Source organism: Aulostomus chinensis, chromosome 19 (genome assembly GCF_037954235.1).
Source record: "Aulostomus chinensis isolate RoL2024-O1b breed Wild chromosome 19, RoL_Achi_v1.0, whole genome shotgun sequence".
Taxonomy (NCBI): Eukaryota; Metazoa; Chordata; class Actinopteri; order Syngnathiformes; family Aulostomidae; genus Aulostomus; species Aulostomus chinensis.
In genome coordinates, this window is record NC_141338.1 from 2,073,323 (window position 1) to 2,134,270 (window position 60,948).

The window sequence follows — 60,948 nt, forward strand, 5'->3', positions numbered from 1 at the left end:
TTCTACCTCAGCCCAGGCCCCGCCCCCCCTCCACCACGTTTGGTGTAAATCGGCTTCAGTTTTTGCCAAACACATCACATGACCTCGTGTGTGTGTGTGTGTGTGTGTGTGTGTGTGTGTGTGGTTCTCACACACTAGCGAGAGGGAGAATTTCACCAGCCAGCATTTTAATCACCAAGCGACATCCTGACATCATCCGTGGACAGCACCCTGCTGCTAGCATGCTAGCATAGCTAAAGATCTGTATGGTCAACACAGGCAGGTTCTATCGTGCAAGAACCATCAGATCCAAAGTCCTGGTCTGGTTCCCTCACATCCTGGTTTCAGTGCTCCTGATTTGAATGTGTTGGGAAGTGATAGAAGATGGAGCCCGGCAGGATCTGATTATGGGGCTGAAATGATGAGGTTTGCCTTAATGAATGCTGTTAGGAAGTAGCCACAGCAGAAAGAGTGAGTCATAGTATTGATCCCCCCCCCCCACCACCACCACCACCACCACCCCCACCACCCCCACCTCTCTGCCTCATCTTAATGTTCCCTTTCACATTCGCCGCTGCTTCTCTTTCTCTCTCCCGGGACATCCCAAATTTCTCTCCAGATATCTGAGGCGAGGCAGGCGGCCGAGTGCTGCATACCAAGAACACCACAGTCAGTCTGGATGGGGGGGGATTTGTCACGAGAGGCCGCGTCATCACAGTGTGTGGAATCTATTTTTAGCAGCGTGAACGGAGGGATTCCGGCCCACTGATCATGGCTCGGCGGTCAGGGCGCTGTGGCGGAGGCGGCCTGCATGTGAATGAGCGGCGCTCCTATTCAACGCTGTCTGCTGCCCGCCAAGAAGCAGCGCAGCGCCACAAATAGAACAAGCAGCTCTCTGGCTGTCGCCTCCTCAGACGGTTCCACACGCGTGCACACACACACACACGGAAGTGCCGGAATACAGAACAGGGAACATCCACACGTTCTCGGTTGACGGAACGCCGTCTCGAACCAGACCAGCAGAGGAGGGCGGTGGGGTTCATCTTGGGGGGGTTTGGATGACGCGGTTGGATTGTAACTCACTACAGGAAGTTGAATTTGATTTATTAGAACCCCAAAAAGACCATCAACAAAGAACACCAGCTGAGGTTCCCAGTGTTCAACCATAGTACATTTAGGAAATCCAAACGTATTCAGGAGGGAGGGAGGAGCGCTGGCTCAGATGGTCGACGGCGGCCGCCTTCACGCTGCACCGGCTCTCCTCTCCCTCTGCATTTTTGTTTCCCTTGCAGTTGTGATGTCCTGGGAATTCTGCGTGTTAGCAGCTATTGATTGCTCTCCTTTGAGCCGTGAACAAACACTGCAAGCGGACATTATGTATGCGAGGATGCGTCACGGGCGTGGCGCTGTTGCCAGCCAGAATGAGACCTGGACGAGCCCTCATCCTGGGGAGAGGTACCAAACTGTGAAACGGGTTTAGCGCCGTATGGCGGCACAACATCCGTCGCAGGATTGACTTTGAGATTCATCAGATGAACCCCGCAGGAGGAGATGAACAAATTTGCATAAAATGTAAGCCGAAAGCATAAAATCCAAAATGGCCGACTTCAGATTGGGCCGAGCTCTCGAGGCCCAATGGAAAATTGTGTGAAATCATATTTATTTTCATCATTTTAATGATTTGCAAATTTGACGCAGGCATCAGAAACACATCTGAAGGTTAAAATTCGTCAGGTGGCGCAACATTTTCACAAATCCAAGATGGCCTGCTGGCTAACGTCCCTGCAAAAAGTAGCAGAATCCCTTTTTCATGATGAGTGACGAACAACTCGTCTTCACGTTTGATGAGAAAAAAACCCTCCATTTTGTCCCCTGAGCAACAAAATAACAGCAAACCCTGGCGTGAACACGACGCCATTTGAAAGGGGTTTGGCGTGTGTTGGGGGCGCTATGGAGCCCCCAGGCCACGCCCAAATACTGAAGTAGAGCCATTTCCAGCGGGTTGGACCTCTTAGCTCGTTAGTTTTTGAGGGTCTTAACTGTGACGGCGGCTCCGTAACACACAGGAATTGTCGTTTTAATAAAAATGTCACCAACAATGAAGGTTGAAGCACAGAAAATAATGACCATTTAATATTTGACCCAAGAAAAAGCATTGTTGTTGTTGTTTTGTTTGTTTGTTTTTTGCGGCGTTATCTGAGTGCAGCCCTGAGTCGTGACTGCAGGCGACCAGGAGGAGACGGCTGCCCCCCCGGTTGGCCCCGGGGTCACGGCTGGCTGGGAGCTGTGGTGCGAGCCTGAAGCCCTGGTGACTGTGGTGCAGCGGTCGGAGCACTCACTCTAATTAACAATCCCTCAGCTTTGTTCAGGTCCAGCCAGGCGTTACGTCCTCATCTAATATTCACACACACACACACACACAATCAAGAGTGTGTGTGTGTGTGTGTGTGTGTGTGTGTGTGTGTGTGTGTGTGTGTGTGTGTGTGTGAGAGAGAGGTAAATCTCCCCTGCACCTGCACTGTCACTGTTAGTTAACAGTCACAACTCCGCGGGTTCGATCCCTCCTGCTGAGAGGAGAGGGTTCACTGTAAAAAGCGAGGGTTTGTTAGGACATTCAAAAAAAGAGGTTTTGTTGTTTCAAACCAAAAAAAGAGTTGAACCCTCTCAGCTGTTGTGACGTGAACTCGTTAATCAAGAAAGAATGAGAACGCCAACGGAGAACGTTTGAGTCAGAGAAGAGGACAGCGGAGTGGACCAATAATGATAAACCACCCTCCACCCTGCATTCCTCCTCCTTCTGATCCTCCACCCTCCACCCTCCTCCTTCTGATCCTCCACCCTCCACCCTCCTCCTTCTGATCCTCCACCCTCCACCCTCCAGTCCTCCTCCTTCTGATCCTCCACCCTCCTCCTTCTGATCCTCCAGTCCTCCTCCTTCTGATCCCCCACCCTCCACCCTCCAGTCCTCCTCCTTCTGATCCTCCACCCTCCTCCTTCTGATCCTCCAGTCCTCCTCCTTCTGATCCTCCACCCTCCACCCTCCTCCTTCTGATCCTCCAGTCCTCCTCCTTCTGATCTTCCACCCTCCACCCTCCAATCCTCCTCCTTCTGATCCTCCACCCTCCACCCTCCTCCTTCTGATCCTCCAGTCCTCCTCCTTCTGATCCTCCACCCTCCTCCTTCTGATCCTCCAGTCCTCCTCCTTCTGATCCTCCACCCTCCACCCTCCACCCTCCAATCCTCCTCCTTCTGATCCTCCATCCTCCACCCTCCAACCCTCTACCCTCCACCCTCCAATTCTCTATCCTCCACCCTTCAACATTCAATCCTCCACCCTCCAACCTTCCAATCACGGCTTAATTCAACTCTTCAAACAGGAATTTCCACCTCAGTCAGTTTTGTTGGAATGATTTCACTCGGTTGTTTTCATTGTTTATGTTCTATATTAATGTGATGTATTTTTTATTGTGTCGATGGTACAGAAATATTTTATTATATTCTTATTAGTATTGTTATATATGATATTATAACAGCAATCATAACAATAATAACATTTATTATTGTTATGATTGCTGTTGAAGAAGGTGGAGCTGACGTCAGCACAGCAGAAGCAATAAAGAGAAACATCAGATTCCTTCGTCTGTCAGCTGCACATCAGGAGAACCTGAACGCTGTGATTGACGTCTGAAGCGCGGCTGTTCAGAGCTCCGTCTCGTTCATTTAATAATGCAAGAGCGGAAAATTCCTTCAGGTATTTCACCTTCGGTCTCCGTCAGACTCTCAAACCTGAGTGATTTGCAGCCAAGCAAACTTTCAGAGAAGGCGATTTGTGAGAATCAGCGTCTTAAATCAGTGAGGAGCTTCCTCGTTAAATCAAGGAGCTCAGAGTTGTTGAGCGTGCAGGTGAATTGTAGCATCAGTGAGTAGCAGCCGCGCTCGCACAGCAACGCATCGCCGCCGTTTCCCCGGGCGCAGGAAGGAACAGCAATTTGAAACGCATCACAACTAACCCCCGCTAACATCCCCGCCGCTGTCACACTGCTCACCCTCCGCCCCTCCGCCCCTCCACCCCTCCACCGCCCCGAGCTAAAAATAGATTGTCCTCTCTCATCACCCAGCTATCACGTCAGGGCTGCGTTCACTCTCATTTGCTGCCCACGCCTCTTCATATTGTGATGTTTTGACAGTGTCAGATGCACATTAGCCAGCTGTTTGGCGTCCGTCACTGAGGGACACTTGCTGCTGATGCCGCCGCAGAAACCTAGAGACGCTCCAGTTTCTCCTGATGTTACATCAGAGTTGATCCCCTCATGCACACGATCCTGCTTCTGAAAGTATTAATGAACGTCTCTGACACTCTCAGCCGGGTGGTAGTGTCATTCAAAACAAGCCGGCGGCGGCTGACTGAGCGTCATCTCTGCTGTGTCTGATTGACAGGAGGAAGGGAGGACACGTCGCCGGGGATGGCCCGCAGGTCAGTGACATCACTCCCGATCTGACACCAGCTGGAACAAGCGCTCACATGTGCAACAAAGACCTCGGTATCTGCAGAATGTAGTATTTGATGTGATGTGGCGCACCAGTGTGGAAGCAGCAGTGTTGCGTTGTAGCTGCAGGAGGTTTCGTGGGTCTCAGTCGAGGGGTCGGGTCCCCCCACAGGGTCGTGAGATGAATCTGAGAGATTGTGGGGTTGGTCAGCGTGCGAAAAAAAAGAAAAGTTAAAGGAAACCAGGTGAGGGGTTTACAGCTGCTTTCTTTGTATTAACATGTAGGCTGCTAACTGCGTCGCGTCGGCCGTGGTTACATTCACACCGGTTGGTTGGTTGTGCAGTGAAACAAAACAATGTTTGTCAACTGCTGCAAATATCAGGAAGGCGGGGGGGAGGCGGAGCCGCATCCACCAGCAGCTGGACAAGGGGGCCCAGAGCAAGCAGGAGCGTTAGCGCTCCTTCCTTGCATGGGGAGGCACCGGGATGGATCAGCTGACTGGTACTACAGAATGACGGGCGAGGGGGTGGAGTGAGAGGTGACCACGCCCTCTTAAGAGTCAGGAAGCGTAGCTAACCAGTGTCTTGTGACGCATCAGCTATCAATGATGAGTCCATTATGGCCTGTGCTCGTTTTATCAGATATTCTAGTGTTTTATTCCCTCTCATAGGGAACAATGTATTTTCATCTTTTTCTATATATTAATTTTTTCCATCGTGTTGTTTTATATTACGTTTCTTCATTTGTTGTGTAAATGACAGACAGCTGTCGTGTATCTGCTGGTAGTAGTAGTAGTAGTAGTAGTAGTAGTAGTACTGGTGCTAACAGGTCTGGACAAATAAACTCAACACAGTATTTCCCTCTGAAAGGTCTTGAAATCTGACGCCTGATGATCTGGGATCATGTGACTGCAGCTTGAGGTGATTTGGGAACCATGTGACCTCCAATCTTGGTCCCTTTGCCATGAATGAACTCAAATCTGAGCGGCCGCTGCAGCATCCAGGCGGCCGCCGGCGTAACCTGAGCTGCGTTTGACTTGTTCACGAGCGGGACGATCTGGCGAGGAGGGACGTGTTTGACACGATCACAAATGAAGGGCCATAACAGCAGCAAGCGCTGCGGCGCCGCATGTAGAGGAGCTCCACAGAGAGCCCGGCTGATTCTGTTAGCAGTGTCCTGCCGATGCTCAGATAAATTTTGTGAGTGTGAGTGTGAATATGTGTGTGCGTGTGTGTGAGTGTGCGTGTGTGTGAGTGTGCGTGCGTGTATGTGTGTGCGTGCTGGGCGGAGCAGCCATCAACAAGTCATTTCATTCAGAGGATGTACGTCCCTGCAGCTTGCAGATAAAACCAGAGGCTGAGTGATGCGCTGCCACCGCTGCTGCTGCTGCGGCCGCCGCAGCTGCTGGGGCTGCCGCTGCTGCACGAGTCTCGCAGCTCATTCTCATTCAGAGCCTCACTTCCTGTTTGGCGCTCTGTTTCAGTGATGGTTTTGCCTTCAAGTTTCATCTTCAGATTGTTGCTGTGGGGCTGAGCTGAGCAGCTGCAGGCCCCCAACCACCTCTGGCCACAGGTGGGATGTTTTTAACCTCAAACCCTCTGAGACCGGATGGCTGATGCATTCAAGGGTATGTTAGATGAGGTGTGGAGCTGCCCCCCCCCCCGACTCTCCTCCAGGATCAGAACACAGAGTTGGACTGAGACTCTCAGTGGCTACGACCCGTGTTTACGTCACGTGTGCAGCGGAAGATTCGGGTATTTTGAACTTGGTTCTACTTCCTGTCTCTGGAGCTGTAAATGAATGACAGATTCAGACGTGTCTGGAGCTGCAGTCATTCTGAGGGGTCCTTCACACCGACTGTGTGTAGCTAGAACTAAGTGACTAGCACCGTTCCGGTACCATATGATTTGTGTTCTCACACCGTTCTCAAACAGTCAAACCATGGACTGTTTGAAGAGGTTCTAGATGAACTCTGGTGCTCATATGTGGTGAGAGTGTGACCCCGCCAGCCGTGGCTCATAGACGCCGTAGAGGAAAGGGCAGGTGCGTCCTTGGTAGGTGATTGGATGAACCAGCTGTCCATCACAGGTAAACTTCAACCAATCAGATCAATGAAGAGACCAGGGACGCCGTTCGCTAGGTTATTGGGTTCGTACCAGTCAAGGTGGAGCTGCCCCGGTCCTGCTGGGACGGGAACAGGAGCGCGTCCAGCCTCTGACTTCCTCCTGCTGATGTGTGAATCTGCACAAACATCACGCTGTTGTGTGACACCACATCTGGTTTGGAGCCAATCGCTGTCCAGCGTGATGTGGAAACATGAAGCCTCAAGCACACAAACACTGGGGAAGGACTTTCCATATGAAAATATTTGCATATTAATAGATTCCAGGTTTTTTCCATGAGGCGGCAGGAGATTAAACTTTGTGTCTGGCACAAACTGTCCGGAAAACCGAAGTATTTTTAAACGTCTTGGTTCTGCTCCGTGTGTGGGCTCATATTTCACTTTTTGATGAAGTGAAGCAACATTCAAAGTAAATGAAGGCCAGAAATGCAGATTAAAGCCACTGCAGCGTCACAGTCAATAACCGCGTTTACACAACGTTGCACAGTTTTGCTCATTGGCTCATCCACCCATCCGTCCATCCATCTATCCGTCCATCATCCATCCATCCATCCATCATCCCTCCACCCATCCGTCCATCCATCTATCCGTCCATCCATCCATCATCCCTCCATCCATCCATCCATCATCCATCCCTCCATCTTCCCCCTCTTCTCCTGTTCAGGGTGGTGGGGGTGGAGCCTATCCCAGCAGCCTTCCCCCTGGACAGGTCTCCAGTCCATGGCAGGGCCAACACATAGAGACAGACAACCATTGGCTCTCCCAGCCACGCCTACGGTCAATTTAGAGTCTGGATTAACCTGGTCCCTCTTGATGTCTTTGGACTGTGGAGGAAGCTGGAGTACCAGAGAGAACCCAGCAGGAACAGGGAGAACATGGAGACTCACCCAGAAAGACCCCGTGCTGCAGCCGGGGCTCCACCCACAACCTTCTTGCTGTGAGGTCACAGCGCTGACCACTGCTCCACTGCGCCGCCCTTTATTGGCTGATTTGTTAGTCAAAAGGAAAGATGTGTGTGTTCACACTCACACACACACACACACACACACACACATACACACACACACACACACACACACTCAGCTGGCTCATTCAAATGCTGCCAACAATGCAGGTGAACAATTCACGCACAGCAGGAACGGCGGGACGGTCACGACGCCCTGCACACAGATGCATGATCTTAAGAGCAGGCGATCCGGCTGGGGAGCCCAGATGAGGGGGATTTACTCCCACCAGCAGTCAGAGTCGCAGCTCTGGACCAGGGCTTGGGATCTGGCGTCGCTGCCAGCGAGCGCCAAGCCTTGACTAGAAGAAAGTGAGCTTTAATCAGTGATTGATGAAGTTCTTTGTTCGAGTGGAGCTGCAGTGTTTTTCTTGTCTTTTATGTCATTAAACAGGACAAAAGGAGAGGTTGGGAAGCCTGAGCTCCTGACAGCGATGGCCCGCCTGAATGTGAGGCTCTCCTTTCCACTCTTTTGTTGTGCATTTAAATGAGTTAAACAAAGATATTGAATAATTAAATAACTGCTTCCTCAAGATGGACAAATGTTGGAGGAGCAGAGAGACAAAAAAGGCGATCGGTCCGGTGGGCTGCTCCTCTGACTTGCCGCATCACAACAAACTCCACAAATCAGGCGTCAGCCTCATGCGTTTCCGTGGTAACAGAGCTTCCTCTGTCACAAGGAGGTGGAGACAGTGGGGGGGGGGGGCAGAAGAGAGGTGGACGACAGGAAGAGAGGAAGAGGAGGGAGGGGGAGAGAATCGATAGCTTCTCTTATTTCACTGTGAGGTTTTAAAAAGTGAAGCCCCTCGCCGATCGGCAGAGGAGGGAGCGCCGGGATGGGGCTGAAGGATGGCCGGGACGCAGGAGCAGGGACCAGGACCTGGGATGGCCCCCTGAGCCCCACATCACTGCTGGGTGTTTAGGTTTCTCCTCCACAAGGTAGACATCTGGCTTCTCCCACTCCTCCCCTCCCACTCTGATGAAAACACAGGTAAATAGATGGCGGCAACATGGACGCCTGTTACTCCAGCCTTTGCTGGTGGACGTAGAGGAGGCAGGTGGGCTTCTGCTTTCATTTCTCTGAGTAGGTTTGTAACAGGTGCTGAGTCGATGTGTGTGTGTGTGTGTGTGTGTGTGTGTGTGTGTGTGTGTGTGTGTGTGTGGTGAGGGATTATTTGTGAGTGCTGTGCCGATGAAGCAGCAGCTGCAGCAGGATTGTGCGTCTGCTGTGCAACACATGTTTAACGGTCATGTTGGGTAGTTGGGATGTGCTGCACGTTCCGGGAGTTTGTCATGTCTGAGGAGTGGGTGCTGCTGCGGGTGCTGCTGTGGAACCCCGAGGTCACACTTAGAACGCGGGACGCAGTTCATTCCTGTGTGCTCGTAAGTGTTTTGATGAAAGAAGGCAGCAGGAGCTGGCAGCTCAGTCCTGGACCCCCGGGGGTATCAAGAGACCTGCAGGAATTATTCTGGCTGTGTGTGTGTCATTGCTGACCGGCTTGTGAGGCACACATGGCAGACGTCATGTGACTGGCGAGCATGTTCCCTGGGATGTGGAGGATTCTGTGGCGTGTTCTAAGCATGTGTTTGTGCAGAGACAAGTCGGGGGATCTCGTCAGCGCAGCACGACTCATCGTATGGCCAAAGAATCGAATCCGGTGCATCCTGTGCACCGGATTTCATGTTGTTAATTTGGGTCATACAGGGGTTCTCAAAGCAGGGTCCAGGGACCCCCAGGGGTCCTTCGGCGTCTTCTAGAGGGCCCTCAAGCAAAAGGAGGAATAGTTTCCTGATATTCAGTGGGGGGTCAAATAGTAACTCATGATACAATATTATCACAATACTTTAGTTCAGTAAGTGGTTTACCTTCAAGACGACTCATCCAGGATGTACCTGAGTACCTGAGGGTGAACGACCCTGAAAGGCAAACAGGAAGAATTACTTCAGCAGGGTCGATGTTGCGTGAATGAATTATGACTGGAAGTGCAGTGTGGTACTGTAGTCCCCCAAAAACACTTGATGACTCATCCTGCACTCAGGGGTGTGCTCTAATTCTGTACCCAATGAAAATCCTGTCCCTTATTTTGTTGCCCCTCCCCCGTCCAATAAAAGCTGTGCTGGGGTCCTAAAAATGACTCATTTCATCGTCAGACTTTCATCCATCTGGTCTGATAACATCTGTAAAGTCCAGAAGAGCCACACAAGTCAGTCACTTATCCACCTGCGTAAATCTCTGGTGACCAGGCTCCTTAATGACAGGGGTGCTATGCACATCTGGCACTATTGGCTCAATCAATATCCAAGACATGCCCTCCCTCAATTGGTTCTGTACTGTAAAAATGCAGATTCAAAAAGCCCTCTGCCTCACATGCGGGCCTGTGGGGTCCTGCATGCTGTTCCGAACAAATCCACAGTCCTGCAGCATGATGCTAGCCAACGTATCGATGTGAAGTGAGTCCACGTCTCCGACGGCATCCGCAGGGCAGCCAGAGATGGTGAGGGGAGTGATCCCTTGACCCCGACCAGGTCAGACTGGCTGTGCTGATGCAGAGACAAGCATCGTTCTCCACGTGAATGGAGGTCCGAACAGACAACAGAAGACATAACCAGCCTTCAGCTGGTAGAGAGACATTAGTTGAGTGGGTGGAGCCCGAAACTGAGCTAAAACGTGAGCATTGGACTTCATCAAGTGGGCTAAAACACAACTGCAAGGGAGTTCTGTTGTTGTTGTTGTGAACATTTTAAAGACCCGCGATGTCTGAGGTGTTTGAATGTTTTGTTCTACAGCACAGGATGTGTCAGTAACCCCCCAGCTCAAGAAGCCTGAAGCTTTTAATTTGTCTCGACATCACACCGAACACAGAAGAGCAAAGCGTGGCGCTAGCTGTTGTAGTTTAGTACAGCCTGACGTTAGCTTCTTTCTTCTGACAGCAACATCTGCGTTCCGGTGGTCATACTAGAGGTGTTCTTTACTGAAGAGAAACTTATTCGTCGTTCTTTTACCTGATTTTCAACAATAATCCAAAACTGGATGCAAAAGATCTCATTGGCTTTGGGTCAGGAGAACCACGGAAATGCTAACTTCCCATTGGACTACAAAATTACCGCATAGCACAGTGCGCTGTTGCTTGGTGATGAATGTCAGCTTGTTCCTGCTGCCCACGAGTGGGTTTTGAATCTGTCGGTGAAAGGAAGTGAAGAAGTGTTTGCATCTAGTCCTTAAATCTTGTCTCTGATCTTATTTGTGCTTTCTTTGGAGGAAAATGTGAAGTCGTGAGTGTGCAGGTGGTTTTACCTTCTCGACGTTTGTGGGGTTTGAGTGTTGTGGGTTTGTGTTTTCAGGGGTCTGCTGAGCAGAGCGTCGGCCTCTGGGAGGAAGCCGGCGCTGCTGCTGAACGCTGCTGTGTTTAATGGACCAGAGCTGCTCTGCTCGGTCGCCTCTGTCGCAAATTCGTTGGCTCTCTCAGGCTGCCGTCACACAGGACTGTGATGGAGGGCAGCTGGCAGCCAGGCAGCGTTTTACTGGTGCCGATGAGACGTTTACTCTCTTTATGGAGGTGAAGCAGACGCTCGGAGGTCAATTAAAGCTTTCTGATAGGAGCAGGAATCTTGAGATGACTTCCTGGCAGCTCCAGGAAGACAATCTTCTGTTGTGTTTTCTTGCTGATTGCGAAAACGTTTTCACAGCATCATGGGAACCATCAGGCAGTGTCCCTGTACACTGGCTGAGCTCCTTTTATGATCAGCTGCATGTTTTATTTGTAATGGCATAATACTCGCAGACTTCATTAGCTAAATGGATGAGAGGTGGACAGGGACGACGGAGCGCTAATGTGGAGGTTTGGTTGCTCTGTGGGAAATTGGCCTCCATCCCAGGAGATCTTTGTTTTGGTTTGAGCTCAGCAGTGGACGTTCCCAAAGTAATCAGAGGGAACGCAGCAATCATCAGGCCTGGAGACACTGAGATAAAAGTATGGCCTCACATATTGATAAAGCACAAGAAATGAATCATCTACTTTAAAACCCGTGGCTTATGCTGTCTCAAGCCACAAAAACATTTACACAGAAAACCAAAACTATCAGCTGAAAGCTGCTAAAATGCTCCTCAAGGTTCCTAATTGGCTTTTGAGTAAAGCCTTCAATTATGAGCACGTAATGGATCGGCCATTCGAGATCCAGCTCTGATCAAACATAACCGATAAAGCTAGAGCAGCATGATGTAAATTATAAGATTTAAATAAACAAAATGATTTTTTTTCAATTAACTTCAGGCATTTGAAGATGTATCTATAAAAATGTTTTCTTGACGTCTAATGGAAACCCTAATGGAAAGCAAGAGTTCTTCCTCCATACAAATCTCTGTTCTGACGCAGTGGATTCAGACAGTCGTTTTAATGAAGTGTGTGGCTTCACATCGCTTGAGACGTGTCAGTAGATCGACAAACGTAAACGATGTCCGACTTCATTCCACATATGAATGAAGCCTCGTGCATTTGTGACGACGCTGAATTCCTGCTGGAGTGTCGTCTTCAGGAGGAGCCCTGCCTCATGTGTTGCTGTGGAGAAAAGTCTGTGTCACGACATGAGGCGTCTCCTGTGCAGGTCAAGGACTGAACAGGATTCAGAGAGGAAACCTCTCCATTTCTCTGCTGTAATACCAGCAGAGCTTTTAGCTTTAGATTTTCTGCAGTACTCCAAAATCCAGTAGAGCTAACTTCCTGTCAGGCTCCAAATACCTCATCCCTGACGTGCTAACTTCCTGTCAGGCTCCAAATACCTCATCCCTGACGTGCTAACTTCCTGTCAGGCTCCAAATACCTCATCCCTGACGTGCTAACTTCCTGTCAGACTCCAAATACCTCATTCCTGACATGCTAACTTCCTGTCAGACTCCAAATACCTCATCCCTGACGTGCTAACTTCCTGTCAGACTCCAAATACCTCATCCCTGACGTGCTAACTTCCTCTTAGTCTCCAAATACCTCATCCCTGACGTGCTAACTTCCTGTCAGACTCCAAATACCTCATCCCTGACGTGCTAACTTCCTGTCAGACTCCAAATACCTCATCCCTGACGTGCTAACTTCCTGTCAGACTCCAAATACCTCATCCCTGACGTGCTAACTTCCTGTCAGACTCCAAATACCTCATCCCTGACGTGCTAACTTCCTGTCAGACTACAAATACCTCATTCCTGACATGCTAACTTCCTGTCAGATTACAAATACCTCATCCCTGACATGCTAACTTCCCGTCGGACTACAAATACCTCATTCCTGACATGCTAACTTCCCGTCAGACTCCAAATACCTCATCCCTGACGTGCTAACTTCCCGTCAGACTCCAAATACCTCATTCCTGACGTGCTAACTTCCTGTCAGACTCCAAATACCTCATCCCTGACGTGCTAACTTCCTGTCAGACTCCAAATACCTCATCCCTGACGTGCTAACTTCCTGTCGGACTCCAAATACCTCATCCCTGACGTGCTAACTTCCTGTCAGACTCCAAATACCTCATCCCTGACGTGCTAACTTCCCGTCGGACTACAAATACCTCATTCCTGACATGCTAACTTCCTGTCAGATTACAAATACCTCATCCCTGATGTGCTAACTTCCTGTCAGTCTACAAACGCCTCATCCCTGCAGCACTGTAATTTGCTAAAAGAGGCCTCATTATCCACCTTTTCCAGTGTAATATTTTTGTTTTGGTGATACTTCACCCACCTAAGAATTTTGTCATAGTTCTAAAGCCTCTACTTGCGGCTCTGCAAGCCATGACTCCGCCCACATTGGGTCACAACGTATGAAACCGGCTGTTTGGGCTCCAGGTCTAATCAGACAGATCTCAGCTGCTCCTCCTCCTCCTCCCCTGAGGTGAAGGCAGCATCAGAAATAAAGTCCTTGTTAATCTAAGATTAAGTAGTCATTGTCATGTGACCCCCCCCCCCCTCATCTCATCCCTTCTGCTCAGCCGTAGGACTCTGGCTTACAGTGGTCATAGTTCGAAGGAGAGGGCGAGCCTCAGCACTGTTAGCGATACAGAGCCACTCAGGACACCGGCTGGATGTCAAGCTGCACTGACCACAACCGGCTGGACCTTTAGTCTGGATTTAGCTTGCTGGGGATTTCAGAGATGTTGCTAGGTCAGTGGATTTCCTCCTGGCAGATCCAGGAGGGCTGGAGGACACACAGGATTGTGTTGGCTTGTTTACGGGGGCTTTAATCTTGTGTGCTAACAGTGAGTAATACAACAAGCTACATATGTTCTCATACTTTTGCCTTCGTCCTCTCTCAGGTGCAAACGATGACCTCCATCCTGGTTCTTTGAACATGGTGCATGGGTAGCAAAGACTACTGAAAGGAACATTGACCCTCTTCCCCTCTGGACACACACACACACACACACACACACAATCACACACACACACACAATCACAACCATGCTGATCAAGGAATATCGCATCCCCATGCCAATGAGCGTGGAGGAGTACCGCATCGCTCAGCTCTACATGATCCAGGTGAGTGTGCGTTTTCTCCTCAACGCTCAGCTCAAAGGTGTGATGTCGCTGTGGTTAATGAGAGGTCAGAGGTCATATTTGTGTGTGGAGGCGGAGGTCAGGAGTTTAAGGTGTCATGTCGCACCACTACGCGAGCGTTGAAGAACACGTTAAGGGTCACATGTTTTCCTGCACTCCAGATGGGGAACCATATGTCTCAGGATTATGTTTCATAAATTTGTGCAAACACACTCACGTTGAAATATCCTTGAAGAAAACATCTCTCTGAGCCCAGGAATGAGCCACAAATCAGGAGGAAAAACAAGTGTCTCATCGCACATTTGGAGTTTTTTTGCTTCTTAAGAAGTTTTCCTAAACAAATAAATGACCCTTTTCTGCATGTGGGAAAATATCTCATCCCTTAACCTCAAATATCTCAGGTTGATTCAGTAATGTGCACTGAAATAGAAGGACGTGAATAATGGAATGATAATAATGGATGCTATTTGGACGTCTCTCAGTTAAAGTGGTGGTGATCAATATTTTCACTTTTAATGGACTGTGATTTCAATGTGAACGTGATGTAGAATGTGTACAGGCCAACCCCCCCCCCCCCCATGTAATTACTTAAAAAGTCATCTTTTTGATTGGAGTTTAAAAACTTTGGCTCTCGTGCAAATTTTCTAATTGCAAACCTGTCATGTCTCCACACGTTTTGAGACCAAGCAAAGAAGCACAAACTCAAGTAAAACTGCGTCTTCCGGTGAGATCAGTGGAGGAGCAGCTGACTGGTGTTACTTCGTCACGGGAAGGAAGGAATTACAACACATGTAACGCAATTCCTCTTTGCATCTGGGCCTCAAGTGCAGCATTAAATAAGACACACATCCACCGCTGGACCCCTCCTTCCTGCTCAGCATCGCAGTTGAGGGCTGGTAACCAGGGTAACCAGTGACATCAGCCGCAGCATGGCGGTAGCTGCCATCATTTGTTTGTGATATGGGCAAGAAGGAAAACGGGGAGAGAGGGAGACGTGGAGGGAGGGCAGACGTGATGGTGGAGTCAGGGTTACCATGACGACGGGATGTCTAGCTCTCAGCAAGGCGTACAGTTCGGGACATATACATCACTCACACGTAAGAGAACCTCATGTTCCATGGCGTTCCTTTATTTTAACCCTGCTTCTGTCGAGGGAAGGAAACTCCAGTTAAATTATGATATAAGAAAAATTTTTTTTTTAAATACACCTGACTAAAGGAAGTTGCAGTGACAGAACAATAAACATGAAGGCCTGTTGGAATGAAGTCATGTGATATTCCAGGTGTCAACAATCAGTTGCACAGGCTGACGTGTTCCTTCGTTACCACCAACACACACGCACACACGCACACACACACACACGCACACACACACACACACACACGTATTAATTAGATATAAATACTCCCAAGCAGGGAGTAGCCAGGATGTTTTACACAATATTACTACAGCCAGGAGTTTTATTTGCGTGCCTCTGTTGGCTCGTTCATCCGTCGGCTGTCATGGACACGAGTCCGCCGGGCGTACAAGGCAACCTCACTCTGTGGCCAATCAGGCTGCGACCAACGCGCATTTTAATGTTTATTAATCTGCCCATTATTATCAATATCAGGTGATGAATCGTTTACTCTATAAAATGTAAGAATCTGAAAAAGTGATCGTCTAAATTTCCCAGGACCTAAAGTGTCCTGTGACGTTTTGTTTTTCATCACAAATGAGGAAAGAAAAAAGATCCAGTCCTGATATTTATGAGTCTGGAACAAGCAGATGTGTTATAGTTGGCAACCGATGTCCTTTCAGCTGACCAGTCGGCTTTAAATTAATCACCCAGTGGTTGCAGGAGCCGGTGGAGCCAGAGAATCAGCAGCCCCGCGTCGGACACATGACACACGTTGGGCCCTCAAAGCTGATCTTGTGTCAGAAGCAGATGTGAATCTCTGGAGGAGACTAAATGATTTGATCTGTTTCGTCTGATGACATAAATATGGAGGAACTGAGAGATGAAATCATTTAATCACTAAACTGGAGGACCAAACTGGGATGTTAACCTTTTTTTTAAATGACAAGATTTTTTTTTTTCTGTCTGGATTCAATGAGAGAGGTATTCAAGCAGACCAGAGTTGCCTTTTAGAGAATCTAACGTTTTCCCCAGTTTTTGAAAATTTTATGGCAGCTGATGCTCTTTAAATATCGCTTGCTCTTGTTCTCGGTGTTGCCAGTTGCAGAAGCACGGAGCAGAGCGGCGTGCACGTATCCGTGGGCAGCTCGTGATGATGACGCATGCGGGTTCTGTTGCTGTTAAACCGGCGGCCTGAGGAAGGGAGTCCTGTACCCCCGGCTCATGCTAACCTTGCAGTGTCACATGAAATATTCAGGGACAGCTCAGCCCGGCAGAAACGAGACCCTCAGCAAAGCCAAGGCCATTAGAATTCCAGCAGCGTGGTCCAGCAGCTAGTAGCACTTCTCAAAATTGGACATGGATTCTTTCACTCCGTCCTCGTCTTTCTCTCTGTCAGCTCCTCAACCTCCTCTTTTCTATGCTTCTGCTCCTTCATTTCAGACCAGAGATGCATTTTATCCTCCTCTGGTGGCCCAAATCTGGTTCATTTGACATCATTTCCTCCTTTTGATTCATTGTTTTTAACTGCCATTGTTTCAGGGGTGGATGCGTCCCTCCCATTCTAGGCTGCGTTACTGAGGGGAGGGTTGAGGAGCAGCTGCTTCAGACATCATGAGGCACGCTTTAATATCCACTGCTGCTCTGAAACGCACTGACCCCTCACAGAACGAGGGTCCCGGGTTCGAGTGCCGGTTGTCCCAGGTCTTTTCAGTGTGGGGTTTACATGTTCTGTCCTCTGTGTGCTCATGTATTTTAGGTTGATACTCCTGACCCAGACACGGGCAGGCGATCCAGGGTATTTACTTGTATCTGTGTGCAGTGACACTGAAGACAGAGTAAAGTCTCATTTAGTTTCAAAAAACTCTGGAGAGTAGAAAACCGCGCAGCTAACGGTAGCTAATGCAAGCTAACGTATGTAGGCACACCGGAGCAGTTGGCCAACCAGGTAACTTCCAAACTAAAGTCTAAAGCCAGCTTCTAAAAATCCGATCGTCCAAAGCAATGGAGACTTCCTGTCATCAAGCTAGGCAAGTAGCCGATGAGTCACCTGACCCAGCAGACAGAACCAGCTGGGAATTCCTCCTAAGGAACTTTTTGGAAAAGGATAGAAGCTTTCTATAAATACCCTGCAGGTGCCTCTCTAGTTCCAGTAGAGCTAACAGTATAGCAGCGTCTTCACTAACCTCCAGAGACGCCATTGTTGTTTTGAGCGGCCCCCATCTCCTCAGAGGACACGTTTGGCCCGAACCACTGTCGGGCTGCATTGCGAGGTAACCCAGCGAGCACCGGGTGGTACCTCAGAGTTCCCTGGTGGACCTTTCACACCAGAAGCACTTTTAAATCTAACGTACCTCTGAGATGCAACATTGTCTCCTGCTCCTTCCTGTCATCACCCTGGTTGGACTTACATTTTTCTTTGCCATGTGTGTTTCTGTCTGCTGAGATTCCTCAGCAGCAGACGCAGCATCCTCACATTCGTGACCCTCGCTGCGAGGGCAGGACACTTGTGGGTTGAAGCAGAGCCCCGGAGGCCGTAGTGAGGGGGATATTACAGCCAGGTGGGCTGACTCTCACTGAGGCCGTCCGTTTAGTTCCGTGCTCCTTTGCTAGGGGGAAAACTTTCCACAAAGAAACATGTCAGCTGGAGGATTTTCAGACTTCGCTCTTGTTTAATAAAGAGTCATAAACCTCCATGATGGCAGGCTAATGCTGCGCCGCCGACTGTTGCTCTTTGCTCCGAGATGTGGGTCATTAATACCGCCGTTGGAAGCTCTCCGCCCTCAGTGCAGCACAGCGGATGCAGATACAAGGAGTGTAATTTGAGGCCCTCAGCTCCTCACCTAAATTACATTACCTGCTAGATTACAGCAATTTTCCAGCGTTTTGCCTCCTCTGACCTTCATTACTGATATCACGTCCCAAAAGTCTTCAGCAGAGAGCTCCGTGTTCAATCTGAGCTCTCATTGTTGACCCCGAGCCCCTCGCCCTCTCCATGTTAATAACAGTCGCCGTGATTTGTATTCGTGCAGCGCAGTTTCTCAACCTGCTGCTCATGACACAGGAAGGAATGAAATAGGTTTTCAATCATCGCTTTGAAACCTGAATGTACAATCTACACTTGGCCGCTCAGATTAAAGCTCATTATGCCCACAAAGATTGAATTATTAATCAAAAGTGCGGTTCATTTATAGACAGTACATTAAAGTGTCAATCATGGGTGTGATTTATTGAACTGAATACTACATATTGACACTAATTACTACCTCATTAGTTTGTTCATCTGAAGCAACAGGGTACAGATGAGTTTGGATTATGAGCCACGTTGGAGGCCGCTGCCCTCTTTTTACTGGATGCTTGCTTCGATGGCCTCAAATCACTAATCGCATTTTACCTCGGAGATCTGTGGAAGGAGCAACGCCCTCTATTCTTAGACCCTCGGTTCCAGGAAGGACCATCTACCCCCCCAAAAAAACCTTTAAGCACTGAGAAGAGATGACAAAAAAAAGAAAGAGCCACAGCGGAGGGATGGTCTCCCAGCACGCACGGAGCAGCTCCACAAAGTCTCAATATAAACAACACTGGATGACAGAAAGGTCAAAGGTCAGGGTTCAAGGAAAGAGATTCTTCCCCAGAGGCAATTTATTATACTGCCAGCAGAGATAAAAACAATGAATCCAGCAGCAACAGCAGTCAACAACATCTCCGGTACGTGTCAATTATAACATGTAATAATGTGAAATATAAAATGGAGATGAAAAAAGTTTGGCGTTGCATCAATCCACAATTGTTCAGTGTGAGTCAGTCTGCCTGCACTGATACTTTATTCATGAATATTATCACTGTTTCTATCATTGCTTTTGTTTGCATCGTTGTCAGGGTCACGTATGAAGGCAGCAGTGGACGACACGGTTCTAATTATAAAGAAACAGCAAAAACAAATGCATTGAGATGTCAAATGTATCCCAAATCGATTGGGAGGTTCTTTTTAATGGTTATTATTTTGTATGTTATACAACGCATGAAACAGTTTTTGAAATTGAATTTTTAATTTTTTTTTTTTTACAAAGTGCAAATTGGTAAATAAAATAAAATAATCAACATAAATTTATCCCATCTCTGTCAGAAGCAGCACATTTATCACCTGGTAAAAGCTTGAAAATGGATGTGTTCTTGATTCTTTTTTTTTTTTTCCCCAAAGGGAGACACTGGGGCAGTTTCAGTTCCTCCCCAACCAGAATCCCTTACTGGTTCGTGCTGATGTGCTAAAGTCGGGTGATCCGAACCAGACGGTTCCAGTATGAATGGAGAACAACCAGTACGCTCATAGAGTGATGCTCTAATCTCAGAGTCCCTCCATGGAGCAACAGGCTTAACGCTCTGCTCAGAACCATCTGCTGCCTGGCAGGATCTTCCATGCTTGACATGCTTACAGGCTTGAAGGGAAGTTACTGACTTGAGCTCCAGCTAAACTGACCCCTCAAAGCCAAGAGGTTTGCAGGGCTCATCCTGCTGGAAGTACTGGTCAGGTTGGTGTGGAGGCAGGACCCAAAATCAGAGCAGAATTGAGATGAGGAACTAATAGTTTATTAAAGTAAAAGACTGGAACTAAACTCACTAAACAAAACAGACTTAGCATGGGCTGTGGCTGACAAGCACCATTTGAAAACACACACACTGGAGTACACACAGGGAAATACATTACAAAATAACACACCAAGGAACACAAAGATCAAAAGTAAAGAGTCTGTGCCTAGTACAGATTTTTTGGAGCCACAAAAACCCCATAGATTTAATACGGTTGACCATCACGTCTTTGTCTTGGTGTAACGTTAGCTAGTAGGCTAGCACTGAGAACACTTGTCATGTCAAAAGATCAAACACAGACACCGATCAAATCAGGTGGATTACCAACAAAGCTAGCAGCAAGCTAACGTATAGCAGCTGAGCTAACATTAGCAAGCAGGTGTCTACATGAATAAGTTGTAGTTTTTATGGTAAAACCATTCCTAGAAAACACTCAGCAAATACGAATCAGCTCAAGTCCCTCAAAGCAGGTAGCAAGCTAGCATGTAGCTGACTCAGCTGGGCTAATGTTAAACAATTTTGAATAACCTAAACGTTAGCTTTCACATTAGCAAGTGATTGGCCTGTTAAGATGTTTCTCAGATTCCTTTTATTGTTTGATTTGAATTTGTTTTTTTATTACAAATGGACCGGGTAGGCTCGTGGTGCCCATCGTGGTCGCACATGGCTGGAGGGAATGACATTCAGCTCATCAGATAGTTCCTCAATGCACCAAAGAAAGATTATTCATGAGTCCCAAAACCTGAGTCCTAGTATCAAGTCACGTGTCCGCGTCTTGAGTGAAGACTCGAGTTCCCATCTTTGCCTCAAGCAAAGGAACATTAAAAAAAAATGGAGGCTGCAGGTTTTATTTTGATAAAATCTCTGTGCAGCCCATCAGTTGCATTTTTGTACTGGAGCTATGTTATAATGCATCGTCCCTATTTAATAAAGTTCAGACTATAATTACAAACTGTTTTAAGGACAGCAAAAAGAGGTTGAAGAGGAGATGTCTCTTTCTTCTTTGTGGCAGCTTTTTTTTCTTCTTTCCAGCTCATCGCTTTTCCTTCCATGCATTATTCCTCTGAGAATGAGGCAAAAGCGCTTGGCAAGGGCAGCGGGGCCAGGATGGAAGGATCTGCGACCTCTGAGCCTTAATTCTAGGATGTTTAAACTTCAGTAAATCTGATGTCCATGGAATTTCAAAACTTACATATCTATACAAACGAGACGTTGAGCCAGAAAAGGTTTGTGATCACTTCATCTCTCTCTCTCTCTCTCTCTCGACATCTTTCTGCCACCTTGCAGAAAAAGAGCCGAGAGGAGAGCTGTGGCGAGGGCAGCGGCGTGGAAATCCTGGAGAACAAGCCTTACGAGGACGGCCCCGGAGGCTCGGGTCAGTACACACACAAGGTCTATCACATCGGCAAACACATCCCATCCTGGTTCTGTGCCATCCTGCCACAAGCTGCCCTTCGGGTGGAGGAGGAGTCGTGGAACGCCTACCCCTACACACGAACCCGGTGAGGGAATCTATGTGCTCTCGGAGAATTAAAGGAGAACCAAGATATAACAAAACTGCAGCGAGGACAGGAAATGAGGTCATCCCTCAGCGCCTGGTGGCACAGCTGTGCTCACACTCAGGTTACATTAAGTGATTAAAGGCAGATGGTATTCAGAGAGAGACTCGCCTTTCAGTAGTAAAACGTTGTTAATGGTTTATATGGTATGGCTTCTTGATTCTTCAATTTGAGGGATGAAATAACGTTCACCTGAAACTGCCCACGGAGCCACTTTCATTTGGAATCATTTCAGCTGAGTAATCGCCGCCATCGGTTGCCAGCTTCTTACATCCCGCTGATGACGCTTAACTTGACCGCGTTCTCGGACCAACAAGGTTTTATGAATTTGGCACCAAGTTCGTACATTTGATGACATTAAAGATGAGCTTCAGGTATTTTCAGCCTGGACCTATTATCCTTACTTTTCTAGCCCTAAGCGAGTGATGAAGTAGACATTTTTTCTATGACGTCATCCAGCGGGGCAACTGGGTACCGTCAAATGACGCTCATTAAAAGAGTGTTGCTGGGTTTGTTTGTTTTTTTCACATCGACAGGCTAAGATTGCTTTTATTTGAAAACGGTGGGCCTTTATTTTGTCGCCATGGAGTTAAAAAAAATATAACGTACTCCCAAGTGTGGCGGTATGGAATTCTTAAAAACATCGACCATTTTCTAGAAAAGGTCTTTCATCCTAAATAAAATGTGCAGTCGATTGAAGAAAACACAGACTTTTTGACTGGCTGACCATCACACCCTGAGCCGGTCGATTTATACCCTCTCCCTCTTTGTCAGGGAGATCAGACCCAGTTTGGCAGCTAGTTAGCTTAGCGTCATAAGTAGTAGCGGGTGAGAAGTGCTAGCATAACTCCAGAAAGGCTTTCCTAGGATTCCTCTTGCCATGATTGTGTGTGTTGGGCTAAACGTTCCTCAGGGTTATCTAGAGTATTCCTTCAGTCCCCTACAAACCAAGAATTGTCCCGTGTTCAAAAATAAAAATGATGGAAGAAGGTGTTTCCAAGAGATGCTACAGTTGCTGCTCTGTTTTTCTCAGGTACACGTGTCCATTTGTGGAGAAATTCTCAATAGACATCGAGACCTATTACAAACCGGATACTGGAAACCAAGCGGATGTCTTCAGTTTGTCCTCTGCTGAAAAGAGACAGAGAACAGTAGGTAAGTCTGTCTCAGAGATAAGCTGCGGCGCGATCGGCTGGTCGCCGGCTCCTCAGAAGCAGGACGAGGAATCAAAGATGTTGTTTACAGGGAGGACAGTGTGATGCAGGGGGATGGAGACTGGAGTGTAGGAGATTGTGTGCAGACTCTGAATACTAAAATTCACTGGGATGTTGAGAAATGAGCAGCCTGGTCCAGACGCGTCCCCCTACAGGGAGTGATTACTCCCAGGTCCCCTCTCAACATCTTTCCTGCTGATACCTGCTTTTCAGATCCACACCCACTCTCGTGATTTATGATCATTTTGTTCCCCCGCGTGTAGACCCCATAGATATCGTCAAGGACTACATCCCTCCTCATGAATACCTGGTGGAAGAAGACCCTAAGCTGTACCAGTCGGTCAAGACCAAGCGGGGACCGCTGTCAGAGGACTGGATCGAGGAGATCAACCAGGGTCCCGGTCAGAGCTCAGTCATGTGCGCCTACAAGCTCTGCAAAGTGGAGTTCCGATACTGGGGCATGCAGTCCAAGATAGAACGCTTCATCCATGACGTGGGTAGGTGCAGCGCGAGCCTCAGTCTGTTACGCACAACTACAACAGGTTCATTCCTTCTCTTTCTTAGTATGTGACCCCGATGACCAGGGTCTGCACGCTCTTCAGGCCTGTCACACCAACAGGGAACCGGTTCCATGCCTGATAGCCAGCCTCATATCTCACCAAACATGACCTCGTTCTGAGTCCCCAAATCAGGTTCAAACAGGAAAAAAAGACCCGTAAAGAACCCGCACCAATGTGACTGAAGGCGGCGTGAGTGACCTTCCCGCTGTTACCGTAGTGAATCCTTGTTGTCGTCTCACAGGCCTGCGTAAAGTGATGGTTCGAGCCCACCGGCAGGCGTGGTGCTGGCAGGACGAGTGGTACGGACTGACCATCGAGGACATCAGGCAGCTGGAGCTGGAGACCCAGCTTGCTTTGGCGAAGAAGATGGCCCAGTACAGCCTGAATGAGGAGGGGGGCTCGGAGACCAACAGCTGTTCCGTCAGCCAGGACCAGGAGGCGGCCGCTGAGACTGGGGGGTCCACCGCAGAGGCAGAGGGAGGAAGAGCGAAGCTTGGAGACTCCTTGGAGAATCGAGGGGAGCTCACTAAGCAGTGGTCCACGTCGTCCAGATCCTCCAACAGGTCATCGAAGCGAGGCGGTGAGGAGGAGGGGCTTTCTGCTGCATTCACCACATGACTTTTATACCACAAAGAATTCCTGCCAGAAGCTCCTCCTTCTTTTAGTCACCATGATCATTCCTGGTTTGTTGTGGTTACGTCCCTTATACCTGTGAAGGCTCGTACCTCCAGTCCGCTAGGACACATTCTTCTCTGCCGCAGTCTTGAAGGGAGGGTCAGATATAGATCAGACATTTTTCTTAGCTCTCCCCTTCCTGCTTCCTCCCTGAGAGCTTCGGAATATCTTCCAGCCAAACTCTGGCCAGGCCATAAAGTTTGTCAGGTTTTACTTCTCTAATATATCAGAAGGAAATCTTCCTATTTTACCTGAGGACTTGTGAGGTGAACTTTTTCTAACACAGCCCCTGAGCTGCCCGGTTTCTTGTGTTGAAAAGCTTCTGAACTGTGACTACAAAGGCGCAGCACCTCCTGTATGAGAGTGACTCTTAGCTGGGAGCCCAGAAGCTGCTTTCTTTGACCCAAACAGTACAGAAAACACTTAAAGAAGATGGGGGGGGGCTGACGTCTGTGTTTGATGTGTTTGCAGGGAGTCCATCTCATCAGAGCATCTCAGAGTGGAGGATGCAGAGCATCGCCCGCGACTCAGAAGACAGCACCGATGACGAGTTCTTTGATGCGCACGGTAAAATCGTCTCTGCACCGCGTCCTCAGGTCTTTACTTATTGGTTAAAGGTCAGGTTGCAGGCCGGCCGACTGTGGGCTGCAGGTGTACCTTGAGGGTACTCAGCCCCGCTCTGAGCTGCAGGTCTTGCTTTTGTCTTGCAGAGGACTTCTCTGATAACGAGGAGATGTTTGCTAAGGAGATCACCAAATGGAGCTCCAATGATCTGATGGACAAGATCGAAACGATAGAGGTGGACGAAGCACAAGGTGGGTGAGCCGCCGCCGCCGCCGGCTCCTTGTTGTTGACGTCTCAGCCCTGTGGTAAAAAGATCAAACATATTGGAGGGCAGAAGTGTGTGTGGATGTTTTACCTAAATACAGGTCACATGGGGTGAGCAGGTCTTACTTTGCCTCCCAGCTCGAGGTCTGCAGACACAGTCGGCCCCGTCTGCTCTCCTGCGGTCCATCCAGGTGCCTGTTAAGGGTTGCTCAACATGTGGTGGATGATTGGGGGGGGGGGGGGGGGGGTCGGGATTGTGTGTGTGTGTGTGTGGGGGGGCCTTGGACAAATGATAACTGGCTGTGTACATTTGGGGGGACAAAAGAAGGGGGGCAACATCCCTCTGAGCACATTAAGGTGCTAAAGGAAGGAACTGATGCTCTTGTTTACCTTCTTCTGAGTGAGCAAGTGAACACATCACCAAACAGCTCGCTGTGACAGCAGTTAGTAAATGTACCAGTATTCTTCTGTCCTGTAGTAAATGTACCAGTATTCTTCTGTGCTGTAGTAATTGTACCAGTGATGGTACATTTACTGGCTCTCAGGATCTCCCACTTGGAAAAGATGACAAAATCGTTCCACAGGAGCAACGTTTTTAGTTTCAGGTTTTCTTTCGTCTTTGTATCAGTGAACGAGTGAAATCTCTCATTGGCAGAAACCTTGTATCAGGAGTCGGGGGGCGAGTACGCTGCCATGAGTAACGAGGAGGCGCAGATGGAGGTACAGCTTCTTCACTATTTTCTAATTTCATCCATGTCTCTCTCACGCTAACACCTTTAATTAAACAGCTGCTAGGTGACGCCGGCCCTCCGCTCTCTGTCATTCTGCCAGCCGAGAGGCATCAGGACACACTCCCAGCCTGATTCCTCCAGTTAGAAGACAATGGTCTGCACTGGTTGGATCCCAGTAGGAGGGTGTATTGATGCTGGTTCTGGATCGATTCGTGAGGTTTTGACAGAAGGAGAAATGTCAGCGTCTGTAAAACACCGGAGCACAAAGAACGACGGGAAGTCATTCTTAGAGAGCGCAGTGTGACGCCATCAGACCTCTTAGGAATAGAGCTTATGATAGAACACAGTCCAGGGTCTGGGGGTGCGCGGGGGTCCGTGAGGGTCTTCCAGGTGGGTTCTCGTAACTTCATCATTATTCAATTGGCTTGGAAAATTACCTGCAAATGCTTCTTTGCGTTGTGTCCAGCTTCAATCTTGCTGCTTGACTTCTTTCAATTTTTCACTGTCAGCAGAAATCAGAGAGGACATCAGTGCAGGTCCCGGTGGAGCATCACGTCGAACCAGAATGTATCTGTTTAATTTGGCTTCAGGGATTGTCAGAGTATGAACTTCTTCAAGGCAGGAACAGCAGCATTCAGCCCTCGGTGTTGCTTCCGTCCTCCCCTCACTCAGCCGCTACCCCGTCCTCGTCCTCTTAACTCTTCCCTCTGCTCTCGCCTGCAGGATTGCCCGTCTCAGCAGTGTCTTCAGCCGTCCAAGACTCACGTCCTGGTTCTGGTCTTGCACGGAGGAAATATTCTGGACACCGGCTCCGGTATAACAGCAGCAGCATTTTCTGAACGTTCACGCTCTCAAATCAGCTGAGAGTCTAAACTGTCAGACTGAACCCTTCAGTCGCGTCTGCAGGTCTGATTCCAACTGGGAGCTCAAGCAGGATTCCATGAATCCCGCTATCAATCCTTTTTTTTCATTTTATTATTAAGGTGAAGTTTTTGTCAGATATCAGATATCGAACTTGATATTTTAAAGTGTCATTTGTCAAGTACTTGCTGTCGGATGTCCTGGATTCTTGATGATATTTTTGCCTCTGCATGACTTCTTGATGAATCCAGAATTCAATCCATCGACGGATGTTTCCGTGGTGACCAGAGTAACTTCCTGGCGGCTCGCAGCTTCCAGCGACACGTATGTGGCTGATGTTTTCAGGACGTTGGATTCACCAAGAAGTCGTGGAAAGTCAGTCAGTAAATGTATTCGTTCCAGTGGACATTAGAGCCAAAACTGAAGAAGGGGAAGGGGGACGTGTGGACGAACTGAACCACTGTCCCCACATCTTTCATCAGCAAAGACGCATGAAAAGCTTTGTGAATTCAGGACATCTGATGGTAAACAAATGACTTTTTGGGTAAAGAGTCTCTTAACTGTTTCAGTAAAAAAGTCTTACCACAAGTATCTCTGCTGGGCTCACTTCAGTAGTAGCACAGTAAATAAACGCAGTACTGTTGTTGGTTGTGTGCAGGTGAACAGAACAGTAAGCAGGGAGACATGAACACTCTGAGTGGAGCCTTTGAGACGGTGATGAGGGTCCATTATCCCACAGCGCTGGGCCGCATCGCCATCCGATTGGTCCCCTGTCCGGCTGTGTGTGTCGACGCATTCTCGCTTGTTTCCAAGTGAGAGCAGCACATTTGCAACAGTTTCTGAAGTGACTTGTAGAAACGCAGGCGGATGATCACCTGCTCTCCCCCTCCCCTGCAGTCTGAGCCCCTACAGCTACGACGAGAGCTGCCTGTCCAGCAGTCAGGACCACATCCCACTGGCGGCGTTGCCCCTTCTGGCTACGTCTGCACCACAGTACCAAGACGCCGTCGCCGCTGTCATCCTGAGAGCCAATCAGGTGTACAGCGACTTCATCAAGTCTTCAGAAGGATTGTCTTTTACCGGACAGGTGAGCAGGTCGAGTGAGGTAGGAGGGATCTGGGCCGCTCAGGTGTGTATTCATATGGAGGATCTCCTCTGCCCTACAGGTGTGTGTCATTGGCGACTGCGTTGGCGGCATCCTGGGCTTTGACGCCCTGTGCAGCAGCTCCGTGACGGTGTTGGAGAGCCAAAACAGCAGCAGACGAGGCAGCGCCATCAGCGTGCAGGTACCAATCGGAGGCGTCTCACTCGATGTGTTAGTAGGAGTTGAAATGACCCGAAGCTCAGATGGGACTCGGTCCACCAGCCGCCCTTTCAAAGTCATGCTTCTTAAAATTGAAATCTCTTAAAGGAACATGCCAGGAAATGACTTTTGTGGAGCACTGCTCACACTTCCCACCTGCTAACTAGCGTTGGTCTCAGCTCTCTGATGCAGCACAGAGGAGAAGTCATATTTTCTGTTTCTGTCCCTCAGGACACCGACCTTCTGTCTCCAGGTATTGTCATAAACAGCGTCTCACCTTCATCACCGTCCCTGGAAGGAAGTCGCCATCTCAGCCGGAGCAACATCGACATCCCCCGCAGCTCAGGGCCCGACGACCCCAAGCAACAACTCCCACGCAAGCGCAGCGACTCCTCCACCTACGAACTGGACACCATCAAACACCACCAAGCCTTCCTGACCAGGTGAGACTCAGACGTGGGCACTGACGTCTTCGGTATCCACAGGTTTCAGCTGATTTATCGATGTCTTCTCAGTCTGCACTCCAGCGTGCTCCACGGGGAGTCCGGCTCGCGGCGCTCCAGCAACAGCACCATGCTGGAGGGAGGCTCCCTGGGAAAGTTCGACTTCGAGGTGACCGACTTCTTCCTGTTTGGGTCTCCTCTGGGCTTGGTGCTCGCACTGAGGAAGACTGTGGTGCCCTCGCTGGATGGTGAGGAAGGTTTCTGTGCACTTTTTCTCAAATATATACATATGTATATATGTATATAGATAATATTAAGGTTTATTGAGTTCTACTAAGACTATGAAGTGTCTCAGTCAGTTGCTAAGTGAACCCGAGTGCAGCTCCTTTATGGCTGGAGCGCAGTCTCACCCAACTGTAGGAAACAAACCAAAAAGCAAAGGATTATGGGCCGTCTTAATGCAGCCTTTGTTCTGATGTAAACAAAGATACCCTGATAGGGTTAGGGTTAGGGTTAGTTAGGGTTAAATCTGACGTGAACTTCTGCTGTTTTCTCAAGAGCTGACATGTTGGACCCTGACCTCAGAGAGCACGTCTGCCCCTCAGCAAACCTGTTCTTGCTTAGTCTGCTTGAATTGGTGTGACTTGAAACCTAAATCGAGACTAACTGACATGATTTCACGTGGCTACGGATGAGTCCAATGACCACAGGGATGAAAGTGCACCTTAAGCACAGATAAAGTTCTCCAAAAACATTCCAGGCCTAAAACACCAGGACCGCTCCCTGGTCATGATGTCTGGGGGAAGACGCCCGCGTGCTACAGGCTAACAAACTGAATCTTGGATTGTTTGAAAGTGCATCCATCATTAACCTCTTCTCTGAAGGTGGGTGATGGATGTATGAGCTCCAGCGCTCTGACCGGGGATCTTGATGTGGTCCCAGGCCGGTGTGGAGATGTCGTCCCTCCACCTGGAGCTGGGTCTGCCCTGCAGGCTCCTCCCATCTGGGTGTACCTGGAACTCCTCACCAAGTAGGCGCCTGGATAGCATCCTGACCGGACACCTGAACCACCTCAGCTGGCTCCTTTCTCGTAAAGAATCAGAACTTCTCACCTTACACCAAAGGGAGACGCCAGCTGCAATCTCATTCTTTTGGTTGTGACGCGTATTTCTTGACCACAGGTGAGAGCAGGAACGAGAGCTGACCGGTCGATTCTCCAGCTTATCTCACACGGCCACTGTTGTGGGAACGCTCTCTGCTCGCCGGGAGGTCTTTCTGATCACTTTCCTTCTCCCAGAAGCGCAATAAATATCTCGTGTAGCCTCTGATGTTCCCTCTTATGCAGGACGCACGTCTGCAGCTGTGAAGCTGGTGTCAGGGGTCAGAGGTCACGTGTCTGATCTTTTTTTAGAGGGAAAGAGAACTTGATATGTGACTGCAGCGCTCACAAGAGCACCGATCAGACCATCCTGAGACCTTTGGGGATTGAAGATGAGAGGTCAGCAGCTGTGAGGTCAACATCTGGATTCATTTCCAATCTCATTTGATTATAATCTCAGAATGTTGGGGAATTTTCTGGAATATTTCTTGCTGTTTGATTGATTGAGAAAAACACTGTTGTGGCCTTTTCTAAATGGAAATCTCTGATTACGATGTTTGGGGAGTTGGGGGGAGGGGAGGGGGCATCCCGTTGGTGGGAATGAGTCCTGAAACCAGCAAGTTGTCATTGTGGAACGTCCGGTTCCCTCGTCTCCAAGTCAGTGACCCGACAGGGCCGTGGTTGACTCGAGCTGAAGATGTTCCAATGTTTTGTTCTTTGACATCAAATCCACACCCGTGGATGTGGAAGTGTTCGCTTCAATGCTCACTCATTCCTGCCATGCTAACTTCCTGCTCTGTCCTCCAGTCTCCGCCCTGCGTCCAGCCTGTCAGCAAGTTTACAACCTGTTTCATCCGGCTGACCCCTCGGCCTCCCGCCTCGAGCCTCTTTTAGATAAAAGGTTCCACCTGCTGCCTCCCTTTAGCATCCCGCGCTACCAGCGTTTTCCTCTGGGTGACGGACACTCAGCTCTACTGGGTGAGTCCACACACACACACACACACACACACACACACACACACACACACACACACACAGTCACACTCCTCACATGTCGTCCACTTCTCTCATGCTCCTCTCTCTCTCCGTCCATCTGGCCCCCCAGTCGAGACGGTCCAGAGTAACCCTCAGATCCTGATGGAGACCAGCGGTGCTACGTCCCACCGCAGCTCGGAGAACATGAACGAGACGTCCATCCCCGTTCCAGTCCTCAACTGGCCAACCTCCCAGCCCCACGTGGAGAGTAGGCATCAGTGCGCTGCCTCTCATCCGTCCTCTTGAACTCGTTTTCTCTCTCTGTTTATCTCGTTTTTGTTCCAACTTTAAATTTTACATTTTTTCTGTTATATGATTTCCACCATACTTGTACTCCTATTTCATGGAGAGAAATTGGGGGGGGGGGGGGGCTCTATACGTAGTACTGTAGCGTGTATCAACTGAAAAATATCCCAGTAAATGTCGCTCATGGTCACCTGATGTGCTGAACCAGCCATGTTGTCTTGTTTGTCTTCGGAGTGACAACATCTGGCTTCTGCCATTTGCCTCCACAGCCGACACTCTTCACTCTCATATCTCTGTCGATGGGCCGCACCCGCCACCGTCCACGTCACCAGGGCTCCCTCACCTGCGCTGCAACCGCAGGGCGAGCGAGGCCAGCATCGCCAGCCAGGTGTCAGGCTTGGCTGAAGCGTACACCGCCTCCAACATCGCCACCAGTAAGTTGACCTCTAACCTCCTGAGCTGCGTCACTCATCGGCTATCACAGCGCCCACAAGCGCCACAGAGACGATGGAATAAAGTTAGAGGGCGTGACTGAAGCCCTGGATCATGTGACATCATGTGACTGTTGGTGTTCTAGAAGATCCTGTCCAGGTTGTCAAAGCAGCCGTGAATCAGCTCAGTAGAGCGCTTCATCGTCACGTCATGTGATCATGAATAACGATGCGATTTATCAAGAGAATGTAAACAATGTGATGAGCATTTTCTGTCTTCGTACACAAACTTCAGTCTCATTTTAATTCTCTCGTTGGGTCCTCACTCCTCCAGCGCTCCCTGCTGGCCACAGTAGCGTTGACGTCTGTTCTCGAGACTGTGACATGTTTAGCTGTCAGCTGGTATTCATATGTTCTCATTTGCTTCAAACATCCCCTCAGCACACAAACGCCCCCTCCAGGCTAAAAGGCCCAGCCTGCTGTCCCAGCTGCCTCGGCCCTTCCATAAACTTGTCTCTCGGACTCCGTCCCCTCGACCACGCAAGAAAATCCGAAAGGTGTTCCCGAGGCTCAACGGGGTGGAGTCTGAGCTCTCGGATGTGAGCGCTGACTTGAGCTCTGACTTCACCGATGTCACCTCTGACATCACAGACATCAGTTCTGCACCCCCATCACCTGGGGTGCTGAAGACCATAGAGCAAGGTACCCTGGGAGTTGTAGTAGGAGGACATGAGGAAGGCTGCATCCTCATTTCCTGAGTGCTCTCCTTCCTCCTCTGACATCCTCCTCCTCCTGATCAGTAGAAACTGCACGCTAGATCCGCAGTCCTCCTCGTCTCACTTCCTCTCGGCTCTGTCATGAGAACCACGTCCGTGCTTTTACTGACGAGCTTCTTACAGAGTCTGAGCCTCTCTTGCAAGCGTGCGATCCGTACCTCTAGTTTAGAGTCTAATTCCACCTTGTGAAACCCTTAAAAGTACTTCAACAAATCTTGAAGTCTTCATCTCAGGGTGAGCTGAATCTGCAGTGACCCCAGGTCAGAGTGTTTTCTACTCTCTAATCTGTCGTCCTTCCATCTTGCCTCTCTCTGCTCTAGTCGCCTCTCGGTGGTGGGGCAGTAAGAGGATGGACTACGCCCTCTACTGCCCGGACGCCCTCACAGCATTTCCCACCGTGGCCCTTCCTCATCTCTTCCACGCCTCCTACTGGGAGTCCACGGACGTTGTGTCTTTTCTACTCAGACAGGTTCATAAAGTCCTCTTAGTTCTGAAATCTGCTCTCTAATGCAGCTGAAGCACAACGATGATGAACCAGAATGAATGAAAATGTCTTTCATAGGTGATGAGACATGAGAACTCCAGTATTTTGGAGCTGGATGGTAAAGAGGTGTCTGAGTTCACGCCGTCCAAACCCAGAGAGAAGTGGCTACGCAAACGGACGCATGTCAAAATCAGGGTGAGGGGCAGAACACACACACGGGGCGCACACACACCAGGCTGCAGGCCCATCCAAAGGCACTGTGATGTGTAATTTTCTAATTAGGGATTTTTGTTATTGATACCAACTGATATTAAACTCATGAGCCTCATTCTTTTATTTTCCATCTTGATGGTTAATGACGGTAAATTAAACCAAAGGACGGAGTTCTGACTCCCTCTTTGTCTCCCTCCGGGCATCAGAATGTGACAGCCAACCACCGAGTGAATGACGCTGTGTTCACGGAGGACGGCGTCCAGATGGTAACGGGTCGTTTCATGTACGGCCCCCTGGACATGGTCACCCTTACTGGAGAGAAGGTAATGACACGTTGACGCGCCAAAAAAAGATGAGTTACGTAAGCATGTCACCATCTGTGTCAAGGTCGGAGAGTTGAGCGTAGCGGTGAAAGATCTGGTTGTTTCCCGCAGATTGACGTCCACATCATGACCCAGCCTCCCTCGGGAGAGTGGGTGTACTTCGACACAGAGCTCACCAACAGCAGCGGGCGCGTGTCTTATGTAATCCCCGAGAGCAGGAGGCTGGGTATCGGGGTGTATCCTGTCAAAATGGTGGTCAGGTACATGCCGACTTTGTGACTTGCTTTTTGTAAAAATGTATATTTCACTCTTGTGTGTCTTTCATAAATGTTTGTGTCTCTCTCTGCCCCCCCCCCCCCCCCCCCACACACACACACACACACACACACACACAGGGGTGATCATACATTTGCAGACAGCTACCTTACTGTCGTCCCTCGGGGAACCGAGGTTGTCGTATTCAGTATTGACGGCTCGTTTGCTGCCAGTGTGTCCATCATGGGCAGCGACCCGAAGGTTCGAGCTGGAGCGGTGGATGTGGTGAGGTAAAGATCACATGACCTTTCATCAATAAACTGACGCCTGTGTCAGCTGAGTAAGTGTCTCATTGTCCATCGTCCCCAGAGTCAGACAAGAAGGTAGGGACCCCTCCCACCTCTGTGTTGCATCAGGGAGACCTATGCTAGCTAGCTTAGCACGATTAATGTTGGTGGACGGGAAGAGTGAGCTGATCCCGACAAGTCATCAACCAGATGTTGACCGCTCACTGAGTTTATTACACACAAGACCTTCTACCAGCTTTAGCGTGCGTGTGCGTGCGTGCGTGTGCGTGCATGCAGGTACTGGCAGGACCTGGGCTACCTGATCGTCTACGTGACCGGCCGTCCTGACATGCAGAAGCAACGCGTGGTGGCGTGGCTTTCCCAGCATAACTTCCCTCATGGAATCGTCTCCTTCTGTGACGGCCTGGTCCACGACCCTCTCAGACACAAGGCCAACTTCCTCAAATGTCTCATCAACGAGGTACGTGAGGTCGAGGCTTGAAGCGGCGTTGGAATGTCTGACTTCAGAAGCTGACACCCCCCCCCCCTTTGCTCAGGGTCATACGAGGATCTTCGCTGCCTATGGCTCCACCAAGGACATCTCTGTCTACACCAACATCGGCCTGCCTCCCTCCCACATCTACATAGTGGGACGGCCCACCAAGAAAATGCAGCACCAGTGTCAGGTATGAAGGCTGCACACCGCCGTCACCTGGGTCACATGACCTTGGGAACTATTGGAAAAACAAACAATGAAGTTTGTGAATTTTGCATAAAAATAGACTTTAAAATAGATCATTCTATGAAATTTCAAAAAGACGATTTGTTTCTGACCCGCCCCTCTCCTGCTCCAACCCCTCCCCCGATCACTCTCTGTCAGGGATGAATAAAGTTAATTGAATCGTGCTCTCCATCTCCTCCAGTTCATCCCCGATGGCTACGCCTCTCACCTCTCCCAGCTGGAGTACAACCAGAGGTCTCGTCCCGCCAAGTCGGCCAGCGCACGGATGGTCCTCCGCAAGGGCAGCTTCGGACTGGGGGCCACCGGGGGGGACTTCCTTCGCAAACGCAATCACATCTTTCGCACCATTTCCTCTCAGCAGTCTGGAGGGGTGGGGTCCGGCTCTCCCAACCAGCCAGGGAGGACTGAGCGAACACTGAGCCAGTGTGAGGTGGAGCGAGGAGGGGTCACCGCCGCCGCCGCTACGCAGCGGAGTATGAGCATCGCAGCGGGGTGCTGGGGCCGGAGCGGGAGCACCAAGGAGGGGAGCGCAGGGTTACTGGGCCCGAAGTAGGCCAGGTGTTGAAGGCCGGCCTGAGCCACCATGATCTCTGGACTGGAGAGGAAGAGCAGGGAGAGGAAGGGCTTGTATTTTAAGGAGTCGAGGAGGTGGTCCGTCTAGAAGGAGTGGACTGGTCCGACCACGAGGGATTCAGTGAACAAAAGACAATTCTGTAGCATGACTCTTTTCCAGTTTTATAGGATGTATAACGTTAAAAATATAAGTTAGGATTCAATGACATAATGTAAGCCTTAAACTAATCCGGACCCACGCGACCCCCTTTCTGAACTCATACACAAACCGCCGTGCAAGCTTTCACACTCATGAGCTCAGGGGTGCAAACTGCAGAGCCAGATTCACATCAGTCCAACATGGGTTTGAGGCCACGGAGCCAGCGAAGCCAATGACATCGTCTCTGTTTCTGTTCCACCGTCAGCTGAGTGACAAACAGTCGACACAGTCACGACATCAACGGCAATAATGTCAGAAACCCCTCACACGGAGGGTCACGGAGGAGGAGGAGGTCAGGAGTGCAACAAGGGGTTAATCCACGTGACTTGTTTGGCCTCTCGTATATTTGACGTCTGTGGGGTTGTTATGACGATGCCACATCACCCGAGGAAAAATAATCAGCGGCTGAAAGAACATTCCGAGTTTTGGAAATGTTCTTATTGTTTGTCATCTCCAGAGTCGGATGAGAAGATAGAGACCCTCCTCCTCCCATGCTAGTTAGCTTAGCACGATGAATATCAGTGAATGGGAAGTGTTAGCATACCCATGTCGAAAGTCATCAATTACACATTTCTCCAAAACAGTCTCTGCATTAATTCACTGAAGGTTGTTTAAAACATGAAATACCAGTTTAACATGAGGAGACGTTGTAGTGGTAGAATCAGAAACGTAGCCGGAACTACTTTCCTGACTGGGAGCAGTGATTTGACGCAGCACCTCCAAAGCTCCACTGGAACTTGGGTCAACAGAACCAAACGTTTGTTGAGGACTAGAAGAGCGACTGCTGCTACTGATGATGAGGAGGAGGAGGATTCCTGCTGGACACACCAGCATCCTGGACCTGAGCTAGCTGATGCTAACACTTCCCACCCACTACCAGCCATTGTGCTAAGCTAACTAACCTGGACCTGAGCTAGCTGATGCTTACACTTCCCACCCACTTCCAGCTGTTGAGCTAAGCTAACTAGCCTGGGTCTCAGCTCCCTGGAGAAGGCTCTCAGTCTTACCGTCTGGCTCTGAGGATGACGTTAATGATGACGATGACAATGAGAGGACAGCGTGGAGGGAGGGACTGGTGGTGTCATAGACCTCCTCCTCTGTAGGGGGCGGTACGCTGAGCTGGAGGACAGAGTATTCAGAGGAAGAGTTCATTTGCAAAAGCAGATAAAAGCCATTCTTAAGGTAGATGACGAATTTTAACAAATAAATGCAAAACATTTTTATATTTATTTAATTTATTGTAATCTTATTTATTCAGCTTTCTGATTCAGTGTTTGTTTTCAAGAATACTTTGTGTTTTTACAAATTAACTCTTCATCAGTGTGACAAAAAGGACTTAGTGTGGGTTCGTAAGAACTCAGAGTACAGAAAAGAATGCAGCTGTTCGAGGAGGCTAACAGTAGACCCGAGGGGACCGTTATTAGTGGGACGCACGGTGACGTGACCTGTCACTGCCATCATGACGTCACTGTCAGTGCCGGCAACACAAAAACTCCCTCTCTCTGTGGCACAGGGGCGAGCGAGACCTGAACTCCTGGACACAATAGTCTTCGTGACTCGATTCCTCTGGAGCCGCTGGTTATGGGACTGAAAAGGTCTCGTTGTGTTGCTGCCAATGCGTTCAAACACTCATCTCTGTCCGATCGCTTGCAGTTTCATTCCACCCGTGCTTTCCTTGTGGGTGTGGCCTCCGGGCCATCAGGGCCTTCATATCCAATGGGACGCTTGTTCCACAGATTGGTCCGTAAAACTGGGCACGCAGCATGGAAGCAGCACTGTACAGTCCTCAGCAACAAGCCCTTTATCCTCATCTGCTTGCAATACCTCTAATCTACCTGCTGGTGGCGATGTTTCCGTACCAGCTGCTGCTGCTGCTGCTGGGGGGGCGTCTGCGTCGCGTTCCCTGGCTTTTTGACCTGCTGCTTAGAGCAAGTTTCCAATATTTCAGCTTGAATGTGAGAAGCGACTGCTTTGATGCTCGGGGTGGTGAGCGCGGAGGCGGCAGCCCTCCTCCTGCTGTCGTCCTGGTCAGTTTTCATCCCAAAGGACAAAGACGGAAACACAGCCTTCGTTCCAACCTCATCACAAACCGACCGCTTCGGCGGATGAAAGCCTCTGGGGGTGGGATGTTGTTCACTCGTTGATTGTTGCGCTGTTTCAGGGTCCGGGCTGCAGAGTGACGAGCGCGCCTGTCACAGAATCATCCTGTAGAACTCTTCGTTTCTCAGCTGCGGAACCCAGAGGTTCTCCTGCTGCGGAGCCCCAGGTTGACTCTCAGTAAGCTGCAGTGACTGCGCTCAGTGAGGAGGAACCCTCAGATGCCCTTCACAAGCCTTTAAACACCCGAAGAGATGCAGCGTCACATGACCTGACCCTCAAAATCATCAACTCTGAAATGATGACAGCATTCTCTTGAAGGCCTGGTGGGGTTTTTTTGTCAGGCTGGTTGTTTGGTAAAAGTTTTATAGCGAGAACCAACCTGAAAGTTACTGACTGAAAACTGACAACCAATCACCTGAGAACTTTTAAGAATTTGGCCCCTGGTGAGTGATAAAGTTTCCATTCGACACAGCAACAGAGCTCTGAGCACAGAATATCAGCAAGAAGTCACCTGAGGGCGATCGAGATCAGACAGTTAAAAAATGAAGAATGGAAGCGTTGCAGGTGTTTTTGGGAAGCCAATCATCCTGTAAAAGTTTGTTCACAAGAACCGCATGAAACGCAAGAAGAAGCTGCCTGAAACTGGTTGGTATTTACCTGAAAATTAGCAGGAGAGTTCACGGGAAAATGACGAGAAATCAACTGAAAGTTTGCCGAGAATTTTGTTTTCGGAAAATTAAATAAATGAGAAAAAAAAGATAAACAAAAGAACCTGAAAATTAGTTAGGAATTTACCAGAAAAAAAAATGAGAGTCAGATTACCTGAGGCTGTCAGATCCCAAGGAGATGCTCGTGAAAGCAAACCGTTCCTCGTTCGTCTGAGGGGCCTCTGACGGGCCCCAGGCCTCACTGTGAGAACCCCTGGCGTGCCCCCCTCTTTGTAATTTCCTGTCGTTCCATGTCAACACCTGTGTCGTGCATGTGTGTGTTGACTTCAGGTTTGCGCGCCACTGTACGGTTCGTCGGTTCTGAACATGACGTGAACGTGCCAATCGTCTGAGACGTTTCAAGACCGTGGCCGGACCCTCTCTTTCGGGATGGGGGCATTCGCCGCTGTCACGAGGCGTGGAGGAGGACAGGTGTCGCTGCTTGAGGGCGCGTGCTCGTGTACATACTGTACAGATGTGTACGTAGGACCTCCCGGTTGAGAGTTATTTATTTATCTAACGATCACGATGTAACGATGGAAATTTCAGGTTAAATATCTTTGAAATGTAGCATTTAATTTGTCATCTGGAAGTCATGAAGTCGACGCAGGAAGTCCCGACTCCTCTGCTTGTCAAACCAGTTCAACCCAACGGTTTCAGCCGCAACTGCAGACGCTGCGCCGCCGCCCCGCACACTGGCTCCCCGCTCCCGCTCATATTTGTAGGGGAGTCTCTTTACAACGGTCGGCTGCTTTGGAACATTTTCTAGGACTTAACCGCACCTGTTTTTTCAAGCTGGAATATTTTACACAACCTTTGGATAAGAACCCCGTGCTGGTTTTCCAGCCGGCCGGCGGCTGCATGACGGAGTGAGGCGCCGCAACGAAGCAGCTCTACTGCACAAGCTGTTGCATGTCACCCGGCCAGGTGCACTCCACGTAACCTTCATGCTAAACATTAATAAAGCAGTTCTGTTGTCCACCGGGGTGTCACTGCTGGAGTCGATGTGTGTCTGGGTTATCATTGCTGCTCTCGCGTGGGGCGACGAGTCACAGGCGCGTGGCACTTTTGAAAGGTTTGCACTCAAACGTTATTTCACGGGGAGGCGACCCGTACGCCAGGCTACCCCCCCGGGGCAGGCGGCGGCGTCTGCCTGGGGTCGATGTGTGGAAGCAAACCCATGAGTGATTAGCAGGGATCCACTTCAATTCAATTGTAGACCTGGAACCTGTTTGATGAAGCAGAATTCAGTGCTTAAAGAGGCCTTGCTGAGTGTTAATGGTTAAATTCTACTGGAGACTGATTTAATGAAGACAAAATGTCAACAAATGCTCAGAAATCACCGGCTCGTCTGCAGCGGCGCTACAAACTCAGACGGCAACAGGAAACAAGAAGGAGCCTTTTCTTTATTATGGCAGATGAAAAATCACATTTCTGTAAATGTTGAATGAACACTGAGATAGTTGGATTACGGCGCCCCTGTGAGGCCAGTCAATGTAATGCCAGGTTGGTCTGTGTTACAGTTTCTCTCCATCAACATTAATAAATACAGTATCAACATACATGAACACACAGTGGCTCATTTTTACAAACGGAAGCGTCCTGTTCACTCTCAGCTCTCCTCCAGCGAGGCGCCATGTTGCACCAAATGGCAACAGCTGTTTATAAAAGCGGCCAGAGGGGCGACATCGTGAGACGTACTATAAAAAATATTTAAACCAAATCTTTTTTTTCAGCCAGTTTTTTTTTTTTTTTTAAACGAAGCACTTGTGACTTGTCACACATACTGAAACCTCGTAAGTACACAGTAGTGATGCGCAGGCGACTCGTGACCTTTCAGGTCGGGCGCTGAGCAGGTTAGGCATCATATTTTTGTGCGCTAATGAAGAATAAATCTCTTACTGGTTCGGCTGCCATTGCTCAACAGGCTAAAGTTGGCGGTTTGTGGGTCGTTTGTTGTCGACGGTCGGGCTGCGTATCACGACTTCACTGGAGGACGGACGAGCAAAGACGGACTGCTCTTTGGTGTACAGATGGACGGACGGATGATGGGAAGCCTGTACAGCAAAGAGGGTGGGGGTGGGGGTGGACCACACGCAGGAGACAGGAAGTCATAAAATCATGGTGGAGCTACAGCAGCTCTTTCATCGGCGGCGACAGGTCACCACGCCAAGTCGATGTTAGAGTGGAACGTGGTGTGTGTCTATAGGGCGCGAGGCCTCCTGGGGGCTATTTGTTGGCTAGCTTGCTCCTCCTCCTGCAGCGTGGACCGGAAAGACTTGACTTTATCTGCAAGAGGAGAGAAAATCAGAGCAGCAGACACAAGAACAAGAACCAGCTGCAACGCCTCAGCTCAGAGGCGCCATCTTTACCTCTCAGCTCGGTGAGAATGTCAATCTTCTGATCCAGGATCTGTTCTAGCTGAGTTGCATAGGACTCGACGTCGTAGTCCACCTCCTCCGTCATCTCCAGAAGCACCTTCTCGTCCTCCAGCCAGCGGATCGACTCCTGCAAAGACACGGTGGTGAAATATCCTCCACCAGGAATAAAGGTGCTGCTGCAGCTCCGCTCTGCCTCCAGCACATTGAAGCACTCCCAGAGATCAGACGGTGGCCGGCCTGTTAGCCACAACAAGCTAACAGGCCACTGATGAGCTAAACTACAGGCCTCTGTGCTCCCCGATGTCTCGACGGGCCGAGCCGTCAGTCCTGCTGTCCGGCGATTTTTGTACCATCGCACAACAGAACATCAAGTGTGTCTGCAGATGTGAGAGCTGAAGCTCCACTCCAGATGTTTGAGTAATAGGAGGTGTGCGGTGCTGCTGAGGCCTCTGGTGTACCTGGAACACGGCCCGGTGATCCTCCAGAACCTGCTCCTCCATCTCCACCAGCTGAGACACGGCTTCATGGAAGGTGAAGAGCTGCGGGGAAACCTCCTCCTCCTGCACACACCACCAACAGTTAGTGCGGTCTGAGAAGCTGCAGCCTACAAGGCCGCCGGCTGGTGGACTTACATTCTGTTCACAGAGCAGCTTCAGGTCATCTCTCTGTGGGGAACTCCCGACGCCCCACTGGGCCTCCAGCACCTCCAGCTGGTTGACGTGTCCTCCCTGACGGCCGTCCATGGCAGCGACTGGGTCCACCATCAGCTCCTTCACCCTGGCAACACATCACAGCTGCCGGTAACCGACCGGCACACTTGCTAACACCAGAGAAGGACAGATATATGATGACGTGCAGCCGGTGAAAGAGTCAGAGGACGAAGCATCAGAGCAGTGATGAGGAAACAAGAGACTCAGCCCTGGAGGACAGAGACGAGGGATGGATGGCAATGAAAAGCAAAAAAGACAGAAAAAGCAGCAGAAAGCTCTTCGGCTAGCAGTGGGCTGGAGTCGCCAGTCGCCAACAGGTTAAAGGAGCACGCAAGTTTTTTGAGAACTACACTTGCTGTCAATCATCCCCAGAACAGGCTGCTAGCTAGCTTAGCACAATGACTGATTCAAACACTACAAGGCCTCCTAGTTATAAACTGTTATGTCGCACAGCACCCTGGTTATGTTGATGCAGGCAGAGATGGAGCTAGGCTAACACTTCCCACCCACTACCAGTCATTGTGCTAAGCTAACTAGCCTGGGTCTCAGCTCCCTACAGAGGAGCTCTATCCTCTGGCTCTGGGGACGATGGACAGTAAGAGACTAAAAGCTGCCAGGCTGCTTTTGCATTCATGTTCATAAATAAATGTATTTGAATCACTCGGCTGCCGTTTGTCTAACTGGAGAATGTCGTTGACAGCGTGATTGGAGGGAGGGCGGTGCGGCGTGCGGGGCTGTAAAGCATTTCTGAGGAGACGGGAAGCTGCACAAAGAGTCGGCGTGGCTTGTGGAGAGAGAGAGAGATGTGGTGGCGGACATAGTGACGTACTCATAAGTAGGCGAGAGTTCAGAGCGGCCGCTTCCAACTCCACTCTGGGAGAAGGGAATGTCTGAAGGACTTATCCCAAATTCCTTTACTCTGGAAACACGGCGGTAGAGAGAGAGAAAGAGAGGGAGAGACACACAAAATAGAATAAGACAGTCGTGTTATATGGTGACATCATCCTCACAGTTATGTCAGCTCATTCAGAGTGAACGTGGGGGGGGGGGGTCACCACAAACCAGACTTGAGTTTAGTGGAGGGAACCCCAAGGATCCAAGAGACTAAAGAAGAAGAAGGACAGGTGCGGTTTTCACCTGTTGGCGTATCTCAGCGTGTTCAAGGTGTTTTCACAAGAGGCCATTCCTGGAGAGATGGTGGCGATCTGGGGAGGGAATCACATCAGCAGGCGTCATCCACCGGCGTCCACAGCGTCACAGCTCACGCTGAGCATCAGCTCTTACCATGCAGGTTCGAGAGTTCTCCCCGATGAAGGAGTCCCTCAGCACCTGGGTCAGCTTGCTGGCCCTGAACGGGGTGTGTGGCTTGTTCCGTCCCAGAGCTCGGATACATTCCTGCGGGGACAGACACCTCGTCAGCAGCTGCGCTGAGGGAACAGTTCTGGCTCTGAGATGAGTTAGCAGGGCAGATCGTTTTTGATTCAAAATCATCTGAAAGGTCAGAGGTCACTCGTCATGAACGAGGCTTCCCAGGTCTTTATCACGAGCTGAGGAGTTCCACACTGATGCAGACAGACCTGACGCTGACTGAGGAAGACGCACAAAGATGTGCCCCCCCCATCTAAAGATATACTACCTCACCTGTGACAGCAAACATTCATGCTAGGTTTGTTAGCCGTTGACACTCCACACATGAACAACATGATCTGGTGTCGCTGCCTCGCTGCTGGTGAACCATGACAGTGATCTGATGGTTCAGTGTCAGGAAAGGTGATGCTGATGGCGAGCAAATTTGGACGTGAAGGCATTAACAGCCTCTATTAGCTCCTCCCACCTCCAATGTGGTTCTTGTGTTTCAGCTGCACGAACGGTGCTGCTCAAATTGCGTCACACCTTTAAATCAGTGCTGCTGGTGTCTGTAGTGTCAGTGTCAACGTTATATAATATGAAGATAATGGCGAGATTCTTTCAAATGGCCGCCATCGGTCGACAGAAGACTGACACTTCCCCACGCTGTGTGTTTGCAAGCTACCGATCACTCAAACCACAGCAGACATTCGTCCCAGGCTCCTCCTCCACAGACCTTGAGTGCCAGCAGGCTCTTGTTGATCTCGGCTCCCTCCAGCCGAGTCTGGCGGTCGGCGCTGGAAGTGTCTGCTCCTCTCTCGTTACCCGCCAGGTCGATTAGAGAAAACTTTCCGTGCATCTTCCCTCTCCTGCGGAGGATGATCTGGAACACAGCGTGGCTGCGAGAGGAGTGGGCGTTGGCTGAGGTCTGACCAGACGTCCTGAAGGAAAAGCAGAAAAAACGTGGCGTTCCTGCGGCTTACAGACCTTTCTGGAAGCTGAGCTGAGCTCAGACGTACGAACACTGCATGACTCAACTACACTTAAAGGTTCAGGTGAAGAGCAGATACCAGGAAATGTATCTTCTTCTGCTTATAACTTGTAACTTATCGCCCCGCCACACGTCAACTGTGGGGGGGCGATAAGGTTGAGCTCAGGAGGGAAGGTCATCTTTGTGAGCTCAAGCTTAGCGAGTACCTGACAAACCAAATGCACTCTGAGGGAGGACGCGCTCACCTGCAGCTGTTTCCCACTTCAATGAGTTTGAGGACGTCTTCTGTGCATTTCACCTCCCTCTCCTGCAGCCCCACCACCTGCACCTGCTGCTTCCCATCCTCCAGAACCCGCAGCTTGGCTTTGCGGTTCAGCAGGTCGAACACCTTGAAATGTAAACACAACTTGGAGTCAGTGACACCCCAACAGCTTTGCCGGCCTCCCAGAGCGTCAGTGACGCTTCGCTCCAGCCGTCAAAAGTGACAACAGGACGTTTACTCGCTCTCACGTGGCTTCTGGCAAAAGGTGGTCAAAACTGCAGGCAATCATATTAAAAACTACAAATTTCAAAGTAAAAGTTCAGGAGGAAACCTAGAAATCCAACTAGAAAGCATCAGTTGGTGTTCAGATGGCTGCAGGATCAAAATGACACATCATTTTTGAACTTTACAGAAGAAATGGAAAAATATGTTTGTAGACGGTTCAACGACTTTTTTGGAGGCTGACATTGAAATTCCGAAATCCCCCAAAAGTGACGATGAGGTGGGGAACGGACCCACAATTGTCTTCATCGAGAACCTCAGAGGGCTCCCACACAAACTCAGTCACTACAATTTGGACAGAGAGTTGATGAGCTCAGCAGTTTCTACAACATCCCGCAGAAGGGATTTTCTTTGAACCAATTAAATTAATTAATCCTCTCAACTCTGAAAGACCAACTGAAAATGTGTGACTGAGGGTTGTCGTCCTCGTCAGAAGGATCTTCTTCAGACGCGTCACGGACAGAAAGACAAACTTCTCCTCAAACTAAAGAGCTGGTAAGAAGAGGCTCTTGCCTTCCCGCTGTAGATTTCAAAGAATGTGGCAAAGACCTGGAGGTCCAACTTCTTGTAGTTTGGCTTCTTCAACATAAGAAAGACATCTCTGGCTGCATGAGGAAAGAAAAAGAGAAGCGTGAAGAGTCGGGGGGTGGAACCAGCAGAGGAGCTGAGTAGTGGTGGGGGGGGTTACCAGATAGTGCATAGATCCCTTTGGAGCAGTCCTGGTTCTTCCCTGAGAAGTCTCCTCCCATCGTCTGAGAGGAGAGTCCAGTTAGAACCAGTCAAAGCAGCCAGAACATTGACGTGTGTCAGGTCAACACTCACGTGAGTTTTGCCACTCCCCGTTTGACCATAAGCAAAGCAGGTTGCCATCCCTCTCTCAAATATGGTCTCGACCAGCGGCTGAGCCGTGAACCTGGAGTCGTAAACTCAGTACAGCTAAACACATCCTGAAGCTGCTTCCCACAATCGCCTGTCAATACGCAGACAACACAGAACCCCACGAGTCCTAGTGGTCTGACCCGCTCACCTGTACACCATTTCATTGGTGGAGTTCTCATCAAAGGTGTAGTCGAAGCGGAACGTTTGGTTCTCCAAGAAGCGGGTCAAGTCCACCTTCTGCTTGGGCTCGTGGACCATGACCACGTCTTTGCTGGGAATGGTGATCACATCCAGATCCTTCACTGTCAACTCTGCAGAGCAAACACAGGTGAGTGACATCAGCTGGTTTAGGTTCCAATCGATGCTGCGACAGAGTGACACTCATCGACCTCTGACCTCTGTTTATACACGTCTGTCTAACACGCAGCTGCACGTCCCATTACTGCATTTCCAGCACTTACAAAGATAAAAGTGCAGTGCTGAGGACCTTCGTGGTGCAACGCCATGTCTACGATGTTGGTTTGTTTACACGCGAGTCCTCACTGCTCTTATTAGTAAAAAAAATAAAATTTAATAAAAGCCACAGTTTGTACAAATTTATCTGCAGCTAGAAGCAGCTCCTCTTTATGCGAAGAATTCACGTTTGTGATTTTATCTAAATTAAAACAGCGCAGCTTATGATCTAACAGCGGCGCCTGTCAGCCTGATTCGCTGTCTTATTGAGCAAACATCCCAGGCACAAGTCCTGTTCTTTTTAAAAGATTGGAATACTCATTAAATGATTCTTTGGAAGGTTCCGAATCTTCTGGTCTTACTGGTAGTAATGCCTCATTTCTGCCAGAGGGCGGCAGTAACGTGCCATAGCGCAGCGTGACGTCAAATCAATACTCTGATCAAACAGTATTTTTTCGTGCATACGTGGATGTGGTGGATTATCCTCGAGTCAGTAACACGTCGCTGGACTACAACGATGTAGGTCTGCTTACCTTTTTTGTTGAGCGGTCGAGCTCGTACACAAACACATATCCGGTGTTCCTCGATCTGAAACAGACGACACAGATTTGAGGAGGTCGATCCTCTTGATTCGTTTGTGAGTCATGTTGAAGTCACGTCTGAACAGTCCTTTAGAGGTTCTGGTCACCTGGCGACAGTCTAACATTCACTCCCTCTTGCTGGCTGGGTTCTCCTGAGAGAACTTCTGGTTCCTCAGCTGGTTATTTAACTGTGTCTGTGAGCAGCTAGTCTACCCAGATTAACTCCTCTCCCACTGCTGTGAGTATCCACAGTCCTCCAGCAGTGTCTCCTTGATGTCACTAACAACCTGGGGACGGCCCTCAAACCTCCAGGGACATTTTAATGGCGCGGATCATTTAAATGTTAGACATCTTCTTCATAGCGGCCGTGTTGTTCCCACATCTACCACTCACAGCCTCATAAACTCAACGAAATCAAAAGAACAACTTCCTTACATCACGTTTTCAGCACTAATGTTGTGGTGTTGAGAATTCTCAACATGCAGCCGTGACTCAGCCGTGACTCAGCCGTACCAGGTCGTTGGTGGTTAGAGGGCGGTAGTCCAGGCTGGCTCGGAAGTCTCGGATCATACACATGATTTCATAGTTGGGTAAGTTGACGTCCACCTCCTGCAACACAAACCAGAGCAGCGTGTGTAGCAGCGTGTGTAGCAGCCTGTGTAGCAGCGTGTGTAGCAGCCTGTGTAGCAGCGTGTGTAGCAGCGTGTGTAGCAGCTTGTGTAGCAGCGTGTGTAGCAGCGTGTGTAGCAGCGTGTGTAGCAGCGTGTGTAGCAGCGTGTGTAGCAGCCTGTGTAGCAGCGTGTGTAGCAGCGTGTGTAGCAGCGTGTGTAGCAGCCTGTGTAGCAGCGTGTGTAGCAGCCTGTGTAGCAGCCTGTGTAGCAGCCTGTGTAGCAGCGTGTGTAGCAGCCTGTGTAGCAGCGTGTGTAGCAGCGTGTGTAGCAGCCTGTGTGGCAGCGTGTGTGGCAGCGTGTGTGGCAGCGTGTGTGGCAGCGTGTGTAGCAGTGTATGTGTAAGCGTGTGTAGCAGTGTGTGTAGCAGCGTGTGTGGCAGCATACGTGGAAGCGTGTGTAGCAGCGTGTGTGGCAGCATACGTGGAAGCGTGTGTAGCAGCGTGTGTGGCAGCGTGTGTAGCAGTGTGTGTGGCAGCGTGTAGCAGCGTGTGTAGCAGTGTGTGTGGAAGCGTGTGTAGCAGTGTGTGTGGAAGCGTGTGTAGCAGTGTATGTGGAGGCGTGTGTAGCAGCATGTGTAGCAGTGTATGTGGAAGCGTGTGTAGCAGCGTGTGTAGCAGTGTATGTGGAAGCGTGTGCAGCAGCGTGTGTGGAAGCGTGTGTAGAAGCGTGTGCAGTGTATGTGGAAGCGTGTGTAGAAGCATGTGTAGCAGTGTATGTGGAAGCGTGTGTAGAAGCGTGTGTAGCAGCGTGTGTGGAAGCGTGTGTAGAAGCGTGTGAAGCAGTGTATGTGGAAGCGTGTGTAGAAGCGTGTGTAGCAGCCTGTGTGGAAGCGTGTGTATCATTTAGTTTGCTTCTCACTTGGGCTCGCTTCTCTCTCAGCTCCTGCTGCTGCAGTCGTCTCTTCTCTCGTTTCTCCTGCAGCTTCTCCACCTCCTTCACACAGTTGGATTTCCTTCGCGCTGGAACAAACAAACAGCAGAATGATCTCCTCCCTCCAAAAACTATCAACATGTCCAAGGTCGCTGTAGCTCGGGTCTGCTGTTTCTGTCATTTCACTCCAATCATTTTAAAGGCAGCTAACAAACTGATTGGATTGGACTGAAACTTTGAAGAGCTGTACCGTCTCGATCAGAGGGTGTAGTTCCCTCGTGATCCGCCGGGGGCGCCCTCCCACCGACCAGGCGGTACATCAAGCTAATGTTGTCACTTGTGGCTCTCGGCGGCTTTTCGCGAGCAGAGGAAATCCCACCAGTTACGGAGCAGCGGTCAGACGTACCGTGTGAGAGCTCCAGGCTCTACGCCACCTACTCACCAACTTGTCCCCGTCAACCGTTCTGACCGTTACCCATCAACAACGGCAGCGGCCCCGCGGGCTCACCTGAAAAGTCTCCCCTAGCACCGAGCGGAAGCAGCCGAGTCACCCAAGTAGCGGGATGCATGTTAACGACCACACTTAGCCGGGAACCCGTTCAGCCACCGTAACTCGGGCGGTTCGCCGCTGCGTTCTGCTTCTCATGCGACGCTCCAGGCAAAAGCTGTTGGGTCTTCACCCTTTGAAAATGTGTAATGTTACGTCACAAGCTAACTTTACGTGACTGGGCATCAGTGTTCGAGGTATTCGACCTCATGTTCGAATGTATCGCGGTTAATTCGATTTGACTTTTTTTTTAATCCTTCAACAGAAATGAGTGACAACGCTGCAAGTGAATGATTTTTTGTGGCTCTCAGAGGTTTACTTATTAGTTGAGTTTAATTGTTTGGACAAAAACAAATCTGCCCTGATCTGAAGACTAATCATGAAACTCTCACGATCATCAATTACAAGTGGAATTAAAGCTTCCCGTTAAGGGTTTTTACATGAAAATCATTTGAAATCTGCACAAACATTCATGTGCATTTACAAACACAGCAGTGTCCCATTGATTTATGCTAATTTTCCAGAGGAGAAAACAAGGGCCCTGGTCTGACTGGTGGGCGGAGCCAGCAAGGGACTGAAGGAGTCTTTGATGCAATCACTACAGCTGTGAGGAGGATGACATCACCGGCTCCTGCAAACGACCCTCCGCCAGAACACAACACAACGCTGGTGAGAAGTACACCAGGAGCGGGGCATGCCGGAGACGCTCCACGGAGAGCCCGTTACCGTTCTGCTGCTGGATCAGGGCCTGGTTGAGTGCCGGCTGGGCAGCGATGGCGGGGGGAGGGGGCTCTGCGGCCTGGCTGTGTTGGCTTGGGCGGGCCCGGGTGGTTCCCACTGATGCAGCTGAGGACAAGACAGCCCATAATAATCAGTCACTTCACCATTACAGCGCCTTTGTGGTATTTAAGTTACAATTTTAAATTGGTATTTTTTTACTGCACGTCGATGGAACCAGGGTCCATCCTTTTATTTTTAGCTCACCAGGAAGTGACTCGATGACATGAATGGAAATAAAGTGACAGCTTTCACTTCATCCTCAAGTGTGTAAGAAATAGGAATTTCACCAAAAAAAAAGTTCATCGTGCAGTCAATATTGGGAAATACTGGGTACTGGCCAAAGTAAGTAGTACAATATTAGCAAAAACTTCAGTGTCATGCATCCTGAAAGCTGCTACTTTGACACACGTTTGACCTTCAGTAAACAGTCACGCCGCTCGTGTCTCAACTCGCCGTTGATGGTCACATTCTACAAAAACTGAAGAACGCATCTGAACATTCTGGACTTGAAAGAAGTAACCGGATCCTTTACTTCTAAAACGTCTAGAAGAGCCCCATAAATCACTTCTTTTTTTTCTTTTTTTTTTAGTTGTAGTTTCTGCATTACTGATGAGGAGCGAAGACGAGACTTCAGCAAAACCGCGTCACCTGACCGGCACAGATGATGCCGCCGACTGTTGAGGACAAATCTGTAAGCACCACAAACGTGTGTCAGGTGTCAAAGACGCAAATGTGTGTATTTTCCAAGGTCGCTGCGTCGGGTCTCATCTGAGCGCCTCTCACGAGTCCCCTCAGGTTCAAACGTAGGGTAGGTGACCTCCCCAGAACCCAACGTACCTCGGTTCTCCCGGGGGGCGTTCTCGGGTTTAGGGATCGCCGTGACTCGTCTGGTCTGGAAACATAAAAGGTTACAAACAGAGTCGGATGAGCAGCACACCGGTGGTCAGAGGGACAAGGGTTCGAAAACACAAGATCAGAGGTGTTAGAGCTCATTTCCGAGGCCATGGAGAGGAGGGAGAACTGAAGCACCAACGGAGAGAACCGGTTCTACGTGGATTCTATCAGCAGGACAGAAAACAAACCTTGGGGACTTTGGTGGCTTTGCCGACACCGGAGGGAGGAAGAGGAGCCTCGGGACTCTGAGGGATGTCCTCCTCGGGAGCAACATCCGGGTTCAGGGCGAAGATGCTCTCCAGGTCAATCTGAGGCAGAAAGAGGAGCGTCAATCACGTGGTCAGTGGGGTCCGCGTAGTTAACAGGGTCCATGCCGTTGATGGGGTCCACATAGTCAACGGCAGGCCAGACCCCCCCATCAAGGTGTTGGTCTGGAAAACCGCCATTGACAGGGTTCAATCGGAGAGGCTGGACAAACGGTGAGCTCTCAAACTCCCTCTGCCCGCAACAGGATAGCGCTACAACCAATCAGAGCGACGAAGAGGGTGACGTAGTCACAGCGACGGAACAGAACCCGTGGAGGTGTTCCACGTGTGGCGTGTCGTGGAAAAGTCTGAGGAATTCTTAAGATGCGGAGCCTGATGACAGTTGCCGTTTTTGCGAAAAAGCGGACGATAATCATAAGCGGGGTTCCGCTGATGAGTCCCAGGCGCCGAGCCACCAGCGGCGCTCACTGAAGAATCAAACTTTCCCCGTATCCAGTCGGCAGAACTCGGACATCTTCCTCTACTATGAGTGACTTAAGTGCCGTTTTCTGTTCCTCTCTCAGGGAGAAGTTTCACTTTAATTGGTTCGTGGTTGAGACCAACGCAGATTCAAAGGACTGCTGCCCGCCAGCAGCAGCCATCTTTGTTATTTACAGGAACTTCCGAACTACAATGGCAAAACGGTCGCAAACCTGGCGTCGTAGTTTTGAGCCCGCCTACCAACGATTAGCCTGACCTGAGTTCAGGTTTTGCTGCTTGCAACCTGAGCCGTGCGCCGCCAGACTGACCCTGGCTGCAGGTTAAATTTGCTACCACTAGGGGCAGTCTAGAGTTGTAGGCTAGGGATCAGGTGCGCCCAGAACCCTTAAAGGGATAGTTCGCCCCGTGTTGGGGCCTCTCCTCTGAAACTTCCTCCTGACCTTCCTCCAGTACGGGGGGGGGGGCTGCACGTGGACTGACACGTTTCTTTGTGGGTGAGCTCGCCCTTTTAAGTGCAGTTTTCAGTTCAGCGCTTTTGTTTTTGTTTTACTCTTCTTGAGGGAAGTCACCTCTTTTCCTTTGGTGTCCCCGTTCTCGATCCACTCCACTGTCACGCTCTCGTTGTCTTCGTGCAGCGAGGTGACCATGGCCTGGTGGATGCGTCCTGCAGTCAGAAGGCAAATAAACTCTTAGACATTAAAGGAACAAGTGAGAACTGCGGTGTTCCAGCCAGGAACCTCAGCATCAGGAGGGACAGTGATGGGTGGGGGGGTCTGAGGGTGTGGCCCCTCGTTCAAGTGCTGCCTGGATGAGTGGCGGCCCGTCAGTCGTTAGTTTTCACTCACACATTCAGCACAAATCAGCTAACAAAGCAACTTTAAAGCCTGAGACACTCCGGCTGTTGTCGGAGACGCGGCGGCGGGGAGAGGCCTCATCCTCGGCCTTCATCAGCAGGCCCCCGCTGGGTGATGCAGTGCGGCTGGTGCCGGTTCTCTCCATCCTTGTGTACCGGGAGGTGACACACACGCACACACAGCAGGGCCGGTGTCATTTCTCGAGCAATTCTCAGCCGCACAGGTGGAGGGACCTGCCTCTGCCGGTACCGGTGTCGGTCCGCCTGAGTGTCAGTCGGTACCGGCGCGGCAGACATCCACGTATCATTACGCTTTAAGCCGCCGGGGTTAGAACACCGCCGAGGCGGCGCGGCGGAGATGGAGTAGCCGTTTGCTAGCAGCGTTGCTCGGTAACGTTAGCTCCATCACCCGGACCGGCCGGGCGGGGAGCCGCTTGAGCGGAGCTAGCCACGTACCGTCGCTCCGTTTGATCTCCACGTAAATGCCCACGAAGATCTTCCCGAACATCGCCGCCATCTCCCTCCCCCCGGGCTGCTGCTTCTGGGGCAATTTTGGGAGCGTGTGCGCGCGCGTGTATGTTTGCGCGTGTGTGTGTGCGTGAGTGGGTGTGCACGTGCGGCGAGCCAAGTTGGGGTGCTGCTGCAGGAACTGAGGTCACGAACGGGCAGAGGCAGGGAGGGGAGCCGCTGCGCATGCGCGGGAGTAGCCCAGCCGGCGTCATTCTGTCAAGGTTTTCCTTTTCTTTTCTTTTTTACCCACTAATATATTAAAATAAGGGAAAAATAAAGTAAATCTTTATTTAACTGGCGTTGCTATGGATAGAAGTCACATTTCCCTCTAAATTCTCTTCTCTTTTTCACTGTAAACGTTTACAAATGTAAATGATGGAAAAGAAATCCAGCATCCATCGGGTTACAGCCAGCAACATAAACATTACAGCAACATCAACGACTAAAGTGTCCTCTAGTGGTCCATCATGAAATGCAATATTACACAGAGACTCATCTGCAAGTCTGAAAGACTCTAAATACATAAACATGATAATTGTCTCCGTTTGTTTTTCTGTTTTGAATTTCATTCTATTATTTTGTGTGCGCACATGAAATCATACTCAATTGTAAAGTGACATTTTTTTTAAAAATAGACGACGCCGATCAACGTGAAGCCCGAGTTTTAACTTTTAACAGCAGGAATTAATGAATCAGTCGGTGAACGTGTTGGAGCCGTTGTAACTTCCCAGCTGAACACAAGGTGGCAGCAGAGGGCTGTTGCCCCGATGCTGACTCCGATATTCAGTGCTGCCTTCCTTTTGTCTCGAGGAGTTGTTTGTTTTTGGTTTTAAAATTTTGCTGAAGTTTTGGTTGGGGAACTGCAGCTGAAGCGGTCCTTGTGCAGCACCATCCTCTTTGCCTGCCCCCTTTTCAGTCTTTCGTCACCAACCCCTTCACCACACACACACACACACACACACGCGCGCGCGCGCGCGCGCTTCCCCTGCAAGGACAACACACACATTCACAGACAGACAAACAAACATGGACACACGCACACACACACACACACACACACACACACACACACACACACACACACACCCCTGTTACCCATCAGCCCATCCGGCCCCGGAGGAGTCGGCCATCACTTCCCTGGCATCGTCTCCCCAGCAACCGCAGCATCCTGTCAGACTTGAGCGACTTCTTTCTCTCTTTGGTTGCTCGAGGATTAACACACACACACACACACACACACACACACACACACACACACTGTTGTGCTTGTGTGTGTGTGTGTGTGGATACACAGTCAGAATGTATGACAATAAATGCATTATTGAGAGGAATGATGAAGCTATCAAGACTCGCATTGTTTAGGTAAAGTAGTGAAGATGTTCGACGCAGGAATCGAACGTATCAGGTAGGAAGGGTGAACCCCTGAGCTCAGAGCAGCTGCGCATGCATGCATACTCATTTCTGGGGATCATTCGCATTATTTTACATACCAATATTCCGTGTAGTTGCAGCCACTGCGAGGGATCTAGTTTGCAATCATGGATAATTCATGATCTGCTCAGACACCCTGCATATGAAAATATGAAAATAAAACCCTTTTGAAGGTGGTTTGGGACGAGGAAATCCCCGTTTCCTCCGCTTGCCTTCACTTCGTGGTCGTGTGTGTGTGAGGGTGTGTGTGAATTTGTGGGGAGTCTCAATGTTCCTCTCAGCCAGGTTGGACTCACCTGAGTGGGAGGAGCTCAACCGCAGGCCTCTACCGGGTGTAGCACATCGCCGTGTTCGTTTTCTGACGTGCGCTGATATGGAAAAAGTTTTTATAGAACACAGAATACAGACGACAACGTGTACTTGTTCAAATGTAGTATTTGGAGTCTTTAATAGTCATGTGTGACAACATCAAATACTATTTTAAGAGTAAGCTATTTCCTGAAGAATTCAGCTTTATACCTTTCCATTGTCAAGTTGGCTCAGATTCCTGAAGAGCTGTGTTCATCTGGGGTGTATTGTTGACCTTTGACCTCTGAAATCTGTTCCACTCATTCTTGGTTCTCTGTGGATGTTCAGGCCAATTTTTTTTTTTTTTCCAGCAGTGAGTCCCTCGAGCTGGGATACAGCATCTCTGTTAGCTGACCGTGACCTTTGACCACCAAAACCTTTTCAGTTCATCTTTGAGTCCCAGTGGACTCTTGAGTTCCCTCTCGAAGTTCCAGAAAACAAACACAGGACGGACAGAGAACCTGAGAACACAAGGTTCTTATTGTCTAAACCAGTTGTTTCACCTCAGATGCCGTTGGAACAGAAAAACCTGTACAACTTTAATTCCCCCTGGTGTCAGCAGGGGGTGCTGCTCCTCAAGCACAATAACGCAAACATCTTATTTTTAATGTGCTTTCATGTCGTCACGGCTAATTATTAGTCCCTATCAACCCCGTGGGTCTGTGCTGAGGAACCAGAACCGAGAGCTCTGACCGGTGCTCTGCCAGGACAAAGGAGGCAATCGAATTACAGTCAATTTTACTGATTTCATTTCCACAGAAGAGGCCGTGGAAATGAAATCAGTGGAGCAGCCTCAGTGGGTAATGGGTTCTGGCAAAGACGGGGCCCTTAGTCCTGCTCACTGGAGCTGCAACATCCCCCCGGGGCTTTCATTGGCAGCTTCTCTTTCCTTGATGTCATCTGATGAAAAGAAGTTTGTCGTTAACCTCACGCACTTCTTCTTCTTCTATGCATAACAAGACCCGGGCTATTGTGCGCCCACTCAGCTAAACAATGTGCTTGGAACCGAACAGGTCGATCGAATGTGAAATTAGATTCCATATACGAGAGCGTGTCTCTATTCAGGCCACAGATTCGCTGAAAAGCTTGCAGTGATTTTAAGGGAGCAGGCCTGAGATCTTTAATTGGGGGGAGGAGGAAGACGAGGGCAGGCGGGGGAGGAAGATGCTGCTGCAGTGTTTAAGGGAGGGACTCCTCCAGGGAAAGGGTGCTTCACTTTGAAGTGTGTGCTGGGACTGCGTGCGGCACAAAATCCCCCAATCTTTTAGTCTCTCCGGCGCTCTTCGCTGCCGTGTTTGCTCATTATGCTTTCATGGGCCGCGCCGCGACGCCTGAGTAGAATCTCTCGGCCCAGGAGAGACAAACTCCAGGGGAATAGGAGCGAGGCAGAGATGCTTGTGTGTTTTCAGGACGGCGTGATGATGCCACTGACATCAAACATCCGCCTGATTCGCTGACATGTTGAGAATGTTATTGTGTTCCTGGACTGACGGGTCACCGCCAGTTAGCTGACACGCGACTGTCTGTTCCTCTTATTTAGCCTAACACTGACCCTTTGACCTAGATTTCTCCATGCTCATTTACCCACATCGAATGTTTCTTCTTCTTGGTCGTTTGTACAAATTATGTCCCACAAACCGGAGACAGGATGCATTTTTAATGATGCTTAGCAGACGTTTGGAATCATTCAGCAACGTCTTGATTCATCGTCTCTGTTCGGTTAAATATCCATCAAGCGTAACGAGCAAAGGCAGTGGAATCGCACCTCCACTGCTGAAACGCAATTCTATTCAAGTTATTTGAATTGTGGACGATAGAAACGATTTTATTCTTCCTGCATCGCTTCTTTGTGAGTCCAGCAGTCAGGAAGAGCCAGCCATGCATATTTAGCTTGACGCTAATGGCGACTGATGGCTAACAACAGCAAAACTGCCCAAAAGCATCTGTTTACAAACTCTCCAGGTCGTCTGCTGCAATCCAGGTTTTCTTTATTCGTTTGGATTACTAGTCACACACCAGGATTGAGAAGACGTGGACGGATGACCTCCACAGTTTGTAAATGGACATTTTTGGACATCTTTTTTTGTCGTTAGCGTTCGGTCCCCATTAGCTTCAAGCTAAATACACGTGGCTGGTTCTTCCTGCAATATGGAGTGACAAGGAAGCGATGCAGGAGGGAAAACGTGTTTGGGCTGACGTATCACTTTAAATGTTACACTTGATCTTGAAGCCAAACAGCTGATTCTCTGCTTTATAACTGACGCTCACTCCAAACCCCAATCAGATGAGACGCACTGGAATGGTGTGGCACAGAAACCCAGTCCTCCCAGTAACAACCAGGCCGTTACTGGGCTAAATATAGTGGAGTCTTTTATTTATAGCAGCGAGGAAATCTTATCGTTTTTGCTCCTGAAACTTGTCAACACACCATATGTGGATGTCTTGTCAGCTGCTCCTGCTGTTTTAAATGTGACTCCATCGATTCCTGCCTGCCTGCCGGGCCTCTATCAGCTTCCTGTAGCATTGCTTGTCACTTATTTTTATGTGTCTGTCTCAAGGTGAGATGATAAAGCCTTTATCCAGCCTATTCAAAACCTGTCAGACGCAGTCGCTGAGAGGGTAACAATTAATTTTCTCCAGTGACAATGCCTCCGCCGCCTCGTGAATTGAGATTAAATTTCTTTGTCAATTTTTATTTGAAAATGTATATTTCACAAACTGCCATGCCATTCAATTTGGCACACGTCGCTGTGCTCACAATCCATTTGATTCCCCTCCGCGGGGCCCAGAGCTGTCAGCCGGCGAGTCGGCGGGATGCTGCGGGTGCTGACGAACTGCAGCAGATGACAGTTGAAAGACGACGGGGAGCGATTGTGCCGCTCTGACGGCAGATGGAAGCTCACTGATACATCGGAGCTGCCTTCACTTACATGCAAATGTATGTGATTATGCTGCGCTATGGACGCCAGACCTTCTCACGCCGGTTGTCGTGGACAGAGGGCTGACGCTGTGCAGGCTTCCTTGATGGAAGCTTTACGGGGAAACTGACTTTATCGTGTTTACTGTGTCTTTTACGTGTTTTTCCCCATCTTGAGGTATTCAAGAAGTGGGAAACCCTAAAGCCCCAGCAAGGAGAGAGCACGGGTCACGACGCGTTGGTGGCGTGGAGGACACGGAAGGTGCCGGCGGATGATGAGTCATGTGAACTAGCATTTCTGTTGAGTCTGTTTATTAATTGTTTAAAAGCGCAGCTGAAGGGAGCAAAGAATGACGAGAGAACGACGCGGAGCCTTTGGCACCCTTGATGCAGCTGTACGTGTTGCCTAGCAACAGTGTCATCAAGCCTAAACCACTTTAGTGCCGAGCAAACACAACTTCCCGTGTCGTAGGCACAAGCGCCGGTCGTAGTACTGGTGGTACACCAATAGTAGATAAAGATGAATGAGCTGAGATGGTCTCTGATCTCAGCGCTCATCTGTTGCGACGGCGCTGTGACACTGACATGCAGGTTGTTGCTGCGTTCCTGTTGAACTTGGAATGTCAATCAGACGCCTCCTGAGGGTGGGACTTACCTGAACAGTCAAGATATGCACAAAAAAAACAACAACAACCTGAGATCGCAACTCAAAAGCGGCCACCACGGGCATCGATAATGTGAACGCTTGGGTGATAACCAGTTTTTAACATTTTGATGTCTTAATTGTGTCCCGTTAAATCAGTCGTGTACACACGCGTGATGTCACCATCCGTTCTGAGGGAAAAGGAGGGTGGCGGCATACCTGGTCGAACCCATTCCAGCCGCCATCTTAGCGAGCAGCTGTTTGGTTTCACGTGCTCAAACAAATCACATTGAATTTTCATGTGTGAGTCTGGATATAAATGTTGCAGCGCGCGCGCGCACACACACACACACACGCACACACACACACACACACACACACACACGCACACACACACACACACACGCAGACTTGGGTTTCCTTCAGTCTCAGATATATTTATGGTCTTCTGTTGACTACGGTGTTTATGGTAACACAGTAGCCCAGGAAAGCAGTCGATGACGGCTGCAGCTCTGGTCTGCTGCTCCACTGCTGTTTTGGGGCAGACGGTTTTCTGCTGATTTATGATTAATGTACAAAAGCAAATGTTTGGGGAAATAACTGCTCTTTCTCACATTTCTAGGTGGGAGAACGGCTCAGGCTCTGAGGACTGGAGCAGGATGGAGCAGAGTATTTTTTTGTCATGAAATATGCATGGTGTGTTCAGCACAAAATATGTCACCGCTATCTTGCTCCGAACTGCTTTCAGTTATACTTCTTTTATGAAAAATGCATGCGCTGCTGTGCCTGCGCAGCCAAACTTCAGTTCGATTAGGGAGAAATCAAAGCAGGAACCCTCAGTGAGGAATAATTCATCTGTATTCGGATGTATTTGATTCCCAAAAATCTCAGATGACGATGGATGAAGAGGAGAATTTCTGCAGCTCGGAGCAAGTACACATAGAATCAAGCTGCAATGAAACTCTGATTCTGTCTTGGAAATGCATTCATAATTAAAACACAGCGACGAGATCAAGTGAGAACATCATCCTGTAAACGACTGTACACCTCGACTGATATCTTAACCTGACATGCATCCTAATACTGCCTTTTTCCTAGAGAAGCATCCATTTCTACTGGCGGCGGCGCTGGCGGCGGCGCTGGCGGCGGCGGCGGAGATGGGCCTGCTGAGGGCCTCGTCCTCCAGCTCTCACTCAACTATTAATCACTTACACCTGGATTAGAGATGCCTGGGTTGCTATAATCAATAATCAGAGACCACCTGAGAATTTTAAGCAGCCTGTCTGCAGTGTTTCTGGGAGACTTCTGGACATTGATGGACAACCAGACTTCTTTCACACATGCGCCACACGCGCTGATGTCACAGGTACCAGAGGCTGCGTTCACTGTTAAACCTGTGAGAGGGGCTGTGAGGTCGGGTGTCGGTAAACGTCCAGAGCAAACGAGGCTCAAGGTTCCGCCTGCGTCCTATCACTGCGGCCTCTTTACCAGCTTCCCATCTTTCACCACCTGTTAAATGTCCCGTCTCTAATTCCTACGGCGGCGTCTGAACTTGCCGTGTTTAATCATGATTTTAAAATCTTGTGTATTTTAAAAGCTTCGCCTGAAGTGAATGATTGGGACCTTTCAGCTTCTCTTTGTTGCGCGCGGCGGCGGCTGCGGCTGCTGCTGCTCTGCTGCTGCTGCTGCTCTGCTGCTGCCGCTGCTCTGCTCCTCAGCCTTCACCGGAATGATGTGACCTCAGGCGCCAAGGTCAGTAGACCATGGTGAAAATCCCTCCCCCCCTCCCCCCCGGCACTCGTGCACACGGAAGCAGAAACATCTCGGACACCGGAGACAAAGAACGTGGTCTGATTGTTCAAACTGAGATGATACCTGCACAGAGCCGAGCCGCCATCTTTGACTGTCCCTTGGTCTTCGGCAGCCTGTTTACGGTGTATAAATATGAGGCTCATCTGTACTTTGACCTCTCAGCAGCAGCTCTGACTGGATGGTAGGTGACGGATGGCGTGAAATGAGCCCAGAGCAGCGTCCATGTGAGATTTAAAATGTGGTCATCGTGACAGTAGCGTCCCACGTGACCCCTGCAGGCAGGAGGACGGAAGCTGTAACTCTGTAACTGTAACTGTAACTCTGGACAGCGGCGACCTCCTCTCGTGGAAATACCTGAATGACCACGACCTCTAAACACAACATCACCCACCAGCACCATGGAAACAATCCCATGCGAGGCTTCTCTAGCACCGCCTAGTGGATGCAGGAAGTGATATTCACACAACGGTGCAGCATTCAGATACAACCAGGTTTCACCTCGCTGTCTCTGAGCAGGAGTGCGAGGGTCTGCTCATCACTGCCTGTGGCTTTAACCAGGACTGGTACGTGGGAGTACCGGGGGCTGGAAGTTCACCTTGCTGGAGGTATGCGGCGTCCTTATCTGCAGCGTATAGTTTTTAGGTTCTGTACTGTTTCAAGAGGTCAAAATAATATAAATACATGTGAAAAATAAAGAGGAGGTGTGAGGTACAGCTGCTGTTATTTTACCGTGCGCCGCGACCTTTCGTGAGGCTTTACAATATTGAATTAGGGGAGCAAGAGTTCTTTACACAATTCATATCCATTGACATTTTGTGGGCTCACAGGTTGCACATTGTGCCACGGTGGAGAAAGCAATCGATGGTCTCAGCATTTCTCAGCGGACCCTCGGCGTTCTGCAGTACAGGAGGCGTGTTTGGATCCTGGTCCTGCGCAGCCCTGGGGAGCGCTGAGCACACAACCCCGTAGATTCACACAAGGTGAAAAGGTGGTGGAGGTGCTGCTAACTCATCCATTCTGCTCACGTCTGGATGGAGACAGGGGGGCTGCTGCCCACCTCACAGTTAAACCCTCAAATGTCAGGAAGGGGCCAGCATGTTATTGCCATGGAAACCCAACTTCAGTAATATTTGATTTACATCAGCAGCAGGGCTCTGCTGAGATCATTCCCACCTGCTCTCCAGGTGACTGCAAGTTGGGTAGCAACCTGGAACAGATGGATGTCATTCAGCTCTCGGGGTCGTTGGCTTTGGTTAGTACACCTTTTGGAAGGAAAGAGACCACGGTTCAGTTTTCTTCTTCGGTCCTGAGTCCAGATCAGACTTCCTCCTGTTCTGGACCCTCCTGTCGAGGCTCAGTTGGCTGTAAACCTCTGCGCTTACAGTTCCAGCTGTTGGGGGCGATGGTCAGATCCCGTCAGGAGCGTAAACACCTGGAATCCGATGCAGCGTCGACACTCAAAAATGTCCGTTTTACAACATAATGTAAAACTGATGGTCCTAAGGATGATGTTTGACACCTAGTTTTTACTTTTTGTTTTGAATGATCCTTTTTCTCAACATTACCATTGTTATTTTTGCCAACACCCTCAAGAAAATCATTTGAATTCTTTAAAAAAAAGGTACAAAAAAAAATGCCCTGATTAAATTTGTAAGAAAATCTCACAAAATTTTCTGATATTTATTGCACCCACGCGTGAAAAAGAATCCGTTTTCCTTCGTTTTTTGTTTTGTTCTGTTTTTTTTCTGCTTAAACAAGAAATTATCTTTCAAAATGTGTTCCTGCGCAGGTTCACCGGCTCACCAGGTGATTTTTGGGGGGGGGGGGGCTTCCCATCAGAAATCTGCTTCTGTAAGAATGAGCAAGAAACTGTTCAGTAAATAATAATAAATTAAAAAAACATTTGAGAAATTTTATGAAATTTGAAACATTTTGTTCCAAATCCATTTCTCTCTTTTTATCGCCTTTCCTGTTTTGTCAAAGGTGTTCAGATGAGACCACTTCTGCTAAGGATCCCTCATGAACCTGCAGAGACCGCAAGGGTTCCCTGCACCACTCTGAGAACCCCTGTTGCTGTCGACGGCAGAATTTCCTTTAGAACAACAACAAAATAAGAAGCTGCCACATCCTGTCTTGAAGTTACAGTGAATCACCTACGTGTGTGTGACAAATAAAGACTTCTGTCTTATTTGCCCTCATCAGGCAAAATGTGCTCCTGCGACCGAGAGGCTGTAAATAAATGATGAGCTGCAGGTTGGCGGCGGAGGGCTGGAGCTTCTCCCTCCGACGCGCCTTCCTCTCTGTAATCTGTAGCTAAAAAAAATGAAGCTCAAGGCAAAAGCAGGACGAGGTAGAGGAGCGCAGCCCAGTCCCAGCAGCAGTGACAGGAGTGCCGCCCGGCCCTGTATGAACCTGCTGTCTAGACACACATCACCCACCTGGCCCTAAAACACAGGAATCAATACCACTGCAAGAAGTCATAATGGCCCAATTACTGTTTGTAGGTTTGTCAATGCCACGTCTCCGAGGACGCCAGCCAAAGGCCACACCGACACACAG

General features: G+C 49.6%; 2 protein-coding genes across 4 annotated transcripts; one reads left to right on the forward strand and one right to left on the reverse strand.

Moving 5' to 3' along the window:
* Nucleotides 1-13,307: 13,307 nt before the first annotated feature.
* On the forward strand, nt 13,308-39,425 carry pitpnm2 (phosphatidylinositol transfer protein, membrane-associated 2). 2 transcript variants are annotated; one of them, XM_086188228.1, is made up of 27 exons: nt 13,308-13,740; nt 13,893-14,115; nt 21,125-21,339; nt 22,430-22,551; nt 22,874-23,107; nt 23,412-23,750; nt 24,317-24,412; nt 24,556-24,660; nt 25,329-25,393; nt 26,128-26,218; nt 26,924-27,077; nt 27,163-27,352; nt 27,432-27,551; nt 27,800-28,011; nt 28,084-28,259; nt 29,918-30,088; nt 30,216-30,353; nt 30,661-30,825; nt 31,264-31,524; nt 31,919-32,067; nt 32,161-32,277; nt 32,502-32,618; nt 32,730-32,878; nt 33,014-33,163; nt 33,458-33,641; nt 33,718-33,846; nt 34,084-39,425. In XM_086188228.1, exons 2-27 carry the CDS (start codon nt 14,038-14,040, stop codon nt 34,453-34,455), a joined length of 4,299 nt encoding a protein of 1,432 aa, XP_086044354.1. In that variant the 5' UTR covers nt 13,308-13,740; nt 13,893-14,037; the 3' UTR covers nt 34,456-39,425. The 2 variants fall into 2 exon arrangements, with proteins under 2 accessions (XP_086044354.1, XP_086044355.1); XM_086188229.1 differs by lacking the exon at nt 31,264-31,524 and having other exon boundaries at nt 34,084-39,424.
* Nucleotides 39,185-51,357, reverse strand: LOC147243629 (kinesin-like protein KIF2A). Of its 2 annotated transcripts, XM_086188230.1 has the most exons (21): nt 51,185-51,357; nt 50,445-50,539; nt 49,318-49,437; nt 49,073-49,127; nt 48,182-48,301; nt 46,897-46,997; nt 45,881-45,976; nt 45,320-45,374; nt 44,482-44,644; nt 44,277-44,367; nt 44,143-44,206; nt 43,968-44,059; nt 43,156-43,298; nt 42,656-42,860; nt 41,857-41,967; nt 41,710-41,777; nt 41,402-41,491; nt 40,495-40,639; nt 40,321-40,422; nt 39,854-39,989; nt 39,185-39,770 (listed from the first exon to the last, which is right to left on the reverse strand). In XM_086188230.1, the coding sequence occupies exons 1-21, from the start codon at nt 51,243-51,245 to the stop codon at nt 39,685-39,687; spliced, it is 2,199 nt and encodes a 732-aa protein (XP_086044356.1). In that variant the 5' UTR covers nt 51,246-51,357; the 3' UTR covers nt 39,185-39,684. The 2 variants fall into 2 exon arrangements, with proteins under 2 accessions (XP_086044356.1, XP_086044357.1); XM_086188231.1 differs by lacking the exon at nt 41,402-41,491.
* Between the last annotated feature and the right edge of the window lie 9,591 nt (nt 51,358-60,948).

Bases quoted from the DNA above. Each gene is read 5' to 3' on its own strand.
- pitpnm2 (XM_086188228.1), top strand. From the start codon at position 14,038: ATGCTGATCAAGGAATATCGCATCCCCATGCCAATGAGCGTGGAGGAG. The intron at 27,552-27,799 runs GTACCAATCGGA...TCTGTCCCTCAG, and splicing joins GCAGCGCCATCAGCGTGCAG to GACACCGACCTTCTGTCTCC. The intron at 30,354-30,660 runs GTAGGCATCAGT...TTGCCTCCACAG, and splicing joins CTCCCAGCCCCACGTGGAGA to CCGACACTCTTCACTCTCAT.
- LOC147243629 (XM_086188230.1), bottom strand. From the start codon at position 51,245: ATGGCGGCGATGTTCGGGAAGATCTTCGTGGGCATTTACGTGGAGATC. The intron at 44,368-44,481 runs GTGAGCGGGTCA...TTACGACTCCAG, and splicing joins ACCAATGAAATGGTGTACAG to GTTCACGGCTCAGCCGCTGG. The intron at 40,423-40,494 runs GTAAGTCCACCA...TGGTGTGTGCAG, and splicing joins AGCTGCTCTGTGAACAGAAT to GAGGAGGAGGTTTCCCCGCA.